At 38.1% G+C, this 60,948-nt stretch overlaps 3 protein-coding genes and 1 long non-coding RNA gene across 4 annotated transcripts; 1 reads left to right on the plus strand and 3 right to left on the minus strand.

The window, feature by feature from the left end:
* Positions 1-17,556: 17,556 nt before the first annotated feature.
* LOC131328869 (small ribosomal subunit protein eS6) lies at positions 17,557-21,728 on the plus strand. The gene is made up of 6 exons (XM_058361828.1): positions 17,557-17,725; positions 17,831-17,895; positions 19,748-19,805; positions 19,902-20,010; positions 20,217-20,489; positions 21,183-21,728. Exons 1-6 carry the CDS (start codon positions 17,720-17,722, stop codon positions 21,419-21,421), a joined length of 750 nt encoding a protein of 249 aa, XP_058217811.1. The 5' UTR covers positions 17,557-17,719; the 3' UTR covers positions 21,422-21,728.
* Positions 21,729-23,236: 1,508 nt separating this feature from the next.
* LOC131328870 (lysine-specific demethylase JMJ21) lies at positions 23,237-39,775 on the minus strand. The gene is made up of 16 exons (XM_058361829.1): positions 39,408-39,775; positions 35,130-35,240; positions 34,962-35,017; positions 34,742-34,884; positions 34,127-34,324; positions 33,860-34,059; positions 32,814-32,913; positions 32,115-32,690; positions 30,144-30,266; positions 29,458-29,538; positions 29,043-29,374; positions 28,657-28,914; positions 26,974-27,058; positions 26,390-26,603; positions 25,089-25,257; positions 23,237-23,591 (listed from the first exon to the last, which is right to left on the minus strand). The coding sequence occupies exons 1-16, from the start codon at positions 39,557-39,559 to the stop codon at positions 23,453-23,455; spliced, it is 2,937 nt and encodes a 978-aa protein (XP_058217812.1). The 5' UTR covers positions 39,560-39,775; the 3' UTR covers positions 23,237-23,452.
* Positions 38,215-39,401, minus strand: LOC131328872 (uncharacterized). The gene is made up of 2 exons (XR_009200560.1): positions 38,296-39,401; positions 38,215-38,262 (listed from the first exon to the last, which is right to left on the minus strand). It is a non-coding gene; the product is annotated as an uncharacterized LOC131328872 (long non-coding RNA).
* Positions 39,776-55,442: 15,667 nt separating the features above from the next.
* On the minus strand, positions 55,443-56,594 carry LOC131328873 (uncharacterized). Its single transcript, XM_058361830.1, has 2 exons — positions 56,035-56,594; positions 55,443-55,923 (listed from the first exon to the last, which is right to left on the minus strand). Exons 1-2 carry the CDS (start codon positions 56,279-56,281, stop codon positions 55,847-55,849), a joined length of 324 nt encoding a protein of 107 aa, XP_058217813.1. The 5' UTR covers positions 56,282-56,594; the 3' UTR covers positions 55,443-55,846.
* Positions 56,595-60,948: the final 4,354 nt, after the last annotated feature.

Raw genomic sequence — 60,948 nt, forward strand, 5'->3', positions numbered from 1 at the left:
TCTGCCATCATTTTAGTCATGCTGTCCCAAAAGTCTCCCAAAGTTGGAGTAGTTCCTTCGTCTTCATAGGGGTCTTGAGATTCTCCTGCTAAGCAAGTGAATGGATTACCATCATCTTCATTGCTTTTGGCTGATGTCATTGATTCATCATCCGCTACTGGAGTAACAGTCTGGACAAATTGCTCCTTTATGAAATCCATGGTCTTAATTACCACTTCATCGTCTGTTAAATTTGGATGTTTTGCCCTAATTTGAGCTGAGATTTCCAAGAAAGGATTCTTTACTGAATATTTTTCCTTCTTCTTTAATTGTAATTTCAATTCCTGAGTAGCAGTTTTGATTTCCAAAAGGGTTTTTTCAAGCTCAATCCCCTTCCACCACCTGTATTGAAAAGTTCTTTGAAGAACTGGAAGTCCAAAATTGTTACCTCCAAATTATAGATCCCACTTCCAAATCCATGGGATACCAAAAGTTATCATGATATAAAGGAATGATTTTCCTTTTGAAGTATTGGTCCCCTGTAATTGAGGATGATGGTTGGTGAAGAATTCCAACTCCTTTTGAACTTCAGGTATCAAATAATCTGATTTGGAGCCAAATTTAGACCACCACATAATAAACCAATTTGGCAATTCATTCTGCCCAACAAGATTTGGACATATTTTGAGAAACCAAGAGTGTTTCCTTCGTTGATTCTGATAATAAAAAGCTTTGGACCAGACTTCAATGTAGTCCCAATAATTATAATGAATTGGAACTCCATTTTCCGATTTGATTGTCAAAGTCTTAGATTGTTGTGGATGTATTCCCCACTTATGTATTGGGATGACCATCTTAATTATGGCCTTGCTATAGCTGATCGGACTTTTTTGCCCAATCTTACTATCGTAAGTGTGGCGAAATTCCACTGATCCAGATTCTGAGAGCATTGCCTCATAAACATATCTATATTTTCCTTCTGGAACTGGATACCCCATTGTATCCAAATAGCGGGACTTAATTTCCCACTGATCATTTTTAAATTGTTCATCCTGAGATTCCAGGATCATTATTGTTTCTGTGGTTTCCAATGATTTGAAAACCTCTTCAGTTTGCACCACCTCCTTCATTGAGAGTGATGATGACGATGCTGTAGCTGCATCCTGTAAAGATGGAAATTGAAGATTGTGAGCCTTCAAGTAGGCTTTTTCATTAAGCGACTCAGCCAAATGATTATGATTAATTTCAACCACAATTAGTTGACTCCTCTAGTTAAATACAATTGTTAAATCGAATATCAAACCCAAGCTAATAATGCACTTGATGTGATATTAGGATCTCAATACTCATTCCTCAAAGTGGTTACTGTCACAAAGTTTTATGTTGAAATAGCGTCTTCCTATACCTTCAAAAATTGAGGAGCTCAAAAAACACTATGCCATTCAACCTTCAAAATCGACCCACGTTACAAATCCTCCCAATTACCAGCAAGATATTTTACAAAATATAGAGTAATTTAAGCAAATGACTTATGGGAGAGCAATTTTAATAAATGGTCTCAATGTCCTGAGCTATATTATTCAATTTTGTTTGTGTGAGACATTCTTACAAACAACTTGGATGCAATAAAATCAAGAACAAATATAATTCATGAAGTCCTATTAAAGCATAAAATATAAAATTCGTGGAATAAATAAAACTAAAAGACAAAAAACTTACCTAGAATACCTGAATAAAAAAAAGAAAAAGTTACAATTCTCTCTATAAGATAAAAGATAGTGTACCTAGATTTTGCTACACTTTCTCCTACCTGTTTGCCTTTTGGACTGATTAGGGCTCGAAGAAGAAGAGAGGGCGAGAGGGAGACAGAGAAGGAGGGAGAGAGGTGGAAACAAAATGGAGAGGGAGAAGGGTGGAAGGGAGAGAGAGCGATGTGAAATTAGTAGACATGTGAGAGAGGGCTACAAAGATAAAAATCATCCCTTTCAGCCATAGGATTTACGTGGATAAATCAAACGGTTCAAAATACAAGAAGTTGAAAAAACTTTCCCTCCTTACAGCTTTTGAAACCATCACTAGTGATTTCACATCGCTCTCTCTCCCTCCCACCCTCTTCCCTCCTTATAGTCACATGTGTGATTATGATTAGTTGCCCACTTACATCATGTGTAGTGGTGGTTTCAAAAGCTTTTGGTTTTCCACTATCTCCATAGATAAATGGTCCTTAACCTAGCATCTATATAAGCCTATGACATCCATCACTCAAGGCACTTAAGACATGCATAGGTTAGAAGACACCTAAATCACGTGCGTGTGTGTTCAGTGTTTAACTTGAATAACAATAGCTAGAGGTTAGTACGATTCTAATTTCTGCTGTATATACCGGTATGTGTTTGATTTATCTTACACAAGGTACTAATAGTTGCTTACATGGTTTATTATATGCTCATGATCACCCATGTGGACATCCGATATGGGATGGGATATTACAGTTTTGAAATAATTGTTTTAGTAGTCTTTGGAAAAAAAAGCAGCTCAATTGGACAATTGTAAGCGCTTAATCCAATTTTTCATTCAGAATTATGATCCTAAAGATAAGTTATATAATTGCGTGCCCAGTATCCCCTTGATCTGAATCGTTGATATAATGGGACTTGTTGAGAAAAACAATCATCAAAAAAATTATTTTGATTAGAACATGGATAGCAGGATAGATATCAAAACGCAAAATTTTATTAAAAAAAATATGAATTGTTTTGATACTTATCAATTTTCGATGAAGATAAATTTGTAGAAGAATGATCTTCTGGGCACTTTAGGTCCTCTAGTGTTGTAATGGGCTTTGTTCCTATGGTTGTTTGCTTCCAACTTTTAGTTGGAATCACTTTTCCTAACACTAATAAAATATTATTTTGTCGATCAAAAAGAAAGAAACAAGCCCTAAAATATATGTTGTTCAGATCAAGGGGATCTGAATAAAAATTTGAAAGATTAGATCAAGTAATTACAATTATTCGATACTTTTTTAGAGGACCACTCTAATAATTAATTTATAATTAATGAATGACTTGGTTCATTTATATGGGATCCTTAAATGGGCCCACACTACCATCGGTACCCTAATACTGCTTGTGATTAATTTAAAAAAAATCACAGAAGTTGACATTCTTATGGGCAAAAGTAAGAATTCATAAGGACAAAATAGGATCTTACTGAAAATACAAAAGGATATCTGACAAACAAGTTGAAAGTATATGTTTGGTTAAGGCAACCACAATTTGACGCGTGAACTCATTTTATAAAAAGAAGACATGAGATTCCCCATAGAATGCCCAATGGGCTATCTATACAGAACCGTTAAGTAATAAGCAATAATTGTGGAGTAACTATGAAAATATAGTGGTTGTAGGTGAGTTGAGTTAAGTCTTTAATGAGTTATTGATTCATATACAATCAAATTAACTATTAGATCAATTATTTATGCTCAATTTGACCTATTTATTTAAAATAAAACTTTATCCGCCTATCAACCCGATTACGTATTTTCAAACATTTCCAAAAAAGATACAATGGTTCGGTCAAGGGGGAAATGGAAATATGGATGTAATAAAATTATTATATACCTCTCGTGTGAAAAAAAAGGGTCAGCAGCAGCTCTGTCCCAACTTCCAAAGATAATGCATTTCCATTTTTCTCTCAACTCGAAGATCAATTCGGAGAGCATTATCCAATCTTTAATTGGTTTTTTATTTTTTCCACTTTTGATGTTTTTATTGCATTTATCAATTGAAATTATCTACGTAGATACCTAGAGAGAGAGAGAGGACATGACCCACTAGATTTCGATGCCTCTTTGTTTTGATTAGATCAAGACATGAATAGTTGATTCATTTTCATTTTTTTTTTTCTCAATTGAAGAATCTTATTGCTAGGGGTGATACCGGTCCGGTTTCGACCGGTTTGGGTGTATTTTTCGGTCGAAACCGGTTATCCGGTTTGAGATTTTTAGAAACCAAAATTGGTTGAGATAAACCGGTCTGGTTTCGACCGGCTCAATCGGTTTTGGTCCGGTTTATACGGTTTTCATTCATGAGCCATATTTTTGGCCCAACACATCAAAAAATTCACAATTCAACCCATAAAATATCAACCAAAAATCTATAATTCAACCATTTTTTTTGGGCCCAACAAAAAAGGATCAATTTGAAGCCAAATACATAAAAAAAACCCATAAAAAATAATTAAGCCCATAAAAATAGTTTTTATATAATAAATATATTTATTAGACCAATATACACCACAAAATATCAACCAAAAACCTATAATTCAACCCCTCCCCTATGTTTATATATATATATAGAGTCCCCTTCTCCTAAGGACCACCTTAACTTAATAAAATAAGGACCTCCCTATCCCGATAGAATTTCGATGATCCAAGCCGCTCAATGTGTTCAGAACGTGATTTTAAGGGTACCCGCGAAAAATCAGCAAAAAAAAATGACCGGAAAGACTTCATCCAAGCAGTTTTTGTTTATTTTTTATCGAACGGTTCAAATAAAAACTGCTCGGATGAAGCCCTTCCTGGTCATTTTTTCTGCTGATTCCAGGCGGGTACTCTTAAAATCACATTCTGAACACATTGAGCGGCTCGGATCATCGAAATTCGAACGGAAAATGGGAGAAATAGAGAGATCCTTATTTTAGTTAAAATAAGGACCTCCTTATTTGAAAATGACTGGATATATATATGAGCGGTTCAAGGGACACGCAAAAAAACTCCTAAAAAACACCCCAAATCTCAATCTCATAGTTCATGATCAAATTTTTATGATCCGAACCGTTCAATGTGTGCAGAATGTGATTTTAAGGGTGCCCGCGAGAAATTAGCCAAAAAAATGACCGGAAAAGGCTTGATTTGAGCAATTTTTATTTGAACCGTTCAGTAAAAAATTGTTCAAAACTGTTCGGATCAAGCCTTTCCTGGTCAAATTTTTTGCTGATTTCTCGCCCGTACCCCTTAAATCACGTTCTGATCACATTGAGCGGCTCGGATCATCAAAATTTGATCGGGAACTATGAAGTGTTTTTTTAGGTGTCCCTGGAACCACCCCGTATATATATATATATATATATATATATATATATATATATATATATATATATAACCGGTCCGGTTTCAACCGGTTTTTAAAACACATAAATCGGATCGAAATTATTTTTCCGGTTTAAAAAATTCGGTCCGGTCCTATTTTTCCGGTTTCGATTGATTTTCCGGTTTCGAGTAACAGCCCTACTTACTGCGGAGGGAAATAAAGGAGAGACAGAGAGTTGGTGGGTTGGGTTTATTCTTATTATTATAGTGGGTGAGTTTGGATTTGCAGAAAATTACCTATAGGTCTAGAAAATAAAGACTTAATTCCCATTAAGGATGACCTTAATTTTTAGGGCCAGGCTATTTGCAACTGCGAATTTGTTATATGTAGCCACCTCATAAAAAGGAATCCAAAAATTTCCTTTTATGAATTGACTACATGTAGCAAATTCACAGTTGTATTTAACAGCACCCAATTTTTATTTACCTCTAAGGATAATCTCATATGAAGATTACCTTTTATCCTCCATTAAATACAACCACCCCCTCCCACCTCCATTGCACAACCACTTCCGGTCGGTGACCACCTCCGCCCGACAACTTTTCCATCAACCACCTCCGGTCAGCAACTTTTCCGACGACTTTTTCCGGTTGGCAAAATTTCACTACTTCGAAAAATTAGTGAAATTCACTACTTCTCAAATTTCACTACTTCTCAAATTTCATTAATTTCAAATTTCACAAGTTAAACTAGTTAACCTAAACATCAATATCATACACATAAACTAGAGGTGACAATCACAATCCATATTTTTTTAATCCGTCCAATCCGTCCATTTATAACCCAATCCAACCCGCCCATATTATATAATAGATTGATATGAGTTGAACCCATATAAACCCATATTTACATGGATTTAGACGTAATGAAAATGGGTTCAATGTGAGTTGGAATTAAAAGACCTACATGCCAATAATCACTCGTGAGGACCGGACTGCCTCAACGAACCTGTAAACTCCAACGTTCTTTTCCGTCGCTGGCAAATTATCACCTACAACCCAAAAACTCTTCCATCACTCTTCAACTGATCGAAGTAACGAATCAATGGCGCAAAACGCATCCAACCCCATTCGGTCCCACACAGCTCCCATCTTCCACCACTATCCACAAGCCACGTGTAACAAACAAATGGATATACCATGGTCGTGATTCTAATTAAAGGGTCATGATATGAGCTGGCAAGAGCAATTCAGTGGAGTATAAAAAATTACGAAAGCATGGAGCCTACTTTTTCGTTTTCCAACCCCATTCCACTAAACCTTTTTAAAAAGGGAAAATTTCAAAAAAATCCCTGAACTTTCTGACAACTCGCAAAAAAATACCTGAACTTTCACTATTAACAAAAAAATACCTAAACTTAGCATTCCATTAACAATTAGATCCCTGCCGTCCAATTCCGTTAGTTTGTAACGAATGGAGCTAACGGAAGGCGATAACTTTTTTTTTTTTTACTTTTTACATTCAAAAATTACTTTTAACTCTTTCTTTTTTTATTGGTAAATAAATATGCAATAAAGTTCTTTTTTTCTTATTATTTATCAAAAATTACTTTAACCCTATTTTTTATTTTCAAATTTTACCTTTCCCCCCTCTCTCTCTCCCCTTTTTTTTCTTATTAGAATCGACTTCACACCACCAATTAACCCCACAACCAATCGCCTAAGCCTTAGTTACAGTTGAAGAAATTCAAAAGTTCTTTTAACCTCCTCTTTGTAACCTTTTTTTTTTTTTACTACTTTTACTTCCAAAAATTACTTTTAACTCATTCATTTTTTAGTCATAAATAAATATGCAATAAAATTCTTTTTTCCGTTCTCTTTTCCAAAAATTATTCACCCCCATTTTTTAACTATTACGAAAATTATTTTAACACCCCCTGCTTCCCCGCACCCCACCCCGTTTTTTTTTTTTTACTTTCAAATTTAACCCCACAACCAACTGATAGAGGAATTTTGGGTTTCTTCAAACTTATCGGTGGAGAGAATAGGGGGGGAGGATTTTCATCAGTGGAGAGAGAGAGAGAGAGAGAGAGAGAGAGAGAGAGTATTTGAAAGTAAAAATGGGTCTTAAAGTTATTATTATAAATAGTAAAGATTACAGTTAAAGTAATTCTTGATAAATAGTAAGAAAAAAAACTTTATTTCATATTTATTTACTACTAAAAATAAAGAGTTAAAAGTAATTTTGGAAGTAAAAAATATAAAAAACAAGAATGCTGAAAAAAAGGAGGTTAAAAGCAATTTTGAATTTCTAAAATTAGAGCTAGAGGTTAAAAGAACTTGGGTAAATTGAGTAGGAGGACATACTATAAGAGTTTTTGCCATGATAAGGATATAAATATTTTTCTCTAAAGTTTAAAGGACATTGTGTCCAAGATTTACAAATAACCCCTTCCAAAGTTGACCGGCATTGACCAAAGTTGACCGGCGTTGACCGGCGTTGACCAAGATTGACCGGTGTTGAAAGTGCCTAAAACCCTAGGGTACCCTATGAAAGTGCCTAAAATCTTAGGGTACCTTATATATGAGAATGCCTAAAACCCTAAGGTACCCTATGAAAGTGCTTAAACCGCTAAAACCCTATAATAGGAAAATGAACTCTAAAACCCTATAAAAGTGCCTAAAACCCTAGGGTACCATATGAAAGTGCCTAAAATTTTAGGATACCCTATATATGAAGGTGCCTAAAACCTTAGGGTACCCTATGAAAGTGCCTAAACCGCTAAAACCCTATAAAAGTGCCTAAACCCCTAAAACCCTATAATAGGAAAATAAACCCTAAAACCCTATAAAAGTGCCTAAAACCTTAGGGTACTCTATGAAAGTGCCTAAAATCCTAGGGTACCCTATGAAAGTGCAACAAGATCGAAAAATACGAAAAAAGACTTATTTTGTGTTAGCCAAACAAGGCCCTTGTCTCATTTAAGATCATTTAAATTAAAAAAGACATTTTTTGTGTTAGCCAAACAAGGCCCTTGTCTCATTAAAGGCAATTTGGTCTTTTCACGGACCTTAAACTCTAAAATATTTTCATTAATGGACTTTACACATCACTGAAACTTAAGCTGGATTAAATCTAATTTGGGACCTCTTCTTTTGGACTTTAGACCAATTTGCTGAAAGAACTTTATTGCATATTTATTTACCAATAAAAAAAGAAAGAGTTAAAAATAATTTTTGAATGTAAAAAGTAAAAAAAAAAAAAGGTTAACGCCTTCCGTTAGCTCCATCCGTTACAAACTAACGGAATTGGACGGCAGGGGTCTAATTGTTAACGGAATGCTAAGTTTAGGTGTTTTTTTGTTAATAGTGAAAGTTCAGGTGTTTTTTTGCAAGTTGTCAGAAAGTTCAGGGGTTTTTTTGAAATTTTCCCTTTTAAAAAATAAGTATTTTTTAAAAAACTTTTAAACTTAAAAGTAGGGGTGGCAAATTCAACCCAGACCCATTAACAAATCCAAACCCATCAACTAAAAAATAAACCCAACCCAACCCATTTATTAGTTGGGTAAGAATGGGTCCAAACCCAACTAACCCATTATTAGTTGGGTCTTAATTGGGTATTAATTGGGTCAACTAAAATGACCCAATGGGCATGAAAGTAACCCATGAAAAATTTTCATCCTTTACTAGATTTCCAATGAATACAGCCCACCCCCTACCACGCCACCACCACGCCACCCTCACCACCCCCACCACCACCACCGCTGCCGCCACCGCCGTCTCCGTTACCACCACCACCGCGCCACCACCACCACCATAATGTCGCCGCCGCCGCCACCACCACCACCACCGCGTGGCCACCGCCGCCACTACCACGCCACCCTCACCACCCCCACCACAATGCCACCGCCTGGACCAAGCAAAGGAACCAATGACGAGAACAACTAGAAGCAGAGTAATGGAATTACTAATTTTCCAGTGTGTAATTTATATGTTGATTCTTTTTTGTTACTGGTGGTTTGCGTTTTATACGAAGAATGTAAATACTAGTACAGATCGAAGGGTTAGGAAGGTTTGAGTATCACTTGTTTGATAGAGAGTAAGATTGGAAAAATGATTATTCGTCAGTCATATGACAATTCATGGGTTGTTATTTTTCTTGCTCTGTTCCATTTTTGTTTTTGTGATCGGCTGTGTGTTCTTGAGATTAAGTGGGTTTGAATTTCAGGCCAATTTGGGTGTATTTTCAAAATTAAGACGCCAAAATATAAGCAGCTAAAGAAGGTATCAAACAGGTTTTTATAAGGCTGCGTTTTTGTAAAATTATTTGTCCAGAATTTATTTGGGTATTTTTTTACTTTTCGTAACTTTTGTTTAATTTTTCGTTGTAATTTTTGAGATTAATCGTTTGGCAGCGATGGTGGTGGCGGCGGTGAAGGTGGTGTGGTGGTGGTAGCGGCGGCGGTGTTGTGGTGGTGGTGGTAGCGATGGTGGTGACCGCGGTGAGGGTGGTGGCGGCGGTGTGGAGGTGGGGGAGGTGGGGGTGGTGAGGGTGGCGTGGTGGCGGCGGCGGCGGTGGCCGTGGTGGTGGTGGTGGCGGCGGCGTGGTGGTGGTGGTGAGTAATTGGGTTAATGGGCGGGTCGGGTTGGGCATGGGTAATTGAACTCATAATTAATGGGTCTAAATGGGTCAATGACCCATTAAAGACCCAACCCACTTATAACTTGCCCATTTTGACCCAAACCCGTCCATTTGACACCCCTACTTAAAAGTAATGAGTTTATAAAAATAAAAAATTAAATTTTTTGCATCGTCATCGAGATCTTTCAAAAATAAGTACTTTTTTTTAAAATTTTCGAACTTAAAAATAATGAGTTTACAAAAATAAAAAATTAATTTTTTTTGCATCGAAGATCATTTTTTTTTTTGCCGATAAAAAAAATACCAACTTTTTTTTTTTATGGATCACCAAGAGTAACTTGAGTCTAGAGTCTAGACCAGTAAATCAAGTGCTTCACGGCGGGCATAATTCTCTCCACCTCACTCGTCATCACAATAGTCGTCACCAAGGACTAAAGGTTGGATCTCAACCATCACGCTCCAAAAGTTACCAATTTTCACTCGTGGAACTGTTTGATGAAAGGCTTAGAAATTGGTTCTCAGCAAATCCAGGGCTAAATTCATTCAAACACACAAATATAGAGACAAAATTATCTCGAGAAAAAAAAAAAAAAAAATATATATATATATATATATATATATAGAGAGAGAGAGAGAGAGAGAGAGAGAGAGAGAGAGAGAGAGAGAGAGAGAGGGGGAACCAATTTTAGCTAAGGAAAAAAATAATAACTAAATATTCAGGAAAGAAAAACAGAACAGAAGTTCCGATCATGGAAACCTCATGATGACGTTTAATCTACGAGAAAGAGAGCGAGCAATCGAAAGAGAGGGAAGCTATGTTTGAAAAAAAAAAAAAGGCGGGGGGGGGGGGGGGGGGTTGTGGGGAGAGGAGAAACAGGTCGAATTGGGCGGATTTGGGTTTGACCTGACCCATATTCAACCCGTTTACTATTTGACTCATATTTGACCCGTGACTTGTTTCAATCTGCCTAAACCCACCCAGACTCGCCCATTTGCCACATGTAAGATAAACAACCATCATCAGTACAAAACTAGTGAATTTCACTAGAATTCAAAACAATGCTAGAATTTCACTATAACTCAAAACACAAAATCCAACTCGTGAAATTCACTACTTCACTGAAAATTAGTGAAATTCACTAATTTTCACTAAAAATTACTCCCCCCCCCCTCCCATTTTCGTTGTCCATTTTCATTATTTGTGATGTTCTTTAAACGCTTATTTCTCTTAATCTATAATGTTTTTCATAATTTTGAAAACTTTGTATTATAGACCTAATCGATAACTATCAAACAAGATCCATATTGCATATTTTTGGAGATTCATATTAGAAGATATAAGCAATTGAAAACTGACACGAATTTCAAAAAATGACAAAGAAAATGTGACGGAGGGAGTAGGAAACTTTTTTAGAGCCATGACTGTACTGAAAAAAAAGCAGAGAATGATAAGTACCAATTATTGTAGATATTTGGTGCGACTAGTCTTGTTTTATATTGTTTTATCTTGCTTTTATTTAGATTCATATTATATTGTTATATTGTCGATCAACTGCTTCACGGCGGGCGTGATCCTCTCCACCTCACTCATCGTCACGATAGTCATCACCAAGGACTAAAGGTTGGATCTCAACCATTACGCTCCATAAGTTACCAATTTTCACTCGTGGAACTGTTTGATGAAAGGCTTAGAAATTGGTTCTCAACAAATCCAGGGCCAAATTCATTCAAACACACAAATATAGAGACAAAATTATCTCGAGAAAAAAAAAATTATATATATATATATATATATATATATATAGAGAGAGAGAGAGAGAGAGAGAGAGAGAGAGAGAGAGAGAGAGAGAACCAATTTTAGCTAAGGAAAAAATTAATAACTAAATATTCAGGAAAGAAAAACAGAAGTTCCGATCATGGAAACCTCATGATGACGTTTAATCTACGAGAAAGAGAGCGAGCAATCGAAAGAGAGGGAAGCTATGTTTGAAAAAAAAAAAGGCAGGAGGGGAGGGGGGAAACAGGTCGGGTTGGGCGGATTTGGGTTTGACTTGACCCATATTCAACCCGTTTATTATTTGACTCATATTTAACCTGCGACCTGTTTCAATCTGCCTAGACCCACCCAGACTTGCCCATTTGCCACTTGTAAGATAAACAACCATCATCAGTACAAAACTAGTGAATTTCACTAGAATTCAAAACAATGCTAGAATTTCACTATAACTCAAAACACAAAATCCAACTTGTGAAATTCACTACTTCACTAAATATTAGTGAAATTCATTAATTTTCACTAAAAATTACTCCCCCCATCCCATTTTCGTTGTCCATTTTCATTATTTGTGATGTTCTTTAAACGCTTATTTCTCTCAATCTATAATGTTTTTCATAATTTTGAAAACTTTGTATTATAGATCTAATCGATAACTATCAAACAAGATCCATATTGCATATTTTTGGAGATTCATATTAGAAGATATAAGCGATTAAAAACTGACACGAATTTCAAAAAATGACAAAGAAAATGTGACGGAGGGAGTAGTGAATTTTTTTAGAACCATGACTGTACTGAAAAAAAGCAGAGAATGATAAGTACCAAATATTGTAGATATTTGGTGCGACTAGTCTCGTTTTATATTGTTTTATCTTGCGTTTATTTAGCTTTTATAGCGTTATTGCACGAAATGTGTATTGTTAGTGTTTTCAGGTAAAACGTGCAAATAACGCGCATTTCAACGCCATGCATGGCTCAAGTGCTTCCACGTACCCAAAGACCCTGTCGATCCCTTAAAATCTATCTAAGTATGGAAAAATGACTTTCTGAAAAAGTATCGATTTTCAAAATAAAAAAATGGCGGTAATTGATCCTTGAATTTTTCTAAGAGTAACTACAAAGTTGCAAAATTTTATTTGAAGAGCAAGGTCATATTTTGAGCCATTTTCTCTTGAGAAAAACTTGCAATTTTTCATTTTACACAAAAAGTGAGAGGTTGACATTTTGATTTAATTGGAATCTTAAAATTCTGGTAATGTCATTGTTTTCAAATGAGAGATACTTTCTTATTTTCATTAAATAAATTAAAGTAAAGAAAAGGTAAAAGAAAGGTTTAAAATGTAGTATTTACTTAAGTTTAGAGAATGAAAATAAGCTGCGGAGGAGCTGTGAAACTGCTGGGAGCTGTCTGCTGAAGCTGAGGCCAAGATGCAGGGATAACACTGTGGTATCGATACAAAAATACTTGTATCGATACGGGAACGAAACAGAGAGCAAGCAAGGCTTCAGCGTATCGATACGGGGTACGCTACGAGGAACTTTGGAATGCAGCCAAAACTACTCGGTATCGATACAGAAACTGTTGTATCGATACGGGAGGCTTTCCGATAGCATTTTTTGACAGATTTCAACTTTCCATTGGTGGAAACTTTCCATTAGTAGGTACCTTTTGGGATATTTTGCGTGGAGAGAGAAGGTTTCTGGTATAAATACACCTTTCTCTCTCTCACTTGGTAAGGGTAAGTAGTTAGTTTAGGTTAGTCATTTGCTTTAAGTTCCGTTGTCTTCTTCAAGCTTTTCTCAAGTTAATTCTCTTAAGAACTCTAGTAAGTCTTTGCCGTATGTTAATTTCCCGTTTGTTAATGTTGTAGCTACGCTCTAGATTTTTCTTAATCTCAAGTTTATTTTCGTTTCCGTCGGTTAAATATCATGTCTCATTTTTCTATTATGTTTCGTTCTTTAGCTATGGTTGAGTAGTTGTTTGGTTAAGTCTCGGGGTAATCTTTTTCAATGACTTAGGTGGTTATTTGGTTCTCGAACCCTCGGGCTTAAAATCATGGTTTTCGGAATCTAACTAACCTAACCATTTTGGTCTAAGCGAGGGGTGTTAGCTCCTTGATATGTCGTTTAGTCAAGTGGTCTTGACACGCGACATACCGAGGGCTAGTGGCCTCCTACATGTTAAATACATTAGCAAAAATAGGTTGGTTTAGTTCCGTTTAATCACATCATTCGATACACGTATTTAAAACTAAATCTTCCGGGCGTGAGCACGCAGTCGTGACTCTCGTTTGAGTTATAATTGAGAACCAGTAATGGCCTTTGTCAAGGGAAAGATGATCCCTAGACTTGCCTCTTTTAGTTTATAAAGCTCTTTTCTAGTTTTTTTATTTAGCATTTCCATCGTTTAAAGTAAAACCAAGTTGGTCGTCTTAAAAGCCGAAATCCACCATATAAAACCAACAATCCAAACTAGCTATATTCGATTTTTTGTGGGTACGATCCCAGATTTCTGGATATTATGCTATCGACGACCTAGCCCTACGCTTGAGGTTTTCCAACCTTATATTTGAAGGCGAGGTTGTGGTGTTAAGCAGAGAACAAGACGGAGAAGTGGAAGCACTGGCTATGGCAAACAACCTCATGCTCCTGATCTCATGAGTCGGCGCCACCCCCGGTCACGTTTTCTCTTGCAAGACGTGCAACCAGGAGTTCCCCTCGTTCCAAGCCCTCGGCGGCCACCGGCCTAGCCACAAGAAGCCCAGACTGATGGTGGCAGATAGAGACTTCCTCCAATCTCAGACGATGCTGGAGAAGCCGAAGGCGCACGAGTGCTCTATCTACGGGCTGGAGTTCGTAATAGGGCAGGCGGCGACGGAGAGGGAGAAGTCGAGGTGAACAAGGGGGCGGTGGAGTGGCGCGTAGAGAGGTAGATGGTTTTGGCAATGGAGTGGTGTGCGTAGGCGGTGGGGTATTTTAGGTAGAGAAGTATGTGAGATCCTTACGCGTACTTTTTGAAATTTGGTTGGAGTCGGTGGGAATTTGGGTCCAAAATATGGACTAGCCCGTAAATCTCCAGATAATAGGTTTGAGTCCAATTTGCCACCCATACGAAAAAATGCTTATGTAGGTCCATTGACAAATGGCCTGTGACTATAGAGGGAAGCTCCTATGGATTAACACCTTAGATATGCACATTTTTAGGGTTATCTTTTTTGTATCCCTATTTGTTCATTACTATCCTCATATCATCATTGCGATCTCCCCCGTTCTTCCCTATTTGTTCATTATTATCCCCCATTTTCAATTTACACTTTCCTATTTTTTTTTTCTTTAACATTTCCTACATCTATAAATGGGGAGAAGGACGGGGAGTCAATTGTGTTTTCTACTTTGTTGTCTCTTTTATTTCATGTTTTTTTTTAAAACTTTATGAACAGAAAAAATTAAGAAGAAGAATTCAAGTACTTGTAAGTTTATTATTTATCCAATGCATTTCAATAATTTGTTTTTAATAGTTGTCTTCATTTTTGTTATAAGTATATTAGGCAAAGTTAATTAATAGGGTTAGCATAAATTTTTTGTGCTTTATAATTATAATCACTTATGTGACTTAAGTTATTCGTAATAAAAATAGCATGTTTCAAAATTGATGAAGTTCTTCTTACTCACTTGCCTTTTTTTCTTATGAAACATTAGGATTGGATTTTTTATTATATTTTGTTGGATTCAATTATGATTTATTAAGAGTTGATATAAATTGTATTTTACTGGGGCAAAATAAGAATTAAGTTTGTTAAAAGTTAGTACGAAAAAGAGTTTCGCCTTCAATTTATTGCATAATGAATTTGACAAAGTTAGTACTATAAGGGGTGTTCCGGATGCGCGGTAAAAAGAACTTTTAGAAAAAGAAGATTTTTCAAGCTCAAATATAATGAAAATGAAAAATAATTTTTAAATTTTTTTTACGCCGTTTAAGAGATCTCGATAAGATCTATCAAACAAGATCCATATTAGTAGAAAAATTATTGCATAAACATATAATTTTTAAGCTTGAAAAACCTTCTTTTTCAAAAAAGAACTTTAAAAAAGAAAGTGGAACACCCTCACTTATTGCCCTTGTACTTTTATCATCTCTTGAAACACTTTTATTTTGGGTAGTGATTTTGTCACACCATTTTTTGATAATGCCACACCCTGCAAGTGTATTTTTTTGTGCAAAAATACACCTGTAGGGTGTGACATTATCAAAAAATGGCGTGGCAAAATCATTTCCATTTATTTTTTGTTAACTTATTTTTCACAACCCAATGAATACTATTGAACTAGATTAGAAAATTTAATTCCCAATTATTCGAGGTTTTCAACTACGTTCCATTCGTATATGCCCTTTAGGTTTGTTCTCGCACTTACCATGTAATGACCCGCGCCAGTTGACCTGCAAACCTAGCCTAACTACGTAACTTAGAAGGTTAACATCAAGTTATACAGTAGTTGCTTGCAAGTCCTTATATACCATATAACCATTCCTAAAGTACTCGATGTAGGACTTACATTTTCCTAAGATGGGTTCTCTCAATCTCCCACCTTATGATACAACTTGGCCCAACAACCTTCTCCTTGTGGTTATGGTGTGACACTTAGCTCTGTACAATACATTATTAGGCTCATACCAGATTCTAGAGGTGGCCTCCAAAATGTAGACCAGAGTTATGCTCTGATACCAATTGTAACGACCCGCGTCAGCTGACCTACTAACCCTTGGCCTAACCATGTGACTCAAAAAGTTAATCTTGTGTTATAATATAGCTGTTCGCAAATCCATATATACCATTTAACCATTTCTATAGTACCCAACGTGGGACTTACATTCTCCTAAGATGGGTTGTCAGAGCATCAGCAGTGGAATAAGCAAATATGACTAATCAAAACATGTCACATCAGATTTTGATTATCCATTTAGAAGTTGCTAAAGTTAGCAATGTCAAATCCCACATTGGTTATTTTTTGTCCATAATCAAAACCAATGGGCCCTCCAAATTTAATCTCTTCATTTCATGCATATTTTTTGAAAAAGTGGTTTTTGAAGGGGAAAAAAAACAGTTTATGTTAGAAACAGTTAAAAAAAAAGTTTTTCAAAAAACACACTTTGTTCACTTAAAAACTGTAAATATAATTTTGAGAAATTTTGAAAGAATTATATTTACGCAAATAGTTTTGAAATTTTAAAAATTATAAATACAGTTTTTTAAAAACAGATTTTGTGTAAAAAACAGTTTTCTATAAAAAAGTTTTGAAATTTCAAAAAAAGATTTTTGAAAAACAAACTTTATTTACTTATAGTTTTTAAAATTTTTGAAAAAATTGTTTTTTGTAAAAAAAAAATCTGAAAAAAAAAGAAAAAAAATCTGAAAAAAAAAGAAAAAAAAATCTGAAATCTGTTTTTGAGAGAGAGAGAGAGAGAGAGAGAGAGAGAGAGAGAGAGAATGAAAGAGAGAAGATTTTTGTGTAATGTTAGTGTACTTGATTGAAAGATAAAATTTGGTTATTGACAAAATTTTGCTAGCTTTGATTATTGAAGAACCAAAATTTGATGAGTTGTTAAGAGGTTGCTAGGTTTGGTTATTCCAATGTGAATACTTTTTTGATTCACCATTGCTAATTTTAAGAATTTTTTATTTTGCTTATTTCACTGTGGATGCTCTCACATACTAGTAGTTATCACACCTATACTAGATTATCATACACTTGTGAGTATATAAATATATAAAAAAAGCTAAAATCCTAATTTGGTTTTCCTAAGTAAACTTTTGTTTCCAAACATAATTCTACAAGTCTCTCACTTCTTTTTCTTTTTGTTTTCACTTTTTGCACTGTGATACAAAGCGTATTTCCAAAATTTTCCAAACCTGATTATATAATTAATGAAAACAAGAGGTGAGGTAAGAGTGACTCAAGAGATAATGGTAACAAATAAAAATAGAGTGCTAATAAATAAAAGGGGTGCGAAAATCCTTTCTCAAGAGAAATATTCGGAAAGAAGTTCTACTACGATTTTCCTAATGAAACCAAACACGCCCTAACGAATTAGAGCATCTCAGAGAACCTCGAGTATAAATATCCCTTAGGAGACCCAAAGAAAACCCTAAAGCAGAGCCGCCTCTCTCTATCTCTTGCACTCATTTTGCAGCCTCTGCTCGGCTGAATCCCAAGCCTCCCTCCGTTCAAGATGAAGGTCTCTCTCTCTCTCTCTCTCTCTCTCTCTCTATACAAATCCTTTCAGCACTATTCATTTCTCTAACCGTCGTACTTTGTGTATGTGTTTCGATCTGTTTTGCAGTTCAATATCGCGAACCCAACCACTGGCTGCCAGAAGAAGATTGAAATCGACGATGACCAGAAGCTGTTAGTTTCTTCTCCATTTTATACATATATGCATATGCATGCGTTTTAACGACCGTGCTCCGAAAATACTTAGAAACATAGATACGATGGATAAAATTCCTTTACTTGCTCTATTTATTTGGAGAACCCTGTTCATTTCGTTTTTGTTGTTGTTGTTGTTGTTGTTAATGTTGGTTTATCCGAGGGGGTATGCGGATGTATTTGCGTGCCTTGTTTGTCAGCGCTGTTACTGTTTTTTTTTTTATAATTTTTTTCAATTTCTAGTAGCGTTCTTTCGGCATATGGGTTTTCATATCTTCGTTCCAGCATTTTAGAGTCATAAGATTGTAGTGTAACCAAACTAGTTGACAAGGAGGAATCAATCGCTAGTGAAGATGTTGGATTTATGTAGCTGGTTGTAATGAATTTAACACACTAGTCAGATTGGAGGCTTTAGTTTCTCTCATGTGAAGAATTTTTTTTAGTAAGAAGATTGGTCCGTTTTGCATCACAATTGTTTCTTACGTTCACAGACCACAATAGAATTTCTAGAATATAATAGTGCTTTCAATAACGAAATTGGGTCTAGAAAGAGAAAAGGATCGGATAATGTTCTTGTTCTGTTTTGAAGTCTTTCCTTAATTAAGACTAAATATTAGGGCGGTAACGTTCCTTTGGGTTGTTTACATGTGTTGATGCCCCAAACTCTAGGCCCTTCACCATTATCTGCATGTTCTAGGAATCTGTGATGGAATTTTACTGTGGTAAAATTAACTTGTGTATTGACACTCTTGGGAGTTTGCATTGTTGATTCATGATAGCTTAAGTGGATCCTGTAGACCTGATGATTATGATGCCGTGAGGTAAAATAAGTGAAATTCTGCTGAATTTGTTTCAAACTATTCAAGGACTATTTTAGTTTCAAAGGACATCCGGTTGCACCACTCTCAATATTGTTTACCTATTTGTTCAGTGTATATTGTCTCTAGGGAGAGTTTTCTATTATTTTGCATTTTCATCAGGATACAAAATGCAAGATTATTTTCTTATCTCGATCTAGTTGGATGGAAGATTTGTTCATAGTTTCTGCTTAGGCCATTAAGTGTAACATTCCACTAATGCACCTATGCCATTTTGTAAAATGAAAGGTAGGATTTGATTCTCTAGAATGGTGTCATTACAGAATTCAGGTATTCTATTGCCCTAGTATGAGTCGCTTTTGTGAAAGCAGCATAGAGCTGGCTTATATTGGGCAGTTGTAAGTTGTTTTGAACAAAGCCTATCACTTGAGAAAAATTTGCCTTCCGAGATTTCAGAAAGAGCCAAACTTGTTTGCAAAATGCCGATTTTGATTGGGCTCAATTATGGCCCTAATTACAGATGTTGAGTGAATTGGGTGGGGCAACTTCTTTTTTATCAACTACTAATCATATTTAACTTTTCAGCACCAAGTGCTATTCTCCTTGACCTTTGTTTGTGTGCAGTAGCTGTTTGTGTGAGTTTGAAGTTGTGAACTGTTCTCTGGCAATGGGTACTGGTTACTTCAAAATAAGGATATAGTTGACTGATCTGAAAAACCATTTCCTGTTAAGCTCTTGCTAAACACACTTTATGAAATAGATATGAGGTTCATGTGTATGGCAAAGAACTTCTTTGGCATGTTCTGGGTATTGGGTACTTCAAAAGAAGGATATAGTTGACTGATCTGAAAAACCATTTCCTGTTAAGCTCTTGCTACACACACTCTTTATGAAATAGGTACGAGGTTCATGTGTGTGGCAAAGAGCTTCTTTGGCATGTTCTCTGTGTACTTTTGATGTATTTTCTAGGTGACTTTCTTACTTTCCACGTTTTGTTTGATCTATGTATGTAGGCGGGTATTTTATGATAAGAGGATCTCGCAGGAGGTCTCCGGAGATGCCCTTGGTGATGTATGTATATGCCACTTTTTCACACCTGCTAAATCGGCTAATTCTGGTCGGAGCTCTGTTATTTACTTTAAAACATCTTTCATCTTTGTTCCATAGGAATTTAAGGGTTATGTGTTCAAGATTATGGGAGGTTGTGACAAGCAAGGGTTTCCAATGAAACAGGGAGTGTTAACTCCTGGTCGTGTCCGTCTCTTGCTTCACAGAGGTGGGTGTACTTTTCTCTGTTATTTACTTTAAGCTTGTTAGATTCTGACTAAACATGCAGGACGGCAATCTTTACCTTTATATGGGAGTTGAGTGTCCGACATGGGTACTTGATACAGTTGGAAGAGTCCATGTAACATAAAAGGCTACTGTCGTTTGTCTCTCCAAGATATGCTGATCTTGAACGTTTTTATTCTGGTTGGGCAGGGACACCTTGCTTCCGCGGATACGGAAGGCGCAATGGAGAGAGGAGGAGAAAGTCTGTGCGTGGTTGTATTGTCAGCCCTGACCTTTCTGTTTTGAACTTGGTTATTGTGAAGAAAGGTGAGAGTGACCTTCCAGGGTTGACTGATATGGAGAAACCGAGAATGAGGGGTCCGAAGAGGGCATCTAAAATCCGTAAACTCTTCAACCTTTCCAAGGAGGATGATGTTCGGAAGTACGTCAATACCTACCGCAGAACATTCACAAACAAGGCTGGTATGCCTCTCAGCTTCTAAGTTTGTGTTTAATCAATTCAAGACCCATAGTTTCTGCATCTGTCTTTTTATCAAAGAGCTGGGTTGTATAGGTGGAGGTGGTGGTGTTTTAGAATTGAGACCCAAGGGTCACCCAGCTCATGTCAAGCGCCAATAAAAGGTGGCACAGTTAGTTTTGTTCATTATTCCAGAGGTGCAATTACAGCTGTTTAGTGTTTCCTGCTGTTGGCTGTACTTGATAAACATTTGGGTCAGGAAAAGGAAAATAAAATAGGTGCAATATGGTCCAGTATGCAAGAGGTGCAATTACAGCTGTTTTGTGTTTACTGCTGTTGGCCTTTCACAATTACAGCTGTTTTGTGTTTACTGCTGTTGGCCTTTCACAATTACAGCTGTTTTGTGTTTACTGCTGTTGGCTGTACTTGATAAACATTTGGGTAAGGAAAAGGAAAATAAAATAGAAAAGTTATATATCCTTTTTACTTTTTCCTTCCCTTTCCTTGCCTAAATCCCTGATCCAAATACAGCATAAATGCTCGCTTTAGGAATTTAGATTATGCTTCCTGTCAAAATTCTTCCTTGCCAGCATCATAAGTTGAGAATTTTGATCGTTCTTGATTCAAATATTGATAACAGCTCAACTTTGTTTAGTTCAGCAGTTGCATTGACATTTCTTCTTGTCCTCGTTTTGCAGGGAAGAAGATTAGCAAAGCTCCAAAGATTCAGAGATTGGTTACCCCGTTGACTTTGCAGAGGAAGCGAGCTAAGATTGCAGAGAAGAAGAAGAGAATTGCAAAAGCCAAGACTGAGGCAGCAGAGTACCAGAAGCTCCTTGCTAGCAGGTTGAAGGAACAAAGGGAAAAGCGAAGTGAGAGCTTAGCCAAGAAAAGGTCAAGGCTCTCTGCTGCTTCTAAGCCATCTATTGCGGCTTAGAGGTCTTGGTTCTTAAGGAAACTGCATTTGATTTTGAAGTCTGGATAATTGTTAGTTACTATGAGATGGTTTTCCTTGATGTGTTGATGGTTTCAGCTACCTGGCCCTAGTCCATTTTGAGACTTAATGGTTCCTTTGAGAAACTTTTGGTGATTTTGAGTTTGTAGTTTGGAGCACTTGGCTTTGAACCGAGTGTGAACAATGTTATGCAGTTCTGAATTAGGTTGGTTGCAATAGTACGACTTATAAGTTTATGCTTTCTGTGGGCAATTCTTAATGGAACTTGACAAGTTTTGTTTTTCTTTTACTACTGGTGTCCCCCATGCTTTTGCTACTTTGTTCTCGCTTGTCTACCCAGAGTACCCAGTCCGATTAGTTCTTTGGCCTGTTATAAACCTTATCTAGCCAGTTGTTTCCACCCTTGCAACTACGTGATTGAACTCTGTTACCTCACCAAGGCTGCTCAAAACCAGATGGCCGGGGCATTTGATGGTGGTGGCAATAGGCCTGAGTAGTTAAGTCGTGATTTTGGCTGTGCCAGTTCGACTTCCTTTTGCTTGTGTTGACAAGTTGATTACATGTGCAGTTTTTGAGACTTTCTGCGACCTTGCCTTGCATCTTTCAAGAGAAAAGAGCAATCATTCTACTCAGTCTACTAGTGGAGCTCGAAACAAATTTTGGGCAATGGCCGAACAGTTTTTGAGCAGGATACAAGTGAGTTCCTATCGGGACATGCAAATTGGAAGAAGACAGATAGGATTGAAACAAAGTTGCAAACTATTTAAGTCCAAATTAATTTCTATCAATACTAACTGGAAAAACACTACAAATCCTTCTTGGTGGGAGAGGTTGAGAAACACATAATCTGTGTCTAAGATGATAAAAAAAGAAGAATATTATATCTCTCTCAACTATGGAATCTTCCAGATACTCACCTCTCTAGAAACATCCGGCTACTGTTCCCCTTCGTGATCTTTCAGCCGCGTGTGCTGCTTGAGAGTTGGCCGGATTGCGACACTGTGTGGTGCTCTGGCTTCGTCTTGTCGAGAGGTACGTGATCTGGTTCAAAGATTTTACTTTTAAGCTAGTTTAGGGCTTTGTTTATCAATCTGGAAGATCCAAAATCTGGGTGGTGATTAGGGCTTTGTTTTTCCGTCCATCTTTTCTGCTGTTCCGGCCAGAGAGGGTCGCAGTGTTTATGGTTATTGCATAGGGGACCCTCTAGTCCCGGTTTTTTGGCTATTCTGCTTTCGATTAGGCAGTTGAAGAGTTTGTTTTGGGCCTCCTCTTGTTTGATTTCTGTTGTCCACGATGGCCAACAAATTTCGGTTGAGCAAAAGTTTTTTTACGGGGTCTTCTTGGGGTTCCCATCGTCCGTCTAAAGCGGCGGGTATTGAGGGGTTTCTAGACTTGTTTTCGGAACGGGATATGATTTTGGATGATATGGGCCCGGAGGATTTTCAAGTTGATTGTGTTTGGCCTTCTAATTTAGCGAAAGCTCGGGTTGCTGCAGAGGCTAGGTTTCATGAGCTTTTTGATTCGGAGTATGAGCCGTGGGAAGAGGTCCGTGGCAATTGGGACCATTCCAACTCAGAGGATGTGGACAACGAAGTCAGGGAGTTTCCTAACCAATGCTGTGGGGATCCTCTGCTTTTACTAATTTTCATTTTAGGGAATCTTCACGGTCTACTGTTAAGTGGAGGCTAGTGAGGAGCATGGCGTTGAGGGGCGCGATAGGAGTGCGGATAGAGTTTATTGTACAACATCCAAAAGAATACGAAGGACAATCATTCGAATTGAAGATGAAAAATGGAATGAACAAAAATAAATAGAGTTTATTGTAGAGCATCCGAAAGAATACCAAAGGACAATTGTTCGTATTGAAGACAAAAAAAGGAATGACCAGAATCTTAGGGGCTTGTTAGATGTAACAATAATTAGTTGCAAATTGATCAAAGAAATTTATCTGTTAGCAGGGTTTGACATCCACTGGTTGAGACGAAAAGAACAAAAAGAAAACCCAGATACTCATTAACAAAAACCTGAGTACTTATTCAAATCTCCCCATACCGTCTCCTCAACCTCCTCCCATGATTTTGCTGTCCTCAGGTCCATCCACATACTGAAAATCGCTCCCAATATATTCTCCTCGTGCAAAATACAATAGCACCTGCAGACATTGAACAATCCAGATAAAAGTCTGTTTATAATGGCAGCAGTACCGAGTTCAATCAGAAAATAGATTACCTGAAACTTATGTACCATAAAAAGCACACTATCATCTCATGCTATAATAATCTCTCACATCAACTATTCTAGTTTTATGCGTGAGGCTATTACTTTTGAAAACAGCGTATTGTATTGAGACCGTAGATAAATTGCAAAACATGTGGCGTGGTCAAGATTCTCTGTTACAGGATTATAAGTATTGGATGGGTTCAAAACATTTCAGTTGGGTTACAGGTCTGAAATGGAAACCAAGTTTATTGGTTCTAAATTGGGTTGGAAATCAACCCAACCAAATAGTGGGCACAGATCCGACCGAAACCTGATGCCAATTCCTTAATTGCATGAAACGGGGTCTCATAGAAGCTCATTGTTTGAGAGTGGCAGGGGGAGCATTTTGAAATATCTTATAAGATAGTACTATGTAATACAAGTTAGTATTATAATTTGTAATTGTTTCAACTGCAAATATTTACTGATTATAAGAAAATATTATGCTTATACTAATTACTTTAACAAATATGAGTTAATATATTTCTAGTATTTTTTTTATTAGCAAAAGTCAGTATTGTTAGAATAGTTAGATTAGCACCTTGGAAGAAGAGTTGAACTCTTGACCTCTTTTCTCCTGGCACCTAAGTGCACCCTTGATGCCGTTAGACTAAGGGCCTCCTAGCAATATTTTTCTAGTATCTTATCGTTACTCCATATTTTCTCTTGCTTGGTATTTTTTACTACTTTTTATTTCATTTGGAACTTTTATGCCTAGAGGTCATAGTTCGGAGCGGGTTCCTTTCTCAATGGGAGTGAGGTTCCTATGAGTCCAATATGAGAGCGAGGAAGCGGCATTTTGAGGTAGATTCGCCACCTTGAAATGAGGTTCATGCAACTATGGTTAAATCACTATTACATGGTAGTATCTGAATGGTACCTCAAAGGATATATGATGACAATATTATTTTTCAAAAGAAATTGGAACTGTAATAACGACCTTAAGAAAACCAAAAACCAACTTATGGTGCTTCCTCAAAATGTCGATCAGCTATACATCTGGTTCTTGGGAACCTAGTAACCTAACAGAGGAACTGAAAATAGTTTCATGGACATGCACAAAAATATGTACAGAACCATAGAATCTTATGAGCATGGATTCAATCATGTAAAATCAACTGGGCTAATTTTCCCATGCATAGGTTCATAAGCAAACTGGTTTTCCACAATTAAATATGGAAGAATCATAGGTTCTTATGGGCATGGCACGAAACAAGGCAAAATCAAGTAAGCTAATTATCTGATACGTTCATGTACTCAACTGACAAAACTAAACTTAAGAGAGCCAGAGCCAATTTGTAAATGCTCTCCGTTTTAAGGTCAACTAACAACTTGAAGAAATTCACTGGAACAAGGTATCATAGTCAGAATAAACAGATATTTGACTCACATGGCTATGTATGAGAGTCGTCCAAACTTGCTGCCACCCTCAACGGGTTCATGCTGTGATATTCTCCTTGCCAATGGCAATCTATAGCTTTCCAGAAGCTGCTTCAAGAGTTTTGAATCACCTCTAAAGACGTCCAGATGTATTGGAATCAAATCACAAATACGGTCACCTGCAAAAGACGCACTTTTCTAACATCACAGAGATCAATGCTATTGTTGTCGATGCTAGAGAAATCAACACGAAACTAAAACAGTAAAAATTAGGCCCAGATGCTATTAAGATGTTTTCTACTATACCGAATCTCCATTCCCCTTAAATGTCTCTAATACCAGTGATGCCACACAGGTAAAACAGGGCATCTGGCCAGAGTAATATTCTTAGATCTAACTCCTAGCGTCTATGATGCACGGACACGGACACGGACACGGGAATTCTAAAAAAATGGGGACACGGACACCGCGGGGGACACGCTACGTGTATATTTATTTATTTATATAATAAATAAATAATTATAGTTTGACACCCAGAAATTTTTAAAAAATTACAATTTGGCCCCAATTTTTTTTAAAAAAATTACAATTTGACCCCCAATTTTTTTTAAAATTACAGTTTGGCCCCTGCCGTGTCCCCATCAGTGTCCCCCTAAAAATTTATATTAAATTATGGGACACGCCACGTGATGTGTCCCGTACGTGTCCCCGTGACCGACACTGCGATACTTCGACCCCTAGAGGTGTCGGTGCTTCATAGCCTAGCGTAAAACCATCACAACAATCCATAGCATCTCCAAAAGCAGAGAACATGCAAGGCCATAACCTAAGCAAGAACCTCTGCAGGCCTAAAGGTGCTATGGTGCACGATGACTTTGGAGGGGAAAATAAAAATCCTCGCATCCAAGACAAATAAGAACACTAAATTCATGCTCAAGGCCAGAAAGGCAACAAAAACATCTCCTATAAACATGAAACATACCTACTCGTAGGCAGACAGGCATGTTGTCCTTGAACTAAATTTTTTGTTATTTGGATCAATCCAAAAAATTAAAGAACCAAAAAACCAAGACGTCAACTTTGTGCGCCATTGCAAAGGAGTGTGCATGTGGAAAAATGAAAGTCACCACTAAGGAAGTACCTTTAAGATATTTTTTTCCCCCAGGTCCTACACATAATTGTTAAACAGAAACAGCCAACCAATGAACCACTCCGTCTACAAATATTTCAGCAGTTATATGTACTTCAAAAAGTTTTCAATTCTTCTAAAACATGTTTAGATACAAACAGTGAATCACTTGAAGCCCTCACCTATGGATAAATCACTGAAATCAAGGATATGACTAGGACGCCATGATGTCACCTCTCCACCGCCATGATAGCTGTTCACATTACCATTTTGCATCAGCTCAGCATCTGAACTATGTTCTGTTGAGTGGTAACTAACAAAACATGGTTCCATGTGAATATTGTCGTCCATAATATCAGAGTGTATCCAGGAGCAAGGTGTACCAACTTTTCCATCCTGAAGCAAATTAAAGTAGTAGGTTACCAAGTGAAAACTAACTTTAGCACGAAAAAAGAACAAGAAATACTACTCCCTCCATCCCAATTTGTTTGTCCAGTTTTTAGATTTCAACTTTTTAAGGGGACATATTGATTACTATTAAAAAGCTTTAATTTCCAAGAATATCCCTCACTTTCTAGCATTAAATGAGGGTGCACATTCTCCAATGAACAACTTTTATAAAGTGAAAGGGCAATAATGGAACTTTTATGATGAGTCAACTTAAAATTGGACAAACAATTTGTGACATCAATAAGTCAAAAAGGGGACAAACAAAGTGGGACGGACGGAGTATCAATTCAAAACCAGAAAGAGATAATGAAACAACCTCCGATATATTGAGAAACTTGGCCAAATCATCGGGGAGGTATGCGTCCACGTTCTCTATCAGAAAGCTAGGAATTGGATAGCCCCTACAATTCGCAAGAGAAGAACTTCAAGATTATCAACATTGATGAGAGTACAAGTAAGTTTCTACTATGCTAGATTGAACACAATTCGTCTACATTTCTTTTAACAAGCACACATGGCACACATGGAACAGAACTGAAGCAAAAAACAGATTGCTTTTAGATTATTTCAATGCTGCAAATGACTCGAATTGTAATCCTAAAGGATGACTACATGGCATCCTTAATTACGCATATTGGATACTTAACACTTGGGTAAGGATTACCCGTGCAGGAAACGCTATGTCAGACAGTATAGACACCATTTTACCACAATATAAAAGAAATAGGAAAATGGTTTCCACACTCCCCATTTAGCCATCTACACTCCCTTTTTTGTTTTTATCCACATGAATTTACAATATTTGTCCTTGCACGTGTGAAGAAGTGTACTGAATAAAGGGCAAGCTAGTAAATTCAAGTGGATAAAGACACAAAAAGGAGTGTGGATTGTAAAAAGGGGAGTGTGGAAATCAATTCCCAAAGAAATATTAACATATAGTGGACGAAGATTAACATCTTGCAGTGCAGACCTGACCTGACCTATGACGTACTTATCAAAAAAGAAAAGAAAAGATGTATCCAACACTCGAACACATACCCTTAACTGCACCCGTACCTCTACATCACGTAAAGATGACTAAACGATAAAATTTGCTTATTCAATGCATGCTTTGTCACCAAAATGAAAACAACGAGGGAACACTATTTGATAGTGATCTAATCAGTCATAATACAAGAAGTGTGAGTATCTAATTAGTGCATCTAATCCTCAATCTCATTAGGGCCTACTTGGTTTATCCAGGCAGACAACAACCCTGCATGCTAACAACTGCAATGATTAACATCTTTTTTCTTGTCCTTCTAAGCAGGGGTTTAATGCAAGATATAAACACCCCTGTAGTCTGCCAAAAAACAAAAAAACTGGGGGACCAGATCTTTGCCAAGATTGGAGCAGAGTAGGCTTTCACACTCTGGGGTTCGTATGGACAGATGATTATGGCTTAACCACTGATAACACCCTATCCAATAGTTTAACCATGCAATGCCTCTGTCTGGCTACAAAAGGATATCCAAAGCACGTGCATTAATGTCCGAGTCCTAGAGTCTTTAAATATCCAGTCAGCGAATCTTTTCCTACTTATTTACATAAACGTATTGCTATTTAGATTAATTTGTCTGAATTGCAACAAACACAATTCTAACCGTCACAAGCTACCACAGTTGACCATTCAGAAGAAAAGATTAATGATCAGTAATGACAGGCGAATAAAACATATAGCATCAGTATTGCGTCTATCTAATCAAGGGAAGTCATGTGATAGGGAAATAAGAAAGATGTACAAATTTAACCACGTATAAATCATTTTTACAGACTTCAAAAAAATGAACCCATACACCAAATGTTGGGAAGACCGGTAACCAACAAGGTAGAAAGTGTTCAAAATGAGGCCATACAAAGAATTGGTAAGAACTGTACTCGTCAAATATATGTATATCTCCATGAGCAGTTACCTCAAGCTAAGTCAGCAAACTTATTTAGTGATGATTGTTGAACATACCATTTAGTCAAGCGGCTAGAGACATCTTTCTTCCTTTTGGTTAGAGTTTCGATGAAAAAATCCCACTCAACAGGAATACTGAGTTTCTCTGTGACAGCCTCCATCAAACCATTAACTTGATGGTACTCTATTTCCTGTTCAGTATTCACAAATGTTGTAGCATTTAAAGACGGCAAAGGCAAGAGATGAAGGTTGCGCAGTTGCTCGCCCAGAAAGGAAGCTAAGTTAAGATTATCTCGCAATGAGAGAGTCTCTCTTCTGCAAAGAGAAGAAAACAAAGTCAAGATCCTTTGCAGTACAACACTTCTAGCATATTACAAAGGCTAAAGGTTGAAGGCCCCTGTATCTACATTTAACCAATAAAGAGTATGGCAAAGTCAACTTACAACTCTGCAAATGTTTTTCCTTTGCATCTTTTTGTCACAATATAAGGCCATATGATTGAGCTTTTGCCAGAACCAATGGATTCACTTATTGACATCCCAGCTTTTCCCAAGTCAAAATGTTGTTTGGAGCACATACCGAGCGGAAAATCAACTTCCAAACAATTTTCCGAAATGAAATTACAGCTAGTAATCACTTCAGGAACTCCTTTTCCATCCCACGACTCAATTTTATATGACCCATTGTCGATGAAAAGAATTCCGCTTGCCAAAACACCAGGGATGTGATTTTTTAGAGGGGAGTCAACCTTGCACAGTAGACTGTAAAACTCCAGCTGTGAAGATGCAATTCAAAGTTCATAACATGTTATGACAACAGTATAGGGAAAAATTTAAGAGCTACAGCCTACAAGATTACCTCAGAGCCTAAAGCATGAAGAGAAGCTTCCAGCCCTCTTTCAACATAGAGTTTAATCACGTGGTCAGCAATGAGATAAACCTGTTACCAGTTCATATAACAAGTTATCAGATGTATGATAGTTATTATAACTTTTCCATGAACGAGAACAGTTGTCACTTATGATCATGCAACCACTCCCCAAATCATTGGAGAGTACTCCAAATGAGAACCCCTTTAGATCAAAGCAACAGCGATTCTATGGCCCTGAAAGAGCTCTCTACAACTATATGCACGAAGGGGAAAGAAAATGTGCATTATCATTAATGCCTCCCATACACATCTAAACTCAGGCAGCGGCTTCAATTTTAATAACTGCTGGATGTTTAGTTCGTAAACAAATTGCTTATAAAAGAAGCAGCATATTTCTCTTCTTCCCCACAACAAACCCCACCCCCGCTTGAAAATGTAATTAGAAAGTTTGTTGTCCATACGAATGTTTCTATCTTTCCTCAGGAAAACCAATTAAATGTCTCACCCGGAGACGCAAAAATAAAGAAAGAAAGACACACCAGAGTTCCAGATGCATCTATGAGTCGAGTACAAAGAATGCGAAAAAGAACTAGCAAAGTTCAAATAACACCAGAAAAGCCACAAAAAATGTAAATCAGCTGAAGACCATGTCCCATAACAGAAAGCTCACTTACAGGATTGCTACCCATGCCAACCGGAAGTCTCTCATCCTCTGTGGGGAAAGGCAACTTGTGGAAGGTGCAAATTTCTCTGACGCATCCATACCATTTACTAGCATTCAGTGCAAGGCAAGCTCCCTGGGCCATTTAAGAACATTACTAGTTAGATGTACAAGAAATCACCACAACAGTATATCACATTATTTACCCATGTCGAGTCTCACAAGTAGTGGCAGAGTCAGGATTTAGGTTCAGGAGTGGCACTGTTTGAGGGAAGTCTACTTGTGTTGTTCCATGTTGTGCACAAAAATGTGAAGAGGAAGGTTACATCGCATGTGTAAATTCATATTATTTCCCTGAAGAGTCTCTGGCCCTGCACTATGTTGGTATCAACTAGGTGGTATGTGCACTTTATTTTGAGACTAGAGCGTGAGTAGGGAGCGAGTTCGATAGATTCTTTAGGAACTGGACGATCCTATTTGGAGCTAGAGTGAGAACTCGATTATTTTCTAGTATATGCTGGTGGCAGTTGCAAGCGACTCCAGGACTCTTGTTTAATGGGGTCGCACAAAATGTTTTTATCCAAAGTTAAAAAAATTTAGCCGGCGTCATATTAATGAAATTATACTATGTTAAGTTTACTTCTAATATTTTTAATGTCTACAGTATATTAAAAAAATTGATTCCTAACTTAGATTCTTTTGAATTGTTTGATAGACTACTAAAAAAAAAAAAATCGTCTATACTCAACTGATGCAAAAAAAGAGAGACCCCGCTATCTTAATTTACGTACTTTTCCACTTAATTTAATGGGTCAATTGACTATTTTCATCAACAATTCATTACTATATAAATAAATAGTTAAGGCTTTGGGTTTCATGGGGTCAAGTGATATGATGCACCGATACTCCTAGAGGTCGCCGTATCGGCGTGTCCGAACACGGGGACACACGGGGAACATGGCTAGAAACGTGTCCAACATGCCACGTGGTGTGTCCACTAATTTAATTTGATTTTTGGAGTGGGAGACGGCTGGGGACACAAGGTGACACAGGTGGGACACGGCGGGGATGCATCTATAATTTTTTTTTTTAATTTCGGGGTAAATATGTTATTACTTAAAGTTTTGGGTTAAAGCGTATTTAAACCTATACAAAAACAGATTTCGACTAATTAAAACCCTGATGAGCTTATCCTAACAACATCTACAGCTCCTCTCTCTCACGAGGAAATCTGCCCTTTGCTATCTCACGATCTCTCTCTCCCTCTCTCAGTATTATGTCTCTCTCACTCTCTCTCTTGGTATGCATATATGTGTGTGTGTGTGTCCATATAAATATATGTAGTATACTGATATAGTTTGAATGTATCCATTTAAACTAGGAAAAAAATTAAAATATACATATATAAATAAATAAATGTACACGTGACATGTTCCCCGCCGTGTCCGTATCTCCATTTTTTAAGAACTTCCGTGTCCCCGTGTCCGTGTCCGTCCTACATAGAGTGACACCATTGGAATGCATGTGGCATCGCCACCGGGCAGTTGTTTCATTTGTTGACCCGGAAGTTCCGGAACTAGGTACAGCCCCTGACTACGCAGAATGAATCCAAACTAGGGAAGAAATTAATGCACATTAATAGAAACAAATTCAAAAAGTCAAATTAAAAAATACAAAAAAGTCATCAGGTTCAATTGCAAAGCAAAGTTGCATTCCTCAGTAGTTGTGTGTGTGTGTGTCATAAGTTAATTTTTCCTTTTGATTAGCAATTACGAAATCTGGCTCCTCTGTGTGTGTGTGTGTGTGTTTGTGCGAGAGAGAGAGAGAGAGGCATGTACTATATGGACCAAAGAGACGTTTGAGGCCCTGAGAAGTGGGGCTAACATTTAGGGCTGAACCCATGGCCCAAAGATGGGGGCCCTTAACCCCTCATCTTATCAAAATGCTGCTTTTGAGTTAAATTAGCTGAAAACCAAAGTAATACCTTCCATGTTAGATCTCTCATTCCTGGTTTTCCAATCCAAAGCTTCCATAACCATTCTCTCATTTCACGTGGTCCCATGCAGTTGCTTGAACTCCAAAGAGAATTGTAGTGGTCCCTACCTTTGTCCAAAAACATCTCTAAAAAACTAATATCATAACGAAATTTGAGATCATGGAGCTTGTGTTTTCTGGAGGTCTGATTTGCAGCAATGTCGTAAATTGGCTCCTCAACTGGCTCACCAAATTTGATCCTTTTCTCTTTCCTAGTCAGGTCTAAGTTGTTCAAACTATTTTCAGCAGACAATGTCATCTCTTCAGCTTCCTCTAAGCTGCTTTCATTGAAAGCAAGCAATCCAGCACGGCAAACTCCTTTATGTTGATAACCAGGAGCCATATCCAGACAAACAAATTCAAAGTTTGCGGAATTTGCAAAATTCTGCGTGACAGCAACAGTGGTTTCCAGATTTAAAACACAGTGCCACCAGCCACTTGGCACAAAAATTGTCTCCCCAGGTAGTTGGGTACACTCTATTGGTTTGTCTTCATCAGCTAGAAGTGGATAAAAATCAAGCCACCACTGAAAACAAGCAACAAAAATATCTGAGACAAGATGTGATAAAAAAGGGCACAAAAAACCAATGAAAAACGAATCAGATGAAACTAAGCTAGATGCAACTTTGAACGTCTTGCAATAAAACACCTGCAATGACGACGGAGTCTCAATATTAACATCACCATCTTCTTCATTTACATGGACGGTTACACCTGCAGGCACTCTTCCTGGGGGATACAATGCCCACCTATTCAAAAAAGATTGAGAGATTGAAAAACTTCCAAGCAGCTGATAATGCATAAGGCACAAAACTGAATGAAGTTACTATAGATACAGCTGTATTGATAAAAAAAACCACACTATAAAGGTAATTTTATTTTGTAAGTTTTAGGTCTACTAGAGATTTTATAACCTCTGCAGTAAGAGAACCTTCTGGATCGCATGTTTTTCATTTCAAAACCCATCCATCCGCATTTAGGGTAGTTATGATTCTAATGAATGCTATATCCCCATTAAGGGCATCCGAAACAATTGGAACCATACCCGTCTGTATGCCTGTTTGTATTTCTTTTTAGTCTTTCTGTTTGGTTTGGTTTAGTCTTTCTGTTTGGAAAGAAGAGAAGTGTGCGGTGTGTGTGGGATTTTTGAGGGCTCATGCACCATATATTCAGCAGTTCAGTAAAAAAATAAATAGTGACCAATTGAATCATGGACTAATCTTCTGAAATAGAGAACACCGGAACATATATTCACACTAGACAGACTTATAAACAAACTTTTAAGTACATACATAGTGCTTAATATGAAATAAACATCTAATATACATGCAACTATAAAATCATATTTATGTATATAAAATAATGTCGTTTAACGTGTCATGCAAAGACAAACTAAATCACAACGATCGCCCTCTGATCAACTTAGGACAGGTGTAGTTGTGCTCAGTAAGTTCAACCAGCTAAATATGCAGGCCCATGTCCAGGCTTTCCCTTGCCTTGTTTACCCAGCAGAAAAATAAAGGAAGCCTATCATTGAAAGGCAGCAAACCGTTTCCTTTTCACACTTCGGGTGTACAGAAACTTCAGGACTTGCATTTTTTTGTCATAATGAAGTATATAATATTCTCTATTACCAACAAGCATATGTGGAACATGGTAATAGATTAGTCTTCACGCAGGTCATATCAGGTTTACCTTTTACGGCCACACAGAAGAGTATTCCAGGCACTAGTAAGAGCTGGATCGACGTGCCAAGAGGCCCCAGACCTCTCTGGCCCAATAATGAGCCACCTAAAAGCAGGTCGCGTCTCTCTATCAAGTACATCAAAATAGTCTTCTTGGAATAGATGAGGCACACTGTAATCCTTCAACAAGCCCGGAGCCACTTCACCAAACTGCACAAATGCTAATTTAGGTAAGTTTAAAGCTTTTACAAGAAAACTAGATCACAAGAGTATTCACCTTGTCGTCAAATATATAGAGGGGATCCTCATCATGCTGAATTTCCATGTATGAGACATAATCGTTAAATTTCATGGAAATTTTCTGACTACTCCTCTGAGAGATCTTAAATGCTGTATCTCCATAGTTCAGCAATAGCTGGTCAATTGTCCATGTTTGCCTTGCAGGCCAAGTATCAGTCAGACCCGAAATCAAAACCTGGAGCAGAGTTCATTAATAACCTAAGATCACTTTAAGCAATGTAGCGCTGTAAATAGGTAAGCTAATTAACCGACTACTGCTATAAAAAGAAGTAGAAGAAAATGTACTTATTTCCTTTTTCAAGGAAGAATAGCATCTACCTCAAACAGCACGCTATTAAAATCAAGCGGAAGACATCCACCCAAGTAAAACATGGGAAATCACAAACATTACAGATAAACAGAAAAAATAGTTCTTCAAAGTAAGATTCAGAGAAAGCAGCAGATGCATCGAAAAGACAGTGTCATCAAAATACCAAATTTTTTCACAAAAAATAGAAGAAAAACATTGGCTTATAGCCTAATTAAGACCATGATATCACTATTTCCAATTTTAATTCTCATTAATTTCAAAATCAGAAGCTTTAACCCGTACCGGTTTCTTTGCATCAAACTCTTGACGGAAGTCTTCTAATGAGAGGTCCTCCTTTCTTTCCACATTTCCAGCATCAAAAGAGAATCCAGCCAATGTGGTATAACAGCGGTAATGTCTTCTAAGCAGAAATAAAGAGTTGAATCCTGTATGCAATATAAATTCCTTCAGCTTTACCATAAGTAGGAATAGTCATCAACTAATTAAAAGATAAATCTCTTACCATCAAAGTGCATTGGTTTTCTGCAAGTTTCTTCATATTTATTTGGCACACATAGACTGCAATCATTTGCTTTGTCAGATTACCACGAAACAGAATCAAGAAGAATAGTTTTAATCTCAACAGCAAAGGTAATTTATGCCAAACTGGAGCATGAATCAAAGAACATACTGATTCAATGCAGTTTTTTTCCAGGAGCCTTTGTACTGAAGTTGGCCATTTAAATTGTTAAGGCATAGACTCATCCAAAGTGGTTCCTCATTGCATAGGATGTACATCACACTGCATATTTAAGCCGATAAAACTCAAACAGTAGAGAAAAAAGTGCTTTGGATAAAAGAACATTCAAAAACATCATTCAGATAGTCGCCTATATCTGCATGAACTAAAAGCCAGAAAAGTTTCGAATTAATTAAGTGAACACACAACACATGCATACATTTTTTTTTGATAAATAAATAGTTATATTAATAAGAAGGTGTAAAAGGAATGCCACCCGAATACAAGAGAAGGCCAAAAGACAAAAAGGCCCTATACAATGCCGAGAGAATAGTAAAGCACAAACCAATCTAAAAATTGGTCAAGAGATGGAAAACAGTCTCCCTTATCCCAACTGTACAAGCTATTCACCAAAAAAGATTTAATCTTAGACAAAGGTTTTTCCACCCCTTCAAAAACTCTCGAATTTCGCTCACGCCATAAGACCCACATTAAACAAAGTGGAATCATGGCCCACAAACTCTTCCTTCTCTTACCCATTCTAACACCCCTCCAAGCAATAAGAAGTTCCATGACATTTCTAGACACACGCATACATACCTAAATATACACACACAGAAAACCATAATGCAAGCAATGGTGCTGAACACAAAACTTAAGCTGTATGAGGCTACACCAAAAGGGGTGATTACCAAAGCAATATAAGAAACCATGAACATATAGAGCGGGCTTTTAATCTTTAGCCCTGTTCCAATGTCAGAAGGCCTAGCCTCTTCTTTTTGTATGCGGGTGGAATTACAAGGAAACAAAAAAAATGAAACAAGCAAATGATCAAAAGGAAAAATGTAGCTTTTCTGGACTTAAAAAAAATAATTATTGTGTTAACATCAAGAAGGATCAACAACTTCAATCCACAAGAAAATAATGCAACTGATGACTACATTATCTGAGACCACTGCACGAACTCTAAGGCTAATCTAAAATAGTATCCTTCGACTGTCATGAACAACTATTGCACCAAACCATCTTTCCTTCTTCAAGCCCCAGTAGGGACAGGCTAAGAAGCACACGGACACGTCTCTGGGCCTTTCGCATCCGTATCCTAGACGTGTCGGACACGGACACGCTCCCTACATGTGTCAGCAAATGTCTGTCTGAATATTTATTTATTTATTTTCTAAGTCGGGCAAGTTTTGAACATGCTCTGACATGTACCTGATATGTAACCAACACACGCAGGGACACGTTTTGGGTCGTAATGTAAATTTTATAACTTAAAACTGGGAAAAAAGTGTGATAATTGAAATGTGAACCGAATTAAAGCCTAATATTAAATAAATTAAGGCTGAAAATTGCAATATTCTATGGTAAAATTAATTACAAATTCTAGATAAAATTAAGAAATACCAAAGTTATAATCTATGTAATGAAGAAAACTTCTCATTGGATTTTTTCTCATTAATGTGGAAAAATAATATCTTTACATAATATACGAATTTTATATCAACACACACATGAAGATTTATTAGTGCATGTATTTAGTGTTGCCCCAACGTGTCTGTGTCCTAGCTTTTGAAAAAATCACGGGTCCACGTATACATGTCGTGTTGTGTCCATGTCCCGTATTTGTATCCGTGCTTCTTAGGGGACAAGGAAAGGGACAAGTCAGTGTAGACTAGGTCTGCACAAGCATGGATTTGAAACAAACTACGCCTATCGTCCGAGCTATGCATATAGAGTCCAAGCAGGAAGCGAGACAATAGGAATGGGAATGCGAATACCCAGGAGTTGAGAAAGGAGAGAAATAAAACAAAGCTACAAAAAAAGAATAAAGATCCCCCTCCCCCCCTCAGAATGAAATTCTGCTCTGTCCCCCTTTTCACAGAAAATGGAGAGATGAATGGATGTATTTTTTAAAACTGTCCAGACTGATGGGGATCCTTTACAGGGCCTGCTCCGACAGATTGAACTACAATCCCAGGAAAATTCTCGATCATGTGTGGTATTTGCAAGACTTTGGATGAGCCGGGCTTTTGACTCCCTTTGTCTCGCTGACTCTCCGAGTTACCAGATCTCATCGGAGCATGTGTGGTACAAAAATTGGAATCGGTTAATATAAATAGGCTGGACAAGCACTTTCAGTCCTTTCACTTTTCCACTCATCGGGCTAGCCTGTATGGTTCTAGCCCCGTTAGTCCTCCATTCAGCAAGCCTAATAGGGGTAGGGACTTCACTCTCCTTTGTGGTTCTGCAAGTGCATTATCAACCGAGCTCGAGGGCAATGCATCTTCCCCATTGATAACCATGACTGTCTAATTCCAATACAATAGGGGTTTGTCAGTGCAAGTCAGCTGAACACCGTGACCTCACTCTTAAATAAAGAATTTCCATATATGGAATGCAATACTTTCCTATAATACAAGCATCCTCTGGATACTAGAAACAGTCAACCACCAGAGTAATCACTTCCAATTTAACATGCATGCATAAATCACCCTCGGGAGGAAGCACTTCACACTTTCTATTTTTCTTCCCTTCTTCACCTTAGGTTAAATAATCTGCCAATTTTATCTGCTTAGACGCTATTTCTTTGCCTACATCTCTTATTTCCTGATCATAATTCATCTCAAATCTTCCAAGTACAAGAAGACCAATTCACCTTGAGAACTAAATTCCTGGCTCTGAATGACTTTGCTCAATTTCAATAGGGGAGAGACATCACCATTCAGGATGCAGAATTGGAAATGCCGACTTAAAGCACTGGTGACTACTGTCTACTGACTAGTTAGTGCTACTCCAAAATAAAGAAACTTACGTGTGTGTACATAAAAATCATATCTTAACAAATGGATCTCTCTTTCCAATTTGACTTTTGCAACTCATTTGAAGATTGTTCCTCAACCTCTTGATTTGGATTCCTCATCTTGGATAGCTACTTCTTGTTGCAAACTGTCTGAGACAAATAAGATACTCACTGGGAACTATATTCCGCACTTCAACATATCTGCCTATTGGGCAAGTGTATAACTTCTAACAGTAGGTAAGAAAAAATTAATGCAAAGCCAAAATGCCCAGCTGTGGTTTTCTATGGCCAGGCCCAATTTCATATGGTTATAACACTTGTACCAATCACAGATTCACGGTAGCATTGGAGGCCTTGAGGTTCAAAGAAAGTTAAATTTCCCACCACCGCTATATTCCATTCATCACTCATCAGTGTCTAATTCAGCTAGATCAAATTGGGTTCACATCTGCACTGGGAATGCTAGCTGTCCCACCAACATTAACATACTGCTACAAGGGGTGCCAAAGCGTGTAGCAACAATCATCTCTGGAGGTGTGAAAGAGGTTTGTTTGCAAAGAGATATGGAAGAAATCCCATGAGACCACATTTGCGAGTATCCCGCAGCCTTCTCCACAGATACAAACGTTTACCATGTACACTATCCCCAAACCAACCTACGGATATCTTTCTTTAACGATCGCAAAAACTATCATGCTTTATATTCTTCTAGCGTTAGTATTTTGATCTGAACCATTCTCAGTGACCTTTGCCTCAGTTTGAAACTAGAAATTATGTTAACTCCTCTCATTCCTCAACAATAGCCAGAGTCCAGACTTATTTCTGTGGATGTCATTTTACAATCATTGTGATGTAGAATGCTGATTCAGACTGAATGGATTCAAAATGCTGTTGCTGCTACTACTGCATGTATTGGCATTACAACCTATTCCTTTGTTATCGCTTAATCAATAACTTAGTACTTGAAAAGCCTGTTTTAAATTGTCAAGCCGTATTGTAAGCGTCTTTGAAACACATCCCAAACTATTAAAATCTGCCAGAGCCAGGATTGAGAGCGCAAGCGCAGTGCGAGGATTGAGGGCAGAAGCACAGGGCATTTGGAAGGATTTTGTGTCCAAGGGCACACCTCTACTTTAATCCGGGGTCGACTAATTCAAGGATTGGAGTTAAACGACCGGGCAAAAACTCCCGCTTTGCTGGCGGTGAGAGGAGTACATAGTCCGTTATACCCGGACCTGATCACAAGTTATCCAATACGAACAGAAAAGAAATATTAAAATCCAAAAATTTTAAAAGCTGTTCTAAACGGCCCTGACCCATCAACGTTGAACTCATGATCAATTCCCAGCAAACAGCGCACGTAAGTAAGGTGAATTACAGATATATTCGAGTGCGTATATGATAAAATTAAACGAAGGAAATGAAACCTGCTAACGCAAGAAAGGCGAGCGACGTCGCGGGGGGTGAGAGACACCAATATAGCACATATGATTTCATCTGGAATTACGGTGAGGTCGCCGAGGGCGTCTGGTCTTTGGTCTTTTGGTGGGAATTGGGGTACAGAATGCTCCACCTCCATTGATGCCCTGTGTTTCGTTAAACGCCTGTCGCTATTGGAAGCAATTTTGTCTCTGGTCTTTCTGGCCGCATATGAGAGAGAGAGAGAGAGAGAGAGAGAACACGCGGGGAAATTGCCACGACCGCGATATGTACGTAGAAATTACGCCACCGCGATTTCGCCTGAGCTGAACTTTCTTCGTTTCGTAGGCGCTGCCAGACCGTGTGCGTAGAGGAATTTTTTGGTAGCGGGTTGATACCACGTGGCCGTGTCCATGTGGTATCCAACAACCCATTCGGACTGTCCAAAAATGTATTTGACGGTCCAGATTAAAACCCTCTTCTCCTCTTTCTCATTTTTTTCTTCAAACTTGAGTCGTCCAAAACCGAAATGGACGGCAAGGACAGAGTAGACACCACAAAAAACCCACCCGGCACTGAAAAATTTCTTGTGTGCAGAGTGTTCTTTTTTGGGTCTTTGAAAATTTTTTTTTTCCGGTGTCAATAGTGTATTTTTATAACTCATGTGCCTAGCTAGTCTACGTGCACTAATTTGGGGATCAATCCAACTGCTCACATTTCAATTGAGAGTGGTGCTATTTAAATCTGTACCAGCGAGTACAAATAGTTTTTTGGGTCTCAAAAAAATGATCGGAATCGCTCATTTTGTTTAGAATACTTTGTTTATAATCCTTGCGAAAAATAAACTCAATTCGGTACCGGTAAGGATATTTACAAAACATCCAACTTTGCTTTAGAATTTAGGCATGAATTCTGTAACAAAGTTGAATGTTTTGTAAATGCCCTTACCGGTATCGGATTGAGTTTATTTTTTGCAAGGACCATAAACAAAATATTTTAAACAAAATGAGTGGCTCCGATCATTTTTTTGTAACCCAAAACATGTCCAAAAAGACGTTTGTACGCACTGGTACAGACATAAATCTGTACCAGTATCATTTCTGATTGAGTAAAGCTCTGAATGCAGTGGCCCTAGTTTTGTGTCAATTGTCTTTGTTTCTTTGGTGTTGATTTTACCAGGTGTACTCTTTCCGATTCTCTTGCTTGCTATTTCTTCCATCCCAAATTGGATGTTAATTTTTGATATTCATGTCAATTTCAATTCCATATATCTTTCAATATGAATCTCAAAAATATGCAATATAGATTTTATTTGATAGTTCTCGATTATTTTTATTATACTAAGTTTTCAAATTTATGAAAAACATTATAGATTGAAAGATATAAGCGACGAAAAATGACACGAGTTTCAAAAATTATCATCCATTTTGGGATGGAGGGAGTATTTCCCAAGATTCAGAAATTTTCAAAAAGAATCCTTCAATCGGTTTATTTATGATGATTTTTTGTGTGTGCAAATTAATAAAAATAAATGAAGTTGATTTCGATAGTATTGCCAAAAACTAATTTAACGAGTTTGCAAACATGTAAGCAGATGCATTAAGGCTTTTGGAAATACATTTGAACGTCTTTGATTTTCTCTACATTAATTCTTATAAGAATGACAATTTTTTTTTTGTCAACGGAAGAAGCATATTCATTTAAGAAAAAATCATACGGCATCTACATTCTTGTAAGAATGAGATTAGGGTGATTAATTTGTAGCATGTAAAACTGTAGCATCATATCCGAATGAAAGTTGCAAATGTAGAACTGTAAAAAAATCCTCTAATGGAGACTTATAATTATAACTCTCTTGTATTTTATTTTATTTAAAGTATTGGTGATTTTCCCTTATAAGCTATGTTTGCATCTCTCAAGGAAAAACCGAAAAAGGTAAAAGAAAAGAGTAAATTAAATGATGCTCCTAAGTGGAGCTCTTACTTTAATTTCCATTCTCCATTATTCTAAATTAAGTTTTCATCCTTCAATTGTATGTTTTACCGAATTTATCCTTTGTACACATAGTGTACAGAACTACTATTTGTTACCTGGATTACAAATAAAATCAAATAAAAAATGATTGAAGAGAGATATTAGGTATTATTTAGTATTTTAGGTTGGTTTGATTTTTTAGTATCGTAATTTGGTCCCGATTTTAAAAAATTATAAATCATGTTTAATGTTTTGGTCTGCCAATTTTTGGTAATAGTTACGATTTTAATCCGACCCGAACAGTTACAATAGTATGTGTGTGTATATAATGTAAATACACCAAATAAATTTAGATTAAACCATAGTCAATTAATTTTCTAACCTAATTCTCTATTTCACCATTCTATTCCTTCACTCCGCCAAGATAAATTACCATAAATTTCTACCTATGAGAACATATTCTATTACATAAGAATGCATAAGTTACAGAATTTACTTACAAGTTCCAGCCATCTTTTTTTTTCTTTTTCGTTTGAACAAAAGTAACAAAAAGTTCCAACACATGTTTTATACTCTCTCCGTCCCTTATTTAGAGTCCAGTATTCCATTTTTGGCTGTCCCTTAATAAGTGTCAATTTTGTAAAGTTAGGGGGGTAAAAGTTGATGCATTATCTATTTTGTCCCTAAAAATATATTTCACTTTGAAAAGTTAGTGAATAAAAGTGTAATGATGATGAGTAAGTAGGGAAAGTGGAGGAAAAAGTTGATGTGAAATGTGTAATGATGATGTCCTTTTAATAAGTTGGAGTTACGAAGCAGGACACTTAAAAAGGGACGAATGAGTATTAGCTTATGCTCCAAACATTTTTAACATAACAAAGTCACATCCGGGTCCTTTCTTGGAACTAACCTGAAATGATCGACTCAACAACTAAAATTAAGGGTCCTTTGTTGGAAAACAAAGTTCAATGAAAATATATACACAACTATTGATTTAGACAAGGATAGTGCATAAATTGTTGCAACGACAGAATGAATAACTGCATTAGAGTGCAGTTGAACAATCAAAGTAGTGACTAGTTACAAAAATGAACACACTTACAGCTCAAAGAAAACAAAGCAAAAAAGGCTTGCTGCAGCCAAGTGCCATCCTCAAATATTGGTAAGTGGGAAATTTACTGCATTATATACCATCAGCAATCCATTATGACAAGCAAAATTCTCAACTTTCAGCATCAACTATCAACTATACACCATCATACAAAACTAAGCAACAATGCTTTGACATAGCTCTGAATGTCAGAAGCTTAGAAAAATTAGATACTGATAGGCTCGGCGGCTTAAGAGCCTTGACATAAAAAATAGATAGTTATAAGGAAAAGCTGATGAAACATCGGATAGAATCTACGTCATAAACTTTCAGCTGTTACTTGCTAGTACCGTCCTAGTCATTTGGTTAGTTGGTTTATGTTCCAAATTTACTAGTTTTCCAAGCTTGATTCAAAACTGATCATCTAGTTACGAATGTGCACACACATTTGTGATTATTGAAGTTGAAGAAGATAATCTTAGCCCCTTTGTTCTGCATCCCTTGGGGTGAGATTCTGCTAAAACATGATCAGTAAAGGAAACTCTTCTTCCATAGCAACATGAAATCCCTAAACCTAAATTTTCTTTCCTTCATCCTCTACCAACCCTTTCAATTGGTTATATCGTATAGTGTCACGCCCTCAAATTTTAAACATAAATAAATATAGCTTTTTATGAATACATGCTCCATTCTTTCCATACACATGTACCCATAGATGCTGTTGAATGAATTTCTCAATGTTTATTCTTCTCCCATTGGAGGTCAATTTATAATACTAGCTACCTATCAACTAAGAAAATAAAATCTTGAAATAAGGAAATACACATAATCAAATATACAGATTCCTAAACTAGCTACCTAAATTATTTTCCTTCCTAATTTAAATATATACAGCCAACACTCCCCCTCAAGCTGGAGAGTATATATCATGTACACCCAGCTTGCAACATATAGAATCAATGGTAGCTTTGGGAAGAGCTTTGGTGAAAATATCTGCAAGTTGAGACCCCGAAGGAACGAAAGGAGTAGTAATCTCCTTAGACTCCACTTTTGATCGAATGAAGTGACAATCAACCTTGATGTGTTTAGTTCGCTCATGAAATACTGGGTTGTTAGCTATATGAATAGCAGCCTGATTATCACAATAGAGAGGACTAGGATCATGTACTGGAATCCCGAATTCATGTATAAGAGTGCGTAGCCAAGTGAGTTCACATGTTGTTTGCGCCATAGCTCGATACTCAGCCTCAGCACTAGAACGAGCAACAACTGATTGCTTTTTACTTTTCCAAGTAACGAGGTTACCACCAATAAAAGTACAAAAGCCAATGGTGGATCGACGGTCTGCAGGAGAGCCTGCCCAATCAGCATTGGTATATCCCTCGATGCGAAGATGACCAAATGATCGATAAAGAAGTCCACGTCCTGGAGCATTTTTAAGATACTTCAGCTTACAAATGGTTGCCTCCATATGAGGAACACGAGGACGAGTCATGAATTGACTAACTACACTGACTGCATAAGAAATATCAGGTCGAGTAATAGTAAGGTAAATAAGTCTACCTATAAGTCTCTGATAAGCTTTAGGATCATCAATCAACTCACCATCGTCAGGAAGTAACTTTAAATTAGTATCCATAGGAGTGGTGATAGGTTTGGAATCAAGATAACCTGTATCTCTTGAAAGATCAAGAGTGTACTTCCTTTGAGACAAACTGATGCCTACTTTGGATCGAGCAACCTCAGTACCAAGAAAGTACCGAAGCTTGCCCAGATCTTTAGTAAGAAAACTAGAGCAGAGGTGACGAATCAAGCTTTGAATTCCAATACTATCACTGCCAGTGATGACAATATCATCCACATAAACAACCAGAATCATAATCCCACGATCGGTCCTTATAAAGAACACAGAGTGATCAGCCTTACTTCGAATCATGCCATGAGCAACAACAGAATTGCTGAACTTATCAAACCAAGCACGAGGAGACTGTTTGAGGCCATATATAGTTTTACGAAGTTGACAAACACTCTCCCCCTTGGACTCAAACCCTGGCGGTTGAGCCATATAAACAGTCTCAAACAAATCCCCATGCAAAAATGCATTCTTGACATCCAGTTGATGAAGCTGCCAATCACGATTAGCAGCGAGAGATATAATAACATGAATAAAGTTGAGTTTGGCCATTGGAGAGAATGTCTCGGTATAATTAATGCCATAGGTCTGAGTAAAACCTTTGGCCACGAAGCGAGCTTTAAGACGATCAACGGTGCCATCGGGATTATGTTTGATAGTAAAAACCCATCGGCAACCAACAATATGAGCCCCAGAAGGCTGGGAAACCAAATCCCAAGTATGATTCAAATCCAGAGCACGCATCTCTTTTTGCATTGCCGAATGCCAACCAGGATGAGAAAGAGCTTCTTGATACGACTTGGGAATACTAACAGAAGAGAGTGATACAGAAAAAGCGTGAAACGGGGAGGATAAACGATTATATGAAACAAAGTGAGAAATAGGATGAGATGTACAAGTACGCGTACCCTTTGGCATTGCAATGGGTAGGTCAAGAGAAGGAACAGAAGGTGGATCTGTAGACGGCAGAGGAGGCGGTGGGGGAGAATGAGGAGAATCCACTGGAGCAATAGCAGGAGGGCAGTGAACATAGACATGGGTAACCGGGGGTCTAGCAATATCAGGAAGTACCGGAGTATTGATTAAGGGATCCTGTAAGTGAGTGCTCTCTTGAGAATAATAGGGAACCATCTCAAAAAAGCTGACATCGACATTAACAAAATGCTTTTGTAGTGTAGGACTATAACACCTGTATCCCTTTTGTGTTCGTGAGTAACCAAGAAAGATACATTTATGAGAGTGAGGATCAAGTTTGGAACGATCAGGGTGCGAATTGTGAATAAATGCAACACAGCCAAAAAAATTTTGGGGAAGAGGAAAGGGATTCTTATCAGGAAACATGACTTGAAAAGGGGATTTACCCTGTAAAACATGAGTCGACATTCTATTTAAAAGGTACCCAGCAGTAAGAACTGCATCTCCCCAAAAATATTTTGGTACATGCATGTGGATCATGAGAGCACGAGCAATGGCCAAGACAGGACCATTTTTTCGTTCGGCAATACCATTTTGTTGTGGGGTACTGACACAAGTTGTTTGATGAATAATGCCTTTAGAGTTTAGAAATTGCTGAAAAGGTTTAGCCAGATACTCTTGAGCATTATCGGTACGAAAAACCTTTAAGTTGGCATTAAACTGATTTAGGACTTCAGCATAAAAAGATTGAAACACAGTAAAGATTTGCGATCGAGCTGTAAGTACATAAATCCAAGTTAAACGAGAAAAATCATTAATAAAGGTAACAAAATACCGAGAGCCACATAAACCAGTGATCCGAGAGGGTCCCCAAATATCAGAGTGAACAAGAGCAAACGGGTGCAAACTAGGTGAATCAGTGCGAGGAGAAAAAGTAACTCTCCGATGTTTACTAAGTTCACAAGTTTCACAATTAAAAGTAGAAAAATCAGGTAAAGATGGAATTAAAAATCTAAGGTTAACAGATGACGGGTGCCCTAGACGACAATGCCATTGATATGGTGTTGTGGTAGAATGAAGAGCAGATGGATCTGAGGAACCAGACGACTGGAAGTAGTAAAGGTCATTCTTCTCATATCCCCCACCAATCATCCTCTGCGTCTTGAGATCCTGAAATTCACAATGAGAGGAATAGAAGGTTACTGAACATTAGGAATTGTGGGTGAGTTTTTGAATGGATAGTAAGTTAAAAGGAAAGTCGGGTAAATACAAAACGAAAGTAAAAGTGAGACCAGAAGTACGATATATGCCAATGCCATGCACTTGAGTTTCCATTAGCAACAGTAACATAGGAAGGAGTAAAAGGAGAAATAACATCAGATAAGAGGGACAAATTACCAGTCATATGGTCAGTGGCTCCAGAATCGAGAACCCAAGGTGCATGGAGGAGGAATGAAGACATGTGTTACCTGAATAGACAACATTGGCAGTGGAGGAAGAAGATGCATGTGCTCGTTGGGTCATAGAATCATACTCAGATTTAGAAATAGTGACATGATCTGACGGAACAGACTCAGATGGCTCCCCCTCAATCATAGCTTGATTAACCCATGCAGGTTTGCCATGAAGTTTCCAACAGAAGTCAATAGTATGATTAGTGCAATTACAGTGAGTGCACTTCTTAGTACTGCGACAACCGCGACGGCCACCACTGTCAGAAGAACCAGTATGACCGCGGTTATAACTCCCAGAGTTCCCAGAGGATAGGATATAGCGAGTACTAGGAGCAGCAAGGGCAGAGCAAGGAGTACTCTCTGGAGCAGAATGATGAGTGGTTGCCCTACGAACACGAGCAAAGGCTTCACCAATAGAAGGAATATCCTGGCCAGATAATATATTGGAGCTAATTGGAGCAAGATCTGATTTGAGACCAGAGAGAAACTTAGCAACCTGAAACTCATTCCTGTATTTTTGCTGAGTCGCCAGATCTATGGTTAAGGGTTGATAGATGTTTAACTCATCCCACATACCTTTCAATTTTGAAAAATATTCCTCCACCGGGCCTTCTCCTTGTTGAAAGGACAAAATGTTTTGAAAAATCTGATAGATACGAGAGAGATTCTGATCGGAGGAATATAATATGTGAAGAGTATCCCAAATGGCTTTGGAAGTCTCTAAGCAAGCCACATTATTAAAAATATCAGGTTCCAGGCTGTTCCATAATAAAGTCATAATATGGGCATCGTGTGTGCCCCAAGTGGGATTAGAAAATGGTGGATCTGTAATAAAAGAGGTCTCCTCACTCGCGCGGAGAGAAATAGATACAGCTCAAGACCATGGGATATAGTTGGATCCATTTAGTTTAATAGTAGTGAGAGTCCGATTATAAAAATTTTGTCGAATAACATCTGATGATCCTCCTGATTTATCCTTGTTTTTATCACCCATGATGTAAAAAGGAAGACAACCAAAGATAAATAGGATTAAAGATACCTTAAAGGTGTAGAATCAGAGAGATGGGGTTTCGAACAGCCTCAAATATTCTGACCCAGTAAGTTTCAGATGTAAACAGAGAGCAGTAGCTGCAAACGAATCACAGATCTGCGTCAAAAACTGATCGCCAGAGTTGCTACAGTCCTGCAAGTGTCCGGTGAAGGAGGAAGAAGCTCCGGCGAGGGTCGTCGGAGGTAGAAGAGGTACAGTAACAGCGAGATACAGTAACAACGAAAGATAGTTGTGAGACGAGAGATACCCCAACAGTGGCTAGGGTTCTGTTTAGGGTTGGAACAAAATTAGATTCAGAGAAACGAAAGAAAGGTACGAGGGTTTCTGCTTTTTGGTATGAGAGAGACAAGAAAAAAAAAAAAGAAAAATATTAGGGTTTCTTATCCCGCTTTGATACCATGTTGAACGAATTTCTCAATATTTATTCTTCTCCCATTGGAGGGCAATTCATAATACAAGCTACCTATCAACTAAGGAAACAAAATCTTGAAATAAGAAAATACACATAATCAAATATACAGATTCCTAAACTAGCTACCTAAATTATTTTCCTTCCTAATTTAAATATATACAGCCATGCCATGTCCAAGACCATTCATATACTAACATCCTTTCAACATTTGAGTTCAAGAGATTGCAACCCAAGATCTCCACAAGTTCTGGAAGAGAAAAAAAAATGAGAGTTTATCTTTGACAATCATATTGAGTCAAAAGATATATAAATAAAGTTACATTTAACCTTCAAAACAAAAACTCTTTAAATGTAAGCCTTCAAAACAACTTCCGCAATGCACCCTGACACTCCACGCTATACACCTGGATTGATACCTGAAAATGGAAGGGTTGAGCATACACTTGCCCCGTAGGAAAATCTCTACAAAATTTATATGCTCATGGGAAGATGAATGCCAAGAAAAAAAATCTTAATAAAAAAAACAATGACTTTTTGACTAAAGTAGAATATGTGACACAATCCCAATCTTTAAACAAAAACAAACTTAGAACTCCATCACATACATATCAAACTTCTTAACCACACACAAACACCTTTCACTCAAGACCTTTGCTTGCCATCATTAATACCATTTCTCTTTGTTACATACTCGTTATAGTGACTTAGAAACATTTTCGGATTCCTTAACGACCGTTTTCTCTTTCCTATCTCACTTCACTAATCCACGTCTCATCTAAGTATACACACTACGTATAGGGAGGAGAAACATCAAGCGAATAAGGACACTTTGAACTAAACCACAATACGACTTCAAAGAACTCATATGATTACCCAGTTTAATCTTTTAAATCTCAGATGAACACTTATCGTATCCTCCCTCATGTCCCCTTTTTTTTTTTGGGCCACTATGAGTCTAAAATGCAGGCACTAATATAAACCTTTCACAATACACAAACCTAACCATAAGTAACCAACATGCATTCATACCACACAAGTGTTCGCAACACCATCATAACCATAGGTAACCACAATCAAAAGTCTACAAAAAGAAAAAAAGGTAAGTATCGACATTTCAAACCATCCAAGACACCAACTCAAGGCAAAAGTTCATAGTTCCTCACATGTGTGTCCCGTTCTTTCTAACTCCACGTTTTAAAATCAAAATATCAATACTCGCCACATTATGTCTTACCAACCCTTGCGTTACAGTAACTCTCACATCCCAATTTCTCAATTATATCCATTTAATCTCGTTAATCAAATAGCATCATCATCAAACACACACATTCCCATTTTAATATGATACTAAACAATAACCATCCATGTTTAGAATTAAAAATAAGAAATCTTAGTCCACGTGTGTTAAGAAATATCGATAGATCATATTTGCCGAGATTAGGGGTAAATCGTTCCATATGGAAGTGTTTGATGAGCGCCCATTATTGTAGATATTTGGTGCGACTGGTCCCGTTTTATGTTGTTTTATCTTGCTTTTATTTAGTCTTTATAGCAATATTGCACGTAAGGTGTGTTTTTAGTGTTTTCAGATAAAATGTGTAAATAAGGCGCATTTCAACGCCATGGATGACCCAAGTGCTTCCAAGTACCCGAAGACCCTGTCGGCCCCTTAAAATCTATCTCAGTATGGAAAAATGACTTTCCAAAAAAGTATCAATTTTCGAGATTAAAAATTGCGGTAATTGATCCTTGAATTTTTCTAAGAGTAACTACAAAGTTGCAAGGTTTTATTTGAATAGCAAGGTCATGTTTTGAGCCATTTTCTCTTGCAAAAAATGTGCAGTTTTCTATTTTACACTAAAAGTGGAGGGTTGACATTTTGATTTAATTGAAATCTTGAAATTCTGGTAACGCCATTGTTTCCAAATGGGGGGTATTTTCTTATTTTCATTAAATAAATTAAAGTAAAGAAAAGGTAAAAGAAATGTTTAAAATGTAGTCTTTTACTTAAGTTTAGAGAATGAAAATAAGATGCTGAGGAGCAGTGAAGTTGCTGAGAGCTGTCTGCTGAAGCTGTGGCCAAGATGCAGGGATAATAAAACCGTATCGATACGGTTTATTGTGTATCGATACGGTTTCAAAATAGAGAGAAATCCGGCCTTCAGCATATCGATACGCTGTTCTCCGTATCGATACGGTTCTGCGTGTATCGATACGGGTCGTCTACGGGGAATCCTGGGTTTCAGAGCAAGACAGAACCGTATCGATACGGTTATCGAAGTATCGAGATGGGAGACTTACCGACTTACTTTTTGACAGCTTTTAACTTTCCATAAGTGGCAAGTTTTCACTTTTGGCTGTACTTTGGATATTCTGGAGGAGAGATAGAGTCTCTTTGTATAAATAGGACCACCTCTCTCCCTCCTTTATTATCTTGCACATTATTTTCTTAGGACTTACTCCATTAATGTCTTTTTAAGCTTTCTTAGTTAATTTCCTCGAGAACTTAAGTAAGTCTTTCTCGTTTATTGTTTTGTCGTATATTAATGTTGTAGCTACGGACTAGATCTTTCTTAATCTCAAGTTTATTTTTGTTTCCGTCGGTTAAATCTTTTGCTCCATTTTCTTACCATGTCTAGTCTTTTAGCTATGTGTGAGTAGTCGATTAGGCTTGGCCATGGGGTGAATAATGCCTCGTGACTTATGTTAATCTTGTCTTTCTCAATCTTAGAACTTGAGGTTTGGTTCGTGAATGTGCGTGGTACGCCTTTTATGTAACAAAACTTGTTGATGTTAACCTCCGGTGATCATGTGCTCGCTCACATGGTTCCGTGAGCTATGTCTCGCCTCGTGTTTGCCAAAAGAACCAAAGAACTTGCTCGCTTTTCAAACTATGCTTCTAGTTCATGACCTTGATATTAGTTTGAATGCAAGTCTTGGCATTGTTAATCCGGTGATCATGTGCTCGCTCACATGGTTCCGGGAGCGATGTCACACCTCGTGTTTAGCTTGTTATTCAAACTCTATATCAAGTCTAACCATTTTCATAGCTAAACCTTCCGGTTGATAACTTATGCCATGTGATTCAACCGTGTTTTCGTTGAGAATTGTTAGATGGCTTAAGTTACGGGCGTTAGTAACTCCATTGCCTTACCGCTTTTAATTCTTAGTTAAAACTCATTTTTAGTCTTTTCCATAAGAGTGTTTCTCCACCTTTCAAAGGAAAACCAAAAGTTTGCCGTCTAAACGCCGGAAACCCTTACAAACTATAATCCAAACAGTGGATCAACTCAGACTTCCTTGCTATACTATGCAAATCTTTAGTTGTAGTCCGGTTAATAAATAATTGAATTTGACGGCCGTTTGATAAATTTCAACGACTACCGAATGGGCTCATCAGTGTTCTCTTTGACTTCTTTAATTTAAGCATGGCGAGGATTGATATGATTTGGGAAGAGACGGGTTGTATCCATGATAGTAGGTGGTATTCCAAATGCGATTGCACCCAACTGAAAAACCAAAATTGATTGAGTTGAGTATAGCATCTATAATAAGTACGTCAAACTGGACAAAATCATTATGGTAAGTTCCCTTTTTCTTGCACCTATGATCACGATCCCTTGGTCTGTCATGAGAATGCTCACGAGACTTTCCCACTCTTGCTCTCGTCCCCTTTCATGAGATTTTTCCCTCACCCTGTAAGAGTTTTATTCATCGGTAATCATCTCAAATACTAATATGCAGATACAAGATAGCAAGAAGATTTTTGTTGAAAATCCATATCCTTTCGAGACACATTGATTTGAATCATGGATATGAATTGTTCCAATACATTAACCATCTCCCATTAAACTATTACTATCATGCAAATGCTAGGATGAGCATTTTAATATGATGTTCGATAGTGGACACTATTTGTAGACACCCTATTCTGGACTATCTGGATTAGTTTACTTATGGTCTTTGATTCCCCGATGATGATTAAGGTCAATAACATTTCAAGATTGTTGGTGTGTTTGAGCTTTGAGTGTCCCAAACCTCATTTAAACCTTTGTCGAACCTCTTTCAAACCCTTCAAGCCAGAATCAAATGGCCTCAGCAAAACCCTACTTGCATGCGCTGGTACCATGTAGGCGTGCGCTAGTGAACTGCCACGTGTCAGTCATCGACCGTTGACTTAGTTGCCACTGACGCATGCCGATACGCAGATTGCGTATGCTGGTAAAAGTTCGTCAAATATCACTATTCAACCATGTGCACAAGATTTTTGTGGCCACCCTAGTATGATGAACAGTTTCCTGATGATTGTAATCATGCAGAATTGTTCCCTCTCTCTCCTACATCTTCCATCAACTAGTCCCATGCATTTAATGCATGGAAGGCTCTCCCTCTCTAACCCAACCAGCCTCAACCCCTCTGGTTACTGCCCTTTCTCAGTCCCCCTTTGGCTATAAATACCCCCCTTTGCATTTATATGCAAGGGGTTGACAAGGATTAGACTCATTAAGAACTCAAGTTCCCTTTGTCACTCTTTCTCTTAAGTTCTTTGCCTTCCTTTCTTTAATTCTTTGAAAGAGCAAGCAAGGAAAACATTCCCATCTACCACAACAACCTTCTCATTCATCACTCATCCCTCTAACCTCAAGTTCAAAGCTCATCCACTCTATCAACCTCAAACCAAAGGTATACCACCTTTTTGTAGACTTTATGTTCGGACTCTTGAGTGGGGCTGGCAGGGTCAAGACTGGTAATCAATACCAGTCCTGGCCCTAAAGCTGGCAGAGTTTCAAAGATCGTGTGGGATCATCAGTGGCGCGCGCCAGTACTATACAACCGTACGCCAGTAATGGTGGTATGTGCAATACTGGTGTGGGGATCGTTGATCATCCATTTTCTATTTTCATTTTTATTTTCGACACCCAATTGCATGCAAATAACCAGTTTATAGCTTTCTGTATTTAGAACTGTGTAGTTATTTGTTTACTATTTCTGCTTTAGAAGGCCTCTGGGATACTTCTGGTCATGATCCAGAGCCCAGATAATGCAAAGCCAAACATTGAACAAATGACATAACTGGCATACGGTCTCTCTTGACTGGCGTACGACAGTTAGGTCAAAGTCCAATGGCTGGCCCTTGGAAGGTAGCTTAGTTTTGGCCTCAACTTGTTTCCCACACTGTTTATAGGGTGTTATGTCCATTTTGTTTCCACAGATTCATTTATGCTGTCTGTAATTGTATATATGTTGTTATACTAATTGCATAGTTTGTCCTGGGTGTGTGCTGGTCCTTTCCAGAGTCTAGAGGGTTGAGAATAAGAGTTGTGAGTTTAGATCTACCAGTGCACGCCAGAACTAGGGTGGAGTACGTAGGTAACCACTGTATGCAGTGGCACAGTCAGTGCATACAGGTTTCTTCCTGCGTACGTCATTCTGGGCCAGCATGTTTCAGTTTATCTAAACGCTCACAGATGCTTGTTCTCAATCCATTATTCATTATTTCAATAAATCATCCATCACATTTTGCCACATAAATGCAACTTGTTACAAATTTAATCCCCTTCAACTGTTTCCCCGCCCTAACTGTCTAATGTTTTACAAAATGTTCGAGTAGGGACCGATCTCCGGATTGGGCGAGAGGGGTGCCGTAAAACCCTTCCCCTCTCGTAACCTGGCTCCCAAACCTCAAATATCGAAGGTGACAACGGATCAGTCTACGCCTTTTCAAAACCAAACACGTAGCAAACGTTTCAAGTTCGGTTCCTTGGGTATTTCACCGCTAAAACCCGAGTGGTGACTCTGAATCGAAGCGTTTCGTCGCGCTTTTCCAAAAAAGGGCGCACCCAATTTTATACACAAAAATGGAATTTTTGGGGCGTTGCTTCAGCTCAACCTAACCGTCGAAATAGGTTGAATTACCCCGAGCGTAGGGCTAGGTCATTGTCAGCATAATATCCGGAAGTCCGGAATTGTTCCCACGGAGATGGTCTTTATAGCTTGCTAGGATTTTTAGATGTAAGGGTTTGCGGCGTTTAGACGGCCAACTTTTGGTTTTATTTTGAATGGTGAAAAATGCTCTTATGAAAAAGACTAGAAATGAGTTTTAACTAGATTAAACAAGCGGCAAGGCGTAGAAGTTCATAACGCCCGTAACTTAGGCCAACTAACCATTCTCAACGAAAACACGGTTGAATCGCACGGCATAGGCTATCAACCGGAAGATTTTGCTATGAAACCATTAAAGACTAGAAATTAAGTATGAAGAACAAGCGAGCTCTTTTATTCTCTTGGCAAACACGAGACGAGACATAGCTCACGGAACCGTATGTGCTAGCATATGATCACCGAAGGTTAACATCGACAAGTTTTGTTACATAAAAAGCGAACCACGCTCATTTTCCATACCGAATCTCAAGTATTTAGTTGAGAAAGGTAAGATTAACATAAGTCACATGACGTTAATCACTCCGTAGCCAAGCCTAATCAACTACTCATGCATATTAAGAAGACTAGAAAGCATGCTAGAATTGACAAACATTTTTTTAACCAATAGAACCGGAAATAAACTTGATTTTGTAAAGGATCCAAAGCATACGAACAACTTTAATACACGAGAAATTAACGTAACGTAAATACCTTAATGTGTTCTTGAGAAATTTCAACTTCAAAAGCTTGAAAAGCTATGGAGGAAGTTATGAAATTAAAAGACTTAAAGTAAAATGTATCTAGGTCCCAATGAGAGAGAGAGTGTGTGATATTTATACAATCCAACCCTTCTCTCATAACAAAAATCCTAGCACTTCCCAAAAGTAGCAACTATTCCATAAATGGAATGTTCAAAAATCAGAAAAATCTGTCGGAAAGCCAACTGTATCCATACTACTAAAACGGTTGTATGGATACCGGGCTGTTAAGCTTGTGTTGGAAATGCTCCGTAGAAGAGCTGTATGGATACAACCAGAATGGTGTATGGATACGTAGGAATCTGTCCAAAATATAAGGCCACCGTATGGATACAACCAAAACGGTTGTATGGATACCTGAAGCTTAACTCCAGAATTGGCTTCTAGCTACAAGGCTTGGCACTCGACTCTTCTGAACTTCACCCGATGCTTCGTATCTTGCTCATTAGAGAATGGTGGCACTTCGCCACTTGGTCTTGGAAGCTCGGACTCCCCTGAGGCATGTCCAAGGCATCAAAATCACCCTTGATAGGGCGTAAAACCTGAAACATCCTCAAACGAACCTTACGTGCAAAACCTTAATAAAAGCTACATAAACGCAAATTAATGCAACATAAAACGGGACTAAGCGCACCAACTATCTACAATATTGGGTGCTTATCAGGCGTGTGCCCACACTACCCAATTTTGAGGTTCAGGGTAGGAAATTCAGAGTTGTATTTCACTTGTTCTCTGTGTTTCAAGTGTATGTACGATGCTGCAATCAACACACTTTTTGTGTTTTCACTGGGTGGGGGGGGGGGGGGGGGGGGGGGGGGGGGGGGGGTCGAAAACAAGATACCAATTTTAGCAATATGCCAGTGAAATTCCCATTGTCAATGTACCATCAAGCAGCCGAAGAATGGACATAAGAAATAGACAATTTTTGGGTATTCACAGTACTAAACAAACAACACAACAAAAAGCATTTATTTAGATATATATTGCTCAATGAAATATCACTTGCCAATATTTTAGGAAAATAATTGCAAAGTGCGAAGAACTTACAAAATTGATTGCAGACAACAAAGCAATCATCAACATAACGAATACCTAAAATTACAAAATACTGAGCATGAGATGAGTCAAAATACCTAAATGAACAAAACCTAATGTGTCCCTGAACTTTAAAGGTTGATCGTGGTATAAAGTTGAATATCAAATGAGCATTCACATGACCCTGTACAATGACAACGAACTTAATAAGCAAATCTTCTCACAAACTCAGCATTAATATCGGTTTCAATATTTTTAACAAACCAGCAAGTTTCATCATCTGCAACAAGCAGAATGACAACGATTAGTCACAAAAAAAAAAAGAGTAATAAGGCAAAAATATCAAAGAAATCCTGATTTAACAAATTTAAGGTCCAAAAAGAATACTAACTGATTTGGAAAAGATATAGAAATGAGGCATAAATCATTTTGTTAGGCCATGGAACTACTTCCACTGCTGAATCCCACCGCCGTCCATCAATGGCTAATGTTTCAGCATACTTACAAACAAAACTCCTCGAAGGTTTGTATACCAAACGATGTGAATCATTGCGGAAGCACATAGCTGCAACTTCCCAATCTCCAAAGCTACTTCGTAGCATGCATGGGCCACCATCTAATGGTGCCCGAAGAGCCATCTGGAATATAGCAACAGAAAAATGAAAACTTTGTCAGGCATGTCAAAACAAACGAGGATGACTTTAGCTCCAATAGCTACTTGATGTGTCTTCAAAAGACAAATATAGTCAATAGACAACAAATATTCTACAATAAATATTTTATTTCTTCAACACTGTCTTTAGACAGAGTCTTTGTTGAGAACGATGAAGAATCCAACAATGAAATCCCTCAACGCTTTGGTAGGAATGGGAAGGTAGCTGACGCATCATACTTGATCAATGTGATGGCTCGTTTGAATCAAATCCCTCATTTCCCATCTTGCGTAAACATAATCAGGGGCCGAGATTCAAGACACAAGAATTATGCTTAACTACTACAACTTGGCAAGAGTCCAAAACACCCCTTCAAATCCGAGTACATGCAATCCACGCACAAACATGCCATGAACTTGGATGAACAAAATATGCCATATTAGAGTAGTCAAGCATGCATGCACCACAACGAGTTTCGACTCCAAAACTCACAAGGATACACTCTTATTCGACTTTTCACACAGTGAGATATAAGATACATCCCATGACAAGCGCTAGCGAGTAAATGCAATAGCCAGAGACAAAAAGCTACGCATGCTATCAAAAGAGCGCTAAGAATGAAAGGAAAACTAATTATTGACAAGTATGAAAAGACTAGGAACAAATCATACTCAAAAAGCAATAAATATCAATCGTGCATCAAACGGAGTTAATTAGCGTATAAAAGATCAACGGAGGACTTTATTAGCTTATAACGACCTTGGATACAAAGAGAAACGGACTACAAAAATGTAGTGGTCATATACTTGCACGGTTCATCTACCCTTGGCCATTACCAACCCTAAACTACCCAAGGCATAGCCACATAATGGCCAAACACCAAACAAAGATACGAACAAGAAAGAAAAACTACTGGATAAGTCCTACTAAAATTACTACCACCGACTCTACCACACATACTTGTCATCCTCATCCGGCTTCTCATGGTATTGAGCATCGAGCTCCTCCTCCTCATTGGACTCTTCCTCCTCCGGAATGTAAGCTAGCCCAGAGGTCACACCAATCCTCTCATCATAGTATTCAACGCTCTTTCGGATATGATTTTGATTTTTCATAGCATTTCTTTGATTTTTCTCTGAGGAATAGGGTCATTTGAGGTGAGATTTGTAAGGAGAGAGATCGAGGGGCCAATGTTGAGGGTTTGGAGAGAGAGATGAAAATTTGAAGCTTTAACATTTGTAGTGGGAGAGGAGAGATAAGGAATCATGTACCAATTTTTGCCTTTTTGCATCCCAACCACTTCTCACATTCACACCACCCCCAAACCTTCTTAAAACATTGAAAACTATAGACACATAACCCTCCGAACATCCGGTTACCTAGGTTTGCAAAACGGAAGAGACTCGGACTATGGTTCAAAATAAGGACAAAGTGACTCTTATGTGGTTTAATCAAGCAAAAATGCCTTGAATCATTTCCTAAGTACGCTAACAACTCCAAACAAGATGCACAAGAGATATAAACACTACTCAAGCATGAACAAAAGATATTATTAACGCAAATGCGGAAAATGAAAGCAAAAAGCATGGGATGCTTAAAAGTGAATCTCTACTCTAGCGATGCACAACGCTTGACTTGATTTTTAGGCTTAACTTGTTCATCAATGTTCATGTATATGCATATGACATGAATTCAAACATATAACCAAATTCGACGGGATACACGACTCTTGCCATATTCGAACAATTGAGCATATTTAAAGTATCTAACAAGCGAAATCGCTACTAACAAGGGAGTATTGCAAGCAAGAGCAAAAATTTTAAAATTTTAATGAAAACAAAAAGAGACAAGTCTCAAAAACATAAATAACACACACACACACACACACACATATATATATATATCCCTCCCCCCAACTTAAACGATGCTATGTCCTCATAGCATGAAGAACAACAATATTGTGAGGAAAGAATAAAAGATTATACCTCTGGGGGAATGTCAACCCCCGTATACCTCGACCAAGTTGGAGGCTTTCTTGTCATAGCTTCCCTTCATCATTGGAACTGCTTCCAAGGCTCACTCTTTCGGCTCCTCCATCGGAACCACAGCTAGTCACACAAGGTCATCGCTGGGGCTTTCTTGGTCTTACAACCGTGACACGTAATCGCACCCATGCTTAGGGCTCCTGAATGCCTCACTCACCCCGGCTTTTAGACCTAAACCACCAAGGCTGGTGTGGTAGCATGCTTACCCTGCAAAAGACTTAAGAACCAACTACCTACTAAGAAGCAAATGATATTAGAACCATCCGGCTTGTGTTATCCGGGCGCCAAACAAACATATATACAAACGAAAAATCAAAGAACACCACCCAATTTTTCACGCAATCTCACGAGTCATACTTTTCTTCCCGTGTCTCACCGAGTAGACAAAACACGGGTGGCTATACTAGGCTGTCGAAACTTGTTACATCATGCCCGAAGTAAAATTCACCGCCTGACCTCGCCAAGCAATTAAGCCCAGTGTTCCCTATGATCGAAACAAAGGAGACAAGACAGAGCCTAGCGCCAAAGCACGGGAATATCAAGTCTCACCCAAAGACCTAAGCTGCCCCCGATAGGGACATATCTGGTGAGCAAGGATCATTAACGGCAAACTACTACAAAGAAGGACTAATTAAAGCCCGATACAATGATGCATTGATGAAATCTCTTGATGTGGAAATCCCAAACGAAACAACCAAGCAAATATGTACAAGAAAAGAAACATTGCCCTTACTAACCAGAGCTGGGCACACGATCCTTTTTTTAGTAGCGGCGTGCGGAGCTACATATACCCAAGTCAATGGAGGGTACCCCCTACCCGGGGGCCGGGTCCGACAAATAGTTAAGTTCAGCGGTTACGTTTTCGCTCCCCGTGCAAACATAAATAAAACAGCCGAATCAAACAACAAGGTCAACCGGATACACCGGTACGACCAATTCCTCCTCAATTTCCCCCATTGGAAAATGTTCCAAAAATGGCTTAAGCCTTTGCCCATTGACCTTAAAAACATTCCCATTCACGGGGTTCTCGACTTCAATGGCCCCATGAGGGAAAATGTGATGCACAATGTACGGGCCAATCCAACGGGAACGCAACTTGCCCGGAAAAAGATGAAGTTTTGAATTATACAAAAGAACTTTTTGGCCAACTTCAAATTTTTTCCGTTGAATGTGCTTATCATGAAAATCCTTTACCTTAGACTTGTAAATATTAGTATTATCATAGGCATCTCTACAGATTTCTTCAAGCTCATTCAATTGAAGTTTACGATGAACTTCGGCATCGGGCAAACGATAGTTTAACTGTTTTACAGCCCAATATGCCTTGTGCTCTAATTCCACCGGAAGGTGGCATGCCTTACCATATACAAGCTGATAGGGCGAAGCGCCCAAAACGGTCTTGTATGCGGTACGATACGCCCAAAGAGCATCAGTCAATCTTAAAGACCAATCCTTCCGATTGGGATTTACCGTTTTCTCAAGAATACGTTTTACCTCACGGTTGGCGAGCTCGGCTTGACCGTTGGTTTGAGGGTGATATGCGAGGGAGACCTTGTGCGTTATACCATATTTCTTCATCAAGGCGGCGAATGGCCGATTGCAAAAATGAGAACTTTGGTCGCTAATAATTGCACGAGGAACTCCAAACCGCGACAAGATGTGCTCCTTGAGAAACTCGAGCACGACCTTGTGATCATTTGTACGAGTGGCAATGGCTTCAACCCATCTTGACACATAATCGACCGCCAAGAGGATGTATAAGTTACCAAACGACACCGGGAACGGACCCATGAAGTCAATGCCCCAACAATCGAATACTTCAACAATTAAGAACTTCGCTTGAGGCATTTCATCCCGCCGGGTTACTTTACCCAACCGCTGGCAGCGGTCACAGGATTTGCAAAAGGCATAAGCATCGTGATGTAAGGTTGGCCAGTAGAAACCGCATTGTTGTATCTTGGCGGCGGTCTTCCTCGCTGAAAAGTGTCCACCACACGCCTCAGAGTGGCAAAATTGGAGGATTCCACGTTGGTCAGAATCAGGAACACACCGGCAGATGATCTGGTCGGGACAATACTTGAACAAATACGGATCATCATAGGAAAAGTGCTTCACTTCCGATAGGAACCGCTGGCGCTCATGGGAAGACCAATGCGTTGGAATTAACCCCGTAACCAAGTAGTTAACAATATCAGCAAACCATGGGGCTTTGGATACACCAAAGAGTTGCTCATCGGGAAAGGTATCCCCAATGGGTATATGTGAAGTGCGATCCTCAAAGTCTAAGCGCGCAAATGGTCAGCCACCACATTTTCGACCCCTTTCTTATCCTTGATGGTGATATCAAATTCTTGCAACAGAAGGATCCACCGGATCAAACGAGCCTTAGCATCCTGCTTGGTGAACAAGTATTTTAGTGCTGAATGGTCAGTGTAAATCGTGATCGGGGCACCAACTAAATAAGAACAGAATTTGTCCAAGGCAAATACTATGGCAAGAAGTTCCTTCTCCGTAGTGGAGTAGTTCATTTGACCATCATTCAGCGTTTTGCTTGCATAATAAATCACCCATGGATGCTTGTCCTTCCTTTGGCCAAGAACGGCCCCG

The sequence above is a fragment of the Rhododendron vialii genome, chromosome 6a (genome assembly GCF_030253575.1).
Source record: "Rhododendron vialii isolate Sample 1 chromosome 6a, ASM3025357v1".
Taxonomy (NCBI): Eukaryota; Viridiplantae; Streptophyta; class Magnoliopsida; order Ericales; family Ericaceae; genus Rhododendron; species Rhododendron vialii.

Coding starts and splice junctions, on each gene's coding strand:
- LOC131328869 (XM_058361828.1), top strand. Junction 17,896..19,747: donor ATCGACGATGACCAGAAGCT/GTTAGTTTCTTC, acceptor CTATGTATGTAG/GCGGGTATTTTATGATAAGA. Junction 20,490..21,182: donor AACATTCACAAACAAGGCTG/GTATGCCTCTCA, acceptor CTCGTTTTGCAG/GGAAGAAGATTAGCAAAGCT.
- LOC131328870 (XM_058361829.1), bottom strand. CDS start 39,559: ATGGAGGTGGAGCATTCTGTACCCCAATTCCCACCAAAAGACCAAAGA. Junction 32,691..32,813: donor AGACTCCGTCGTCATTGCAG/GTGTTTTATTGC, acceptor GCTTGTTTTCAG/TGGTGGCTTGATTTTTATCC. Junction 25,258..26,389: donor TTTCAGTGATTTATCCATAG/GTGAGGGCTTCA, acceptor CGTCTTTTGCAG/GTGACCGTATTTGTGATTTG.
- LOC131328873 (XM_058361830.1), bottom strand. CDS start 56,281: ATGGCTCTTCGGGCACCATTAGATGGTGGCCCATGCATGCTACGAAGT. Junction 55,924..56,034: donor TCTATATCTTTTCCAAATCA/GTTAGTATTCTT, acceptor TGCTTGTTGCAG/ATGATGAAACTTGCTGGTTT.